The 64,137-nt window shown below is 52.7% G+C and overlaps 13 protein-coding genes and 1 non-coding gene across 14 annotated transcripts in view; 3 read left to right on the top strand and 11 right to left on the bottom strand.

Annotated features, from left to right (window-relative positions):
- The window catches only part of HD553DRAFT_319556 (uncharacterized protein), a 3,799-nt gene extending 613 nt beyond the window's left edge, over positions 1-3,186 (bottom strand). Inside the window, exons 1-8 of the mRNA XM_046181033.1 lie at positions 2,845-3,186; positions 2,695-2,732; positions 1,589-2,617; positions 1,218-1,508; positions 1,004-1,126; positions 680-942; positions 359-612; positions 65-280 (exon numbers count right to left, since the gene is read on the bottom strand). Of these exons, the coding sequence (XP_046033057.1) occupies positions 65-280; positions 359-612; positions 680-942; positions 1,004-1,126; positions 1,218-1,508; positions 1,589-2,617; positions 2,695-2,732; positions 2,845-2,961 (2,331 nt within the window). The 5' untranslated portion in view covers positions 2,962-3,186. The remainder of the gene's footprint in view (positions 1-64; positions 281-358; positions 613-679; positions 943-1,003; positions 1,127-1,217; positions 1,509-1,588; positions 2,618-2,694; positions 2,733-2,844) is intronic.
- A 10,504-nt stretch (positions 3,187-13,690) lies between these two features.
- On the bottom strand, positions 13,691-14,170 carry HD553DRAFT_346071 (uncharacterized protein; the record flags this gene model as incomplete). Its single annotated transcript, XM_046183164.1, has 1 exon — positions 13,691-14,170. One exon carries the CDS (start codon positions 14,168-14,170, stop codon positions 13,691-13,693), a length of 480 nt encoding a protein of 159 aa, XP_046033056.1.
- A 1,045-nt stretch (positions 14,171-15,215) lies between these two features.
- Positions 15,216-17,850, bottom strand: HD553DRAFT_332703 (general substrate transporter). The gene is made up of 9 exons (XM_046182072.1): positions 17,510-17,850; positions 17,399-17,433; positions 17,265-17,332; positions 16,951-17,193; positions 16,858-16,870; positions 16,706-16,793; positions 16,254-16,640; positions 15,696-16,192; positions 15,216-15,618 (listed from the first exon to the last, which is right to left on the bottom strand). Exons 1-9 carry the CDS (start codon positions 17,701-17,703, stop codon positions 15,446-15,448), a joined length of 1,698 nt encoding a protein of 565 aa, XP_046033055.1. The 5' UTR covers positions 17,704-17,850; the 3' UTR covers positions 15,216-15,445.
- A 1,590-nt stretch (positions 17,851-19,440) lies between these two features.
- On the bottom strand, positions 19,441-22,957 carry HD553DRAFT_277741 (GTPase-activating protein gyp7; the record flags this gene model as incomplete). The annotated part of the gene is made up of 12 exons (XM_046178007.1): positions 19,441-19,677; positions 19,746-19,886; positions 19,954-20,005; positions 20,081-20,126; positions 20,195-20,294; positions 20,360-20,523; positions 20,589-20,730; positions 20,834-21,323; positions 21,382-22,044; positions 22,111-22,225; positions 22,642-22,810; positions 22,874-22,957. Coding segments are annotated over 12 exons (2,403 nt in total), but the record flags the coding sequence as incomplete, so codon positions are not given.
- Positions 22,958-24,002: 1,045 nt separating this feature from the next.
- HD553DRAFT_364065 (major facilitator superfamily domain-containing protein) lies at positions 24,003-26,867 on the bottom strand. Its single transcript, XM_046184041.1, has 11 exons — positions 26,355-26,867; positions 26,242-26,282; positions 26,013-26,152; positions 25,809-25,950; positions 25,716-25,744; positions 25,334-25,654; positions 25,157-25,261; positions 24,979-25,078; positions 24,797-24,912; positions 24,625-24,719; positions 24,003-24,547 (listed from the first exon to the last, which is right to left on the bottom strand). The coding sequence occupies exons 1-11, from the start codon at positions 26,601-26,603 to the stop codon at positions 24,206-24,208; spliced, it is 1,680 nt and encodes a 559-aa protein (XP_046033053.1). The 5' UTR covers positions 26,604-26,867; the 3' UTR covers positions 24,003-24,205.
- Positions 26,868-27,529: 662 nt separating this feature from the next.
- Positions 27,530-29,704, top strand: HD553DRAFT_332701 (putative glycosyl hydrolase family 88 protein). Its single transcript, XM_046182071.1, has 8 exons — positions 27,530-27,956; positions 28,033-28,083; positions 28,160-28,191; positions 28,266-28,527; positions 28,612-28,695; positions 28,773-28,829; positions 28,897-29,291; positions 29,359-29,704. Exons 1-8 carry the CDS (start codon positions 27,857-27,859, stop codon positions 29,590-29,592), a joined length of 1,215 nt encoding a protein of 404 aa, XP_046033052.1. The 5' UTR covers positions 27,530-27,856; the 3' UTR covers positions 29,593-29,704.
- Positions 29,705-30,337: 633 nt separating this feature from the next.
- Positions 30,338-31,722, bottom strand: HD553DRAFT_346066 (uncharacterized protein; the record flags this gene model as incomplete). The annotated part of the gene is made up of 2 exons (XM_046183163.1): positions 30,338-31,393; positions 31,453-31,722. 2 exons carry the CDS (start codon positions 31,720-31,722, stop codon positions 30,338-30,340), a joined length of 1,326 nt encoding a protein of 441 aa, XP_046033051.1.
- Positions 31,723-32,485: 763 nt separating this feature from the next.
- HD553DRAFT_337557 (alkaline phosphatase-like protein) lies at positions 32,486-36,338 on the top strand (the record flags this gene model as incomplete). The annotated part of the gene is made up of 15 exons (XM_046182294.1): positions 32,486-32,728; positions 32,803-32,964; positions 33,032-33,046; positions 33,123-33,158; positions 33,231-33,425; positions 33,509-33,675; positions 33,755-33,855; positions 33,930-33,973; positions 34,044-34,355; positions 34,415-34,956; positions 35,021-35,193; positions 35,258-35,475; positions 35,535-35,803; positions 35,863-36,082; positions 36,118-36,338. Exons 1-15 carry the CDS (start codon positions 32,548-32,550, stop codon positions 36,336-36,338), a joined length of 2,856 nt encoding a protein of 951 aa, XP_046033050.1. The 5' UTR covers positions 32,486-32,547.
- A 1,732-nt stretch (positions 36,339-38,070) lies between these two features.
- Positions 38,071-40,077, bottom strand: HD553DRAFT_144089 (uncharacterized protein). The gene is made up of 2 exons (XM_046176689.1): positions 38,754-40,077; positions 38,071-38,627 (listed from the first exon to the last, which is right to left on the bottom strand). Exons 1-2 carry the CDS (start codon positions 40,028-40,030, stop codon positions 38,258-38,260), a joined length of 1,647 nt encoding a protein of 548 aa, XP_046033049.1. The 5' UTR covers positions 40,031-40,077; the 3' UTR covers positions 38,071-38,257.
- Positions 40,078-40,259: 182 nt separating this feature from the next.
- Positions 40,260-41,606, bottom strand: HD553DRAFT_319540 (uncharacterized protein). Its single transcript, XM_046181032.1, has 6 exons — positions 41,306-41,606; positions 41,122-41,209; positions 40,893-41,006; positions 40,718-40,795; positions 40,548-40,624; positions 40,260-40,477 (listed from the first exon to the last, which is right to left on the bottom strand). Exons 1-6 carry the CDS (start codon positions 41,561-41,563, stop codon positions 40,316-40,318), a joined length of 777 nt encoding a protein of 258 aa, XP_046033048.1. The 5' UTR covers positions 41,564-41,606; the 3' UTR covers positions 40,260-40,315.
- Positions 41,607-42,014: 408 nt separating this feature from the next.
- Positions 42,015-45,785, bottom strand: HD553DRAFT_337554 (glycoside hydrolase family 3 protein). Its single transcript, XM_046182293.1, has 12 exons — positions 45,387-45,785; positions 45,230-45,285; positions 44,974-45,071; positions 44,751-44,895; positions 44,447-44,685; positions 44,235-44,382; positions 43,687-44,172; positions 43,515-43,618; positions 43,259-43,440; positions 43,031-43,180; positions 42,811-42,956; positions 42,015-42,730 (listed from the first exon to the last, which is right to left on the bottom strand). The coding sequence occupies exons 1-12, from the start codon at positions 45,517-45,519 to the stop codon at positions 42,083-42,085; spliced, it is 2,535 nt and encodes an 844-aa protein (XP_046033047.1). The 5' UTR covers positions 45,520-45,785; the 3' UTR covers positions 42,015-42,082.
- A 304-nt stretch (positions 45,786-46,089) lies between these two features.
- Positions 46,090-49,332, top strand: HD553DRAFT_332698 (hexose transporter-like protein). The gene is made up of 16 exons (XM_046182070.1): positions 46,090-46,332; positions 46,395-46,452; positions 46,525-46,555; positions 46,677-46,783; positions 46,858-46,879; positions 46,949-47,084; positions 47,201-47,311; positions 47,409-47,450; positions 47,536-47,648; positions 47,713-47,963; positions 48,020-48,093; positions 48,227-48,413; positions 48,484-48,600; positions 48,711-48,770; positions 48,844-48,941; positions 49,022-49,332. The coding sequence occupies exons 1-16, from the start codon at positions 46,296-46,298 to the stop codon at positions 49,171-49,173; spliced, it is 1,596 nt and encodes a 531-aa protein (XP_046033046.1). The 5' UTR covers positions 46,090-46,295; the 3' UTR covers positions 49,174-49,332.
- Positions 49,333-49,538: 206 nt separating this feature from the next.
- HD553DRAFT_326842 (uncharacterized protein) lies at positions 49,539-50,898 on the bottom strand (the record flags this gene model as incomplete). The annotated part of the gene is made up of 2 exons (XM_046181743.1): positions 49,539-50,567; positions 50,647-50,898. 2 exons carry the CDS (start codon positions 50,896-50,898, stop codon positions 49,539-49,541), a joined length of 1,281 nt encoding a protein of 426 aa, XP_046033045.1.
- Positions 50,899-51,988: 1,090 nt separating this feature from the next.
- On the bottom strand, positions 51,989-52,074 carry HD553DRAFT_t104. The gene has a single exon. It is a non-coding gene; the product is annotated as a tRNA-Arg (tRNA).
- Positions 52,075-64,137: the final 12,063 nt, after the last annotated feature.

Below are 64,137 nucleotides of genomic sequence, written 5' to 3'. Positions count from 1 at the left end.
GACCGAAGTTCGGTATCAGCATGACGCCCTCATCGCCTCTCGCAACGAAACCTTATCAGCCCACCTGTTGCCCTCCATCCGTCCCATCACCAAGGGAGGGATCCACATCCCGATCATCTGCTTTTCCCCTCGTAGCCGCAACCTGAGCGAGGTCGGCGAAGAATCGGGCAGAATGCATGATCGGCCGGGACTTTTTCGCGGCGTCCTGGTATACCTCGCTTAGATCGGTGAGGACTAGGACGACTTCGTCGGCCATGTGGTCGGTCATCCCAGCCAGTTTCTGCGGTCAAGGAGCAAGGGGAAAGGAGATGATCAACCAAGTTTCTGGCAGAGCGTCACGCCTGAATCAAGGGCTTACCTTGGCCAATAGGTAAGCGGACTTGGCGATCTTGAAAGACACCACATCGGGAGCCCAGAGCAGGATTCCCGCCGGGGCGAGGTCGCTGATGACATAGCGTAATATCTCCAGTGCCCGAGAAAGCATGTTGGCAAATAGCTCGAGTCTGCCCTTAAACGCCGTTACGCGTGTCATCCATTCGGTGATGTCGAATTGCGTAGTCAAGTTGTAAAAGACCAGGAAAGTCCTCGAAACGGGGTGGAGAGGAGCCGGGGCTGCAGCGTGCACAAAAAGAAGGTTGAGACGGTAGGAGTGCTTCGAGTTGAAAGCGAGGAGACGTACGATCATCGCTCAACCAACACCTAGCCCATGCATGCGACTCGTTCTGCACGTTCGAAGCCAAAAAGGACGAGGTTGTATTGTCCAACTCAGTAGTTCCGGTCCCGTGTAAAAGGTGTGCGATAGCTTCGCTCTGCGGGTAAGAAGCTGCGAGCATCCCGTCGGCGTAGGTGTATACTTGCGGGTGGTCCACGAGCCATTCAGGGAGCTGCCAGATAACCTCGACGCCGATCATCGATTGCGTTCGTCCATGAAGCATGAACATGCTGCAAAAACAGGACGTCAATAATGGCGGCGCCAAGAAAAAGCGATCACTGTGACGCTTACGTTCGGTCAAACAAGGCCAATTGACGGAACGTCCTCTCCTTGTTCAACTGTTCCCTAGCCGCAAGCGGGTCGTCTGATAACGGCCTCACCGGCGCTTCATGGAGGCCGAGTTCATACGCCGCCCTACCCGTTGCGAACGGCAGAGGTTTAGCAAAGAGCAGCAATCGTAAGGTCATCGACGTCGGCGACCTTTGGCTCCGCGCTTCATACTGACCTGATCGCGTATCCGACCCTGAGCCAAGATCGGTGATCCGTCGGTTCTTTCCAGACGCTCAATAGACTCAAGCTCTGACATAGACCTATCTCAACTTCCCCTGACATGAACGCCTGAGCAAGGAGGACATTGGCGCATTCGAAGAATGCCGGATAGATCGAGGAGCGATAGACAAATGTTGTCACGGCGAGGATGGTGACATGGAGAAGTGGGGATGTTCGAAGACAATATTGAGGGGTGTGGAGGGACGGGTCGAGCAGAGCGATAAAGGCGTTTAGATTGTCAAAGAACCTGCGAAGAAACACCAAATGAACATATGTCCGCGTCAGGGTGGTCACTTCATGCCGGATAGGACGTGTCCGTCGGCTCACTGCTGATAGAGAATGTGGACGTCATCTCCTTGTAACCACTTGTCTGTGACTCGCTGTACCATCCTCCTAGGCAACTCCCGGTCCGTTAACGTGTCCACCAGGGTGTCATACTCGTCTCCGACTCCTGTCCGATCGTTGTTACTACCCTCGTCGTCATCGCTCCGGCTCCCGTCAATATCTCCTCCAACGTCCAACTTCCGCTTTTTACTTTTCCTCGGGTCCTGGTCCGTCCGCTCAGTATCCTTCCCCTTGGCCGTCGTGGTCGCATCCAGATCGACCCTTCCATTTGGCCCGATAACGCTGTTTCCAGGTCTATCTCCACCTCCTTTCCGTGACGCTCTTGCATCCGCTGGGACCCCACTTCTACTTCCACTTCCACCGACGCGCATCTCCCTAAGCGTCGTATCCAGATCCAACGGATAAGCCGTCCTCGTAACCGGATGCAAAAACTCTGTATCCCCATCGGCAACATCTTGAGGTAACAACGTTCGATGTTTCCAGACCCTATGAGCTTCCGGGTGTCCGAGTCTCGTTACGCCCGAATAGCCTTGGCCAGAGTGAGAGGATTGCGGGGGGTGCAGGAAGGCAAGGCGATCCGAGGGAGAGTGGGAGTGGATGGAGTGGATGGATCGAGGAGAGCTGATGTGTGATCTAGTTTCCAGGTTCAAGTTGAAGCTGTTATTCGGGTTATTGTTGGTAGAGGTGGCAGTATAGTTCGGGTTGAGGACGTGCGGATATTGTTGATGGTGATGTTGATGTTGTCCAACCTGAAGAGGCGGGCTCGTCAGAACAGGGTATGCCGATCTAGGTATCGTAGATGATGACGACGAAGAGGCGTTGATCAGAGGGGGTCGGGTTTGGTCGAGGTCGAAGCCAGACCCTGAATCATGATTGGAAGAGGAAGGGACAGCATCGGGCTTGACATCCGTATTGGGGTTAGGTCCAGGTCCTGGTAGCGTCTGGTTCAACCTTCCCTCCAGCTCTTCGATCTTCTGTTGTAGCGACCGGATATAGCTTGTCGTAGAGAGCCTGAGCGATGACATCCAGGGGTGAGCTTCACCGTAGAAAAGTAGGATTCTGCTGTGGGAGTAGACCGCTCGACTCACTCGGAATAAACGCAGGAGGTCCCGAGTCTCACACAACGCTAAGTCACGTAAAGCACGTCCACCACCAGATCACCTGTCATCAGTCTCAAAGGATCAACAGAGTCTGAGAGGAGAAGAGGATGAGGAGGAGTGGTCAACAACTGTACTTACGTCGCACCCTTTGCCCTCATTTGTGACGATACATTTCCGCTTCTTCTCTTTGCACCGATCACAAGCCGTCGTCGTGCGTTTCCCCGATGCCGCCGCCGCACCTTCCGTAGATTCCATGATGTACTCTGCTGTTCAGATGGCCGACTAGATTGTTTGATTATGATCCCAGACCTGGCCAGATAGTCTGCAGATATAGGAGTTCGCCGGGTGATAGGCAAGGAAGGCTTCGAGGATCATCTCTCGCTCTCTCGCTGATAGTAGCAAGTCGAAACGGTTGGCGACGAGTCCATGGTCAGTTTAACAGTTTCAAGTGCCAGAGGCATCGAATGGCGCGACTCCCTGTGTATAGCCCGACGGATCGATATGGCAGTCAGATGCGGAAGGGTACATCATGTATAGTATCAAGTCTCTAGTGATTGGATACATGCGTTCGTGTATGGTGCAGGCGATATATGAGTTCGTGTATGATGCAGGCAAGGTCTCAAAACGATGAAGTGCTTCTTCTATGTTACGGTCGGCTCCAGTAGGCCCGGTCTGGATCGGTCCGTAACGTTTAAGGATGAGCGATGACGAAGGACCTAGACACTTTGAATGCCTTGGGCTTCGACTTCCCCTCTATCTCCAGAGACTGGGTCTTGAGTGCACTGATGATATTGACCTCACACCTCATCCCGTCTGCTTCTCCTCTCACATGAGGGACATCATCCAAACCCGTCATTATATCAACAACATGTCTGCCAGGTGAGGGGTGTTTGATGTTCATTTGCATGCGGACTGTGTAGATGGACACTACGAGGTTGTGCTGTCGCCTGTATCTAGCCCAGACATTGGCTTTAAACGTGGTTGGCGGAGTCGGTTCATACATAGAAAGCGTGTGTCGATGTTCCAGCGCAACCCCCCGGGGATCTCGGGGCTTGATCAAAGCGGATTTGAGGAATGTGCGATTGACGCTCGAAATGACCCCTTTAGCTGAGGATCCTTCCACTTCCACATCGGCAGAGGGATTTGCACTGAGATGGAAGTTAGTTCGCGCGAGCTCGTTTGTTCGACACCGATTGATCGAGGGTAAGAGCTGGAAACATCCGCCATCGTTTGCAGGTTTCGTTGGCAGGTTCTTGACTGATCTCGTATGTAAAACCGAGATTGGCCGCTTTGACGGTCCCTTCAAGCTGATCGGCCCTAGAGGTGACGACTTCGCAGACCGTAACAAATTCATGCCGATCGCACGCGGTGGTGTCGTCCCATTCTAGATTGAGTCGAAGATAGCATGGTCGCGAGATACTGCTATAGACGGCCGTGTATGATGCTGCCGCTGTAGGGGGCAAGGGCGAAGGAGAGGATGGCGAAGGAGAGGATGGCGATGGAGGCGAGGGCGACGGGGGCAAGGGCAACGGAGGCGAAGGCGACTGACGATACAAGACGGGTACCGGAGACATGTCCGCAAGATCCTGAATAATAAGTTGAACCTCATGCGAGAACGCGTTCGGGGCCTGGGAAGATTCAACAACCTGGATCACTTCACCAGAGAAGTCTATCAAGCGAATATCCGCCAATCGCCGCGCATCTGGGGCGGTGCCGATCGTTTCGCCGTCCGCGATTACCTCGCAGACACAGTGTATGCCGAGACGAGCCAGAGACTGCATGTTACGGGATCATCACGTGAGTCGACTACCGACATACAGGTTCGATCTACGGACATCAGCATACACCTAAGTCCGGCTCGACGAGGCGAATCCGATTCCCTCGGAGCAGATTCGGTCGTCCCTACCATTCGCCTTCACCATTCACCGAAACAACAAACCTTCCCGACGCATATCACAAACAGGTACAGGGACCTCGAGGTACACGACAACCTTACTCAGAACCTCGACAACCTTACTCGACGTACCTAGGGACAATGCAAACACAAACTCGCCTCCTCTACCGAATCCGGTTGCTCTCGACAGGATTCGTCTGTTCGCCATCTCGTTCTCCCAGTTTCGCCATCTTTCGACATTCTTTTCTCTTGGGTCTTTTCAGTGTTCGCCAGCCTCGTCTACGTACTCGTCTCCGTATAAATAGCTAGAGGAACTTGACCGATTTCGATAGAGGACGCTCTGTAATAGTAATAGGTCAAGTTCCGATATCACATTCAATACACGCCTATCTGACTTGTTACAACATCTTCAAGACGTGTTGCGGAGAGGTTACAACTCAAGGACGTCGCTAAGTATCTACGCTTCATCGTTTTACCTTAGACCGAATCTGGTACCTCACACCGAGTGATCACCTTCCTTATCCATACATCTCTGGATTCGTATCCCGCACCCAAGCCCGCTTCATCTAAGCGAACTTGCGACATTCTCCCGACTACCTGCGATCGACCTTAAGCACCCTACGCCTTACGACTTAGGACCTATCGCCCATTAGCGACTTCCGCCGTAACAGCATATCGGAACTTCTTTTCATCGCACCTGGTTAGGACAATGTCAGTCTATTCCGAAAACCACGACCTGCCTCCAGAGGAAGAACAACGGTTCTCTCGAGCCAGGACCGGCTCAATCGAAACGAATCCGGCTCCTAGAGAAACGGACTCTGAACGTATTGGTCGTCTCGAAGAACAAATCCTGGAACTCATGCAGACGATCAGGAAACAAAGAGACGAACTCGCTACACGAGAAGAGATTCCGGCTCCCCTTCCTCGAAGGCAGTTCAACATCTACCCATCCAACCCTCCATCTTTAGCGGGAACTACTATCGACCCTAGAGAACTTCATCGACCTTCGGTAGCTCGGTCCAGGGATCCCTATACTCCTATGAGGGACGTTCCCCTTCGGGAGAACGAAGCGGATCTGCTTGCCAAACGGACCAAGGAACCGAAACCGGCTGATCCACCCACGTTCAAGGGAGACGCCAAGGAGTTAGACGAATTCATCGTTAAACTCAACATGGTCTTCCGACAATTACCTGGACGCTACCCCACTGGAGGATCCAAGATCGATTTTGCTATCGGATTTCTTGGAGGACGGGCTTTTAAAACGGTTTCGTCTTATCTCCAGTTGGATGAAGCGGACCAACCCCTTTTCCTACACGACTACGATGCCTTCAAGAGGTTCTTGAAGCATAACTTCGGGGGCTCCAACGAGAAAGCTGCAGCCCAAGCCGCTTTAGACAAGTTGGTTCAAACCGGATCCGCTTCGTCTTACTTCTCCGAATTCACCCAGTACAGTCCCTTGTGTGGCTTTAACGATGAAGCCCTTATCGCTGCAGCAAAGAAAGGACTGAAGGCCAAGGTGGTGGAACGTCTCGGTATCCTGAACAAACGGATGGAGTTCGCAGACTTCAACGAGTTCAGGAATGAAGCAGTCGACGCGGACAATAGGCTTCACGATGATGGAGTTCTCAACCGAGAAGACGAGAAGCGGAACGCTCGCAAGGATAACAGGAAGGAACCGAATCCGGTTCGATCCGAGCGAGTTGTCACCGAACGGACCAAAACTTACGAGAAGGAGGTCGTCAAACCCAGAGGTTCGACTCCTTACCAAAAAGGTCCTATTACCGATGAAGAAAGGAAGAGGCGCCGCGACCTCGACCTTTGCACTTACTGCGGGAAGGCCGGACACTACGCTTCAGCCTGTCCTGTTCTTGCTGGCAGAAATGGAGGAGGTACTCCTAATGTCGAACGAGCTAGAAATGCCACAATCGAAGCAGTTCCGGCTCCCACCTGGGCAAACAAAGCGAATCGAACCGAATGGGTCAAATTTCGCTTCCAGGGGCAAGATCCTCTTATCACGGTGGATTTCCATGCAGGAGCATCTTCTTTCACGACAGACGCCCTGATTGATAGTGGAGCCAGCTGTAATTTCATCCGTCCCTCTGCGGAGGTACTCCAGCATGTCGAGGCGATCCCTTATGATCAGCCGAAGCGACTCCGGTTGGTCGATAACCAACCTAATCCGAATCAGCGAGGAGAAATCACTCACTACGTGAATTTGGTCTTCTATGTCGGAGGACACATCGGTCCCTACTCCCTCGACTTCGACATTGCGGAAATTGCTGCCCCAGACATTATCCTGGGAGTCCCATTCGTCAAGGGTCTTCGTACCATCACGGATTGGGACACTTGCGAGATCAGTTTGATCAAGCCGGATTCGCCTCTCAAGGGAACGAATCTGGAATATTTGGAGCGAAACCGGTTCCTCCAAAGACAAGACCCGGAAGTTGTCGACACAGATGTCAATCCTCGAGCGCTACGGGAATTAGGTCTGGAACACGACGACGAAGAGGATTACGACATCGCATCGGAAGAGATGCGTCAAGTGATCCCAGTTGAGTTTCATGACTACTTAGACGTATTCAGGAAAAGCGATTACACCAGCCTTCCTCCCCACAGGTCGTACGATCACGTTGTGGAACTGCTACCAAACGTGGAGTTGAAACGACTCAAGCCGTATCCGCTTTCTGCTGCGGCAGACAAGTGGCTCAAGAATTGGATCGACGAATCGAGGCGGATTGGGCACATTGAACCGAGTTCGCATTGGTTTGGTTCCCCGGTCTTCCTCGTACCAAAGAAGACTCCTGGAGAATTCAGGATGGTTACCGACTTTCGAGCATTGAATAATGCGACAAAGAAGAACGCGTATCCGCTTCCGAAGATCAACACCACCTTAGAACGAGTTAGCAGAGCTCGCTTCTTCTCCAAATTCGATATGCCAACTTCATATCAGTTACTTCGAATGCGGGAAGAAGACGAGGAGTGGACTACAATCCTAACTCGCTACGGGTCATTCAAATCTCGAGTCATGCGAGAGGGCATGACCAACGCAGGAGCCAGTTTCCAGTTCTTCATGAACGACGTGTTCAACCCCCTATTGGATCAGGGTGTTACCGTATACATTGACGATATTCTGGTGTATACGGAAACGAGGGAGGAACATATTCGGCTCATCAAGGAGGTTTTTAACCGGATCCGCGCCTTTTCGCTTTATTTGAAGCCGAAGAAATGCGAGTTCTTCAAGTCTTCTATCGAGTTCCTCGGCTACATCATCAAGGATGGCCAGATCGCGATGGCTCAAGACAAATTGGAGTGCATCCGAACTTGGCCCAAACCGACGTGTATCAAGGAAATTCAACGATTTCTCGGATTTACCAATTATTACCGACGATTTATCAAGGGGTATGCCGGTTTAACACTTCCACTCGTGAAATTGACCAAGAAATCCGAGCCCTGGGTCTGGAACGAGAAACAGGATGGCGCGTTCGCTACACTACTTTCGTCTTTCGCAAGCGAACCCGTTTTAATTCAAGCAGATTCGGACGAAACCTGCTATCTTGAAACGGATGCATCGGACTACGCCATCGCTGCCGTCCTTAGCCAGCGCTACAAGGACGAACAGTTGCACCCGGTGGGATTCTTTTCAAGGAAGTTAAACCCGGCAGAAATCAACTATACCGTCCACGACAAAGAGTTACTTGCGATCGTTGAAGGATTCAATCACTGGAAGCCAATTCTGCTCGGGATGGCGAAACCGATCGAAATCCTCACCGACCACAAAAACCTCGAGTATTTTGCCACCAACAAGCAGCTTAATCGTCGACAGATTCGATGGGCTGAAACTTTGGCGGATTTCAACTTCTCAATTCGGTACCGACCCGGAACCAAGGGAGGTAAACCGGATTCGCTTACACGCCGACCGGATTACCACCCAGGTAGGGGAGGTATTAACTCTTTCGAACACAATCAGCCCAACTTCACCACGCTCTTGCCCAAGACCTTGTGGCTCAACAACATCAGGGATTCTGAACTCTACCGTAGAGCGGGGGAACAGGATCTGGCCGCGATGAACGAGTATATCCGCGAGATGGAAGCGAATCCAGAAAAAGGGGGAGATGGAGATCTCATCGACCGCATCATCAGCAAGGTAAAGACAATCGCGCTGACTGATGAATTCGCTTCCACGGCATTCAGAGCAATCTGGAAACAGGGCGAAACAGATCTGGTTACCGGAAGCGAGACCGCTTCAGACGAACAAATCTGGTCCTGGACCAAGAACGGTATCCTCAAGTACAAGGACGCTATCTACGTCCCTGACTGCGAGGAGATCAAGCTCTTGGTACTAAAGGCACGACACGATGCTTCGCTGGCTGGACATCCCGGGAGAGAACGAACTATCGAACTTATCTCAAGGGATTACTACTGGAACGATTTGAGCAGCTTCGTGAAGGTTTACGTCGCATCTTGCGAGGTGTGCCAGCGAGATCGTACCAATCGACACAAGCCTTATGGCTTATTGAAGTCACTTTCGGTTCCGTTTAAACCGAATTCGGATCTTTCCATGGATCACGTGGAAGAACTACCAAATTCGGAAGGATTCAACTCGATACTGGTAATCACCGACCGATTCACCAAGCGAGTCAAGTTCGTACCTACTACGACAACCTCTACAGCTAAGGACTTAGCCAAGATCTTCCTCAAAGAGGTCTTTACGCAGTATGGGTTACCCGACAGGATCGTTTCGGATCGGGGAAGCAAATTCACTTCGAAATTCTGGAAAGAATTTACCGCGCTTCTCGATATCTCGAGCGACCTGACTACAGCCTATCACCCTCAGAGTGATGGAGCCACCGAACGGGTCAACCAGTCCCTCGAGGGATTCCTTCGGCACTATAGCAGTTATCACCAAGACAACTGGGCGAATCTGCTTCCCTTAGCCGAATTCGTTTGCAACAACGCGAAGCATAGCGCTACAGGTATCTCTCCTTTCATGGCAACCTTCGGCTACGAACCACGATTCGACGTCAGTCTCGACAAACACAGGGCTGAATCTCTCGTCGCAAGGATCGAAGCCAGGGATATGAAAGAAGTTTGGGAACAGATGCGAGTACAGATGACTGCAGCTAACGAAAGAGCTGCCAAGTATTTCGACCAGAAACACCAAAGCCCTCCCGAATTCACCGTAGGATCGAAGGTCTATGTTTCATCGAAATACATCGCAACCAAACGACCTACCAAGAAGTTGGATCACAAGCGATACGGTCCCTACGAAATCATTGAAGCGATTTCGTCTCATGCGTACCGGATCCGCTTGCCGGCCACACTCAAGGTTCACAACGTCTTCCACATCGACATGTTGGAACCACACCACGAGAATCCATTCGAAGGACGAGTACAAACTCCTGGGCCAATTGTCGAATCGCCTCACGATGACGAGTATGAGGTCGAAGAGATTATCGACAGCAGGATCAGGAGACGCCAATTCGCGTACTTAATCAAATGGAAAGGATATTCGGGACCTGAAGGACAAGATTGGGTACCCCTCGAAGATCTCAACAATACAGCAGAGGCACAAGAGGAGTTCCACGTTCGGTTCCCGACTAAGCCAAAGCCTCCAGGTTGGGAAGCGTAACTTTCCCGAATCCGCTTCATTGAACCGATCCCGGCTGGACCGAGATACGGATAAACATATGTTCTGAACTCTTCTGGATCTCGTCTCGGACTTATCGCTCGCATAGGATTCATCGTATCAAACGACTCGGATTGAAAGAAAATACAAAACCCAAAAACAAATTATAGACGAAGCGGAACCGCTTCAATCCTTCTTGGCTCGCTTCGGCGGGCGACCATCATTCTCTTCCTCTTCCTCGTCCTCGTCCGGATCCGCTTCTTTCTGCTTCCCCTTCGGAGTTGACTTACCCCCCGACTTCTTCGAATCCTTCGGAGTCGACACGACTCCGGTCTTCCTTTTCTTGGGTGTGGGCGCCGGCAACGGGTTGATAACCCTCTTGAAGGCCGCGTCACCTTCCGCCGCGATCGCCTCCCGGACCTTGTCGAGGTCCTCCAAGGCCTTCGAGAGACCCTTTTTGATGCCCGCATCTTCGAGCATGTCGGCGTAGACCTGAATACGGTCTCTGGCCGATTGCTGCCAAATTCGGTTGCGTTAAAACAGATTCGGTTCGTTGAAACAAATTCGACTCACCACCTGCGCTTCCCATCGAGCTCGAGGAAGCAGACTACTCGTCGCCGGAGGAGTAGTCGGTTGGGCTGCATTTGCAGCAGCCGCGGTGTTGGGGCTGGGAACTCGGCCGGGAGGTTCTGGAATCGGCTGTCCGGTAAGCAAACACGTGTTTCGCCGACCAGTGCACTCCGCACAACCCTTCAAAGTCCCAGACTTTTCGTTCGTACGGGACCGACATCCCCAACTCAACCCCTCGTCCCCGAGCCCCTCGCAGTCCTCGCACTTAGGGTCGTTCACGATACCCTCCTTGGCTTGAGCGCGAGCCAGGCGACGAGATTGCAACTACCGAAACGAACAAGATTTAGCCGAATCCGCTTAAACGCAAGCGAAACGAGCTTACCACCGCCCTCCTGGTCTTCACCTCGCTGGCCGTCCCAACTCGAGTCGAGAAAGGAGGCTCGCCGGGCCTCGCCTCGTGATCGATGATCTCTTGGTCGGTAGCGTTGACGATACCAGCGTGGGCTACAAAGCGGATTAGCTCGAAGCAAACGGTTTCGCTTAAACAATACGAATATTACTCACTATCCCACCACTCGGGCTCAGGCGTCGACGCCAACTCGTCTCCCTCAGTGCCGACCGTACCGATGTTGATCACGCTCTCATCCCCAATATCGATGATCGAGTCGGCCCCCTCGCTTTCGGCTAAAATCAAGCAAATCTGGTTCAGCGAAACAAGTTCGATCGACGGGTACCGAGTACGAACCAGCAAATTCAGGAGTCCCGAACGCTCTTTGATAGCGACTCTCGATCTGCCGTTCGTACGCTGACCCTGGAGACGCGTCGGGCGACTCACCCGGTACACCGCTGTCGCGGTAGTCCGAATCTTCATCCTCGGACGTCACCACCTTCTTCTTCTTCTTCTTCTTCTCCGACAGGTCGTCAAAGAAGTTGGCAGGCGCTGCACCCGTTCGCCGAGTCGGCTGTACGCCCTCGAAGTCGATGGGCCGAGCTGGAACGCGATTATCCAAATTAGCTTCGTCGAACCGGATCCGGTAGAAACCAAACAAAAACGCTTACCGGGTTCCGGGCTCACCGACCGTTGGCGCACGAGAGCACCCCCCAAATCGATGTTCTCGACATCGACCCTCGCACCCGCCGATGCGGCTCCTCTCCCTCGACTCGACCTCGCGCTGTGTCGGCCTTGTCGACTCCGCTGAATCGACCTCCCTCGAGGAGTCCTGGGCGGCGACACGACAGCTATAATCGAGCAAGAATAGACATAGTATCAGGTTACGAATTATCGATTCAGAATCCAAGCAGATTCGCTTTACTCACCCGCACTCGGCCCCGCAACCGGTTCCTCGTCGACCGAGTCTAAAGGTTGCCCGGTCATGGCAACGTCCTCGCCCGATATCGGGCGTCCAGTCGGCCTACGAGCTTCCCCGTAGAGCCCTTCCCGACGAGCCGGTTCACCACCTGCGAAGAGCCCAACAAGTTCAGCGAAACGAAACCGCCTTTCGGAACCGAATCTGCTTACCTTCCAACCCCGATCGGGTCACCGACAGCCCCCTTATATTCGAGGCCAGGTTCTGGTCGACCTCGTCCGTGTCGTCCATATTGCGGAGTTCTTCGAAATCAAAAATTCCTCCGGAAAAGACTTGGTTGACTTCTACACACAAAGCGGAATTGGGTCAGTTTACGCAAAGAAACCGAATCGACTCGAATCGCACGAACGAGAAGCCGAGTCTCCTGGATTTACGGTCGAGGCTCGAGAAAGAGTCGAGCGTTCCTCAATCTTGGGAGATACGTCAGGAGACGGCATCGTTGAGTATCTTCGAGAAAGGAAGGGCACAATTCGCTTCAATCGAAACGGATCCGGCTTATACCCCCCACTCGACGCGAGTCGAGGGGCCTTAGCGAAATGGAAGAAATCGGTCGCCATCAAATCAAAACAAACGCGTCGTAGACAATCATCAAACAAATTGATGCGATCAATACGTGAAACACGATGGCTCGGGGCGCGCCATTCCGGAGGGGGATATACTGTTACGGGATCATCACGTGAGTCGATTACCGACATACAGGTTCGATCTACGGACATCAGCATACACCTAAGTCCGGCTCGACGAGGCGAATCCGATTCCCTCGGAGCAGATTCGGTCGTCCCTACCATTCGCCTTCACCATTCACCGAAACAACAAACCTTCCCGACGCATATCACAAACAGGTACAGGGACCTCGAGGTACACGACAACCTTACTCAGAACCTCGACAACCTTACTCGACGTACCTAGGGACAATGCAAACACAAACTCGCCTCCTCTACCGAATCCGGTTGCTCTCGACAGGATTCGTCTGTTCGCCATCTCGTTCTCCCAGTTTCGCCATCTTTCGACATTCTTTTCTCTTGGGTCTTTTCAGTGTTCGCCAGCCTCGTCTACGTACTCGTCTCCGTATAAATAGCTAGAGGAACTTGACCGATTTCGATAGAGGACGCTCTGTAATAGTAATAGGTCAAGTTCCGATATCACATTCAATACACGCCTATCTGACTTGTTACAACATCTTCAAGACGTGTTGCGGAGAGGTTACAACTCAAGGACGTCGCTAAGTATCTACGCTTCATCGTTTTACCTTAGACCGAATCTGGTACCTCACACCGAGTGATCACCTTCCTTATCCATACATCTCTGGATTCGTATCCCGCACCCAAACCCGCTTCATCTAAGCGAACTTGCGACATTCTCCCGACTACCTGCGATCGACCTTAAGCACCCTACGCCTTACGACTTAGGACCTATCGCCCATTAGCGACTTCCGCCGTAACACTGCACTAGTGCAGCAGCATCCCGGCTGTCCAGGAATGCGAGGGCGTTCGTAGCTTCCTGTACGTCAATGACTATCCCGGTCTGTTATTCATGATCGGATTGTTGCTGGTCACCAGTCCTTTCGTTTTGACCGGTTGGTTTGTTGATAGCGTACAGAACCCCTGAGATATAGCCTTTGCGGAACAGGTCGTTGACCTGTGATTGTGCATTGACCTTTCGTATGCTTGGAGCGACTTGGATGACGACAGCGATGGCCATGCAAGCCATGAGCCACAACAGGTTACACATCTTGGATGTCTCTGCTGCGAGTCGGATGACGACAGCGATGGTCATGCAAGCCATGAACCACAACAGGTTATACATCTTGAATGTCTCTGCTGCGATCTGTTCAGCTTCAAGCCTTTTCTTCTTCTGTATCGATGCGGAGATAATCTTCAGCTGTATGGTCATTTCGTCGTTGTCCTCGTCGATGTCTATGTCTTCCAAGTGAGGGTCGAACTCTGCGAGGTCGCTCGACTCGCTCAGGCAGTCAGCACAGAGTTGTTCGTAATCATCAATATCCATGATGTCGAAGAGTTGTACTATCTCATGCACGCCAAGGCTGTAGGAGGTTAGGTCCAGCCATCTCTCCGCTCAGTCCGTTTCGAAATCTAGGTCGATACATCGATTCGGGCTGATTAGAGCAGGTGTCACGTTCAAAGATCAAAGTCACGTGACCTGGGTTCGGCTACTTCGTCGTTATTCATCGGGCAGGATCTGCCCTTCAGGTGATAGGCACAGTACCGATATGTTCAAAGGTCAAAAGGTCAAGGTTTGAGGGGTAAAACGGAGCAACTCTTTCAAGCTTCCTGATTTACCCGGTGAAGATGCTGATCTGGCCGAGCTCGACGGCAACGCGAGCGCCGTCCGAGAAATCGTCGACTCATATTACATTGCGCTCGACATGTCGGAAAGCCGGTCGTCTAGACATGAGCAGTGAGGTTCTCATAGATATCAATATCTTCTATCGCCGGAAGGGAAGCCTCTTAAGGTAGTCCTTAGTAGTGGCAGACGAGATTACGCATGTGCTCGCTGTAACCGAGCTATCACAGCAAGCATCTCGTCCACGCGTTGTTGTCTGAAACTTTCGAAGCCAAAAGCGCTGACCTGAGACGCGGTATATATATCAACAACAAGTATCTTCTCCCCCGGGACAGATTGAATACATGGACAGTAAACGGACTTCGCCTTTCACCGGCTTCCCCCTGAACGTTGAAAGTAGCGATCTAGCGATTACTATGAGCTTACCCAGAGACGCGTCGTCCTGAAACGTCGAGGCGCTTTGCGCGTAACTGGAATGCCGTAATCTCGCGACACCGTCAACTCCCCTAACAAAAGGGCTCACAGGCTCGTAGCCCTTTCCTCCCTTGCTCTGATCACGACAACACAAACCTTCGACGGACATCAATATATCATGAACTGCAACGCGAACAGCATTGCCACTTGATTTTTCGTCGCTGCCGTAAGAGCGCAATTACGTCAGAGCATACCACTCTCGCCAATAGAGCGCTTAGTTATCACCTCAGTATTCAAGAAAAGCAGGTCGAGCAGCTGACCGTCTGTCATTCCGTCATGAGGTGAGCATAGATATCGCATTAACATGGTCGAATATCGTATGGTACAAATTGTATCCAATCCTTTTGCAATCCCTAACCTAACCTGACCTAACCTAACCTGATGTGACGATAACCTATGACGGGCGAGTACAAAATTTGACACTTGAATCGAATCCGCGGTCTTCCATTCCAAAGAAAAAAAAACTCCCTCCACCTTACTTCCGCCTTTTGGCAACACTGAGATCTAGTGAGCGATAGCGTGTCCACCTCCAGCAGCGTTGTTGGCGGCGTCCCTCTCGGCGGCCTCGAACTCGTCGACCTCGGTCTTGCTGAAAAGACGGGCGGGGATCTTGCGCTCGAAGAGGATATCGAGCTCTCCGTAGGTCCTGCCAGCGGGCTCGGGGAGACGGAAGAAGACTGTAAACGAGCAAGGGAAGAGGTCAGCTCAAGGGAGCTCTCTTGCGGTATTACTAAGCTTCTCGCTCGCGACTCACCCCAGATTGTTCCGAGGATACCGGTTCCGAACCAGACGTAACCCGACTTGGCAGCCAAGTTCCAAGCGGTACTGTTCAGCATGTACGGGTTGATGATGTTGATGACCAATCCACCGATGTTGTACAGGTTTCGGGCGAGAATGACGGTCTTGGCTCGAAGACGGGTCGATCCGATCTCGGCGACGAGCGAGTAACAGACGGGTCCGACGGTGAGATCGTAAAGTCCGGTAAAGAGGATGAGGATGGCACCCGTCGCGTAGTTCTTGCCGTCGCCCTTGGACTTGATCGTTCCCAAGACACCGGTGACCAACATCAAGACGTTCAAAGTGGCGGAACCCCAGAGGTAGATGGTCCTTCGTCCGGCGAACTGCATGAGCCACCAAGAAGAGACGGTACCGATAGCTCCGATGGCGAACATGATCAAGTTGAGGGTCGAGGCGGTGGACTCGCTGAGACCGGCTTGCTTCAAGAAGTAGGTGGCGTTACCCATGAGAGGACTAACGATTGGCGGATTCATCAGTATCGGTCGTTGGCAAAGAGGTCGAGGTCGCGACTCACCTTCCACAGAGTTGCTGGACCAACCAGACGATACAGGCAATCTCGGTTCGTCGCAAGTTGGTACCCTTGAAACAGTCGGTAAATTGCACACCGGAAGTGGAGGCCATCTCGAGCTGGTTGGTGTGGTCCATCATGGCGACCTGCTTCTTGGCGTCATCCTCCGTGAATCCAGAGCCTCGCGAAGTCAATCGCATCAAAGACCTCTCGGCATCGGCGAATCGACCCTTCTTGGTCAACCACCAGGGGCTCTCCGGGGCGAAAGCGATACCGAGTCCGATAGGCAAGACCCAGACCCATTGGATGGCAAAGGGGATCTTGTAGGCCCACTCGGTCTCGTTGCCGACGAGGGCTCGGTTGACTCCGGAACTGATGATCTGGCCGATAACCCTGAAGTGACGAAGAGGTCATCAGCGCAGGTCTTGAAAGAAGCGCATCGCAGGTGCCGGACTCACCAACAAAGGTTGACATAGGTCGTCAAGTATTGCCTCAGTCGTACCGGCATGACATCGGCAGCGTAGGAAACGGTAAGAGTTTGGAAAGCTGAGGAGGATTAAGGGTCAGCGCCCGACTCGTCGGTATGAGATTCGCAGGTAGCGCGACTTACTACCCCAAGGGAACTGCAATCGAAAAGAAGCGCGATTCGCAACGTCGATCAGCTCGAGATCTGGCTGTCCATATGCCCAGCGAATAGACTCACTCCGAGCAACAGGTAACCAGCGAGCAGCATTCCGAGGTTGGCAGCGAAGAATTGGATGAAGAGGAACCCGGTAAGACAGATGAGGGCGACGAGCATGGTGATCCTGTATCCGAATCGTTCAGAGGCCCATCCGGTGATCTGAAGACCCAGAATGTTTCCGATCTGGGTAGAGACACCGAGGGAGGTCTGCCATTTGGTCGGAATCTCGTAAATTCCCTTGACAGGGTTCAGCTTTCCGAATCGCTATAGCCAGGCAGGAAGGGGTCATCAGCTTGGGTTTCGTCCGTGAATTGGATGTCTGATGCGTTACTCACTCGGGCAAAGGCAGGCTGAGCGTAGAATTGACCCAAGAGCAAGGTATCGTATCCCTCCATAATAATGGCTGAAAAGGCGCGTAGACCGGTCAGTTCGAGGTTGGTCAGGTCCAGATTACAACTCGAACACTCACCAGACGAGAAAACGATACTCCACAACATGGCAGGTCTAAATGACAAGGACGTAGGCGGTGAATTTGATTAGCGACTGTCCAAGCATGCGTCTGATCTGAGCGCGAACGTACCCATATTGACTGAAAGCCGACTTGAATCCCTGGTCCTTCTGCTCCTTGGTCGCCTCGATAGCGTCGGCCAAGTACTGAGCGTCCTGCTTCTCGTTACCGGTCTGTCCTCCCCGGTACTCGAGGTCGCTGCTGATCGCATTCTCCGAATGCTCGGTATAGATCTTGTCCTTGTCGTCCGTAGCGTAGGAAGTCATGGTGTCAGTGTGTGATCTCAAGTGGGTCGTCCTTGCTTGGTGTCGGAAGTGGATCTGATCTACATTATTGATCGTCGAGGCACACTGAACCCGCTGATCGATTGGTCTGCTATATATTCGTACGAACCCTCGAACGGTCAGATCGATCCTTGATTCGGATGCGCATCCTGCGAAGAGAGTCCGAAGGACGAGAACATGGGTGTATGGGGACCCTCTACCTCTCCGTCACCGAAGACTGGCCGAAACATGCTTGTGTGTGCGGGGGGAGACGATCAGCTGCCCTTCTCGGTACCTGTAGCACACGGAAGTGTCAGCGATCAGCCAGGCGGGCGCGGGGGAAGGGGAAGCCCGAGAAAAAGGTCCATCCATCCCAACACGCGGCTGCTGAGCCAGGCACAACAGCTTCGGACAGACCTCGGTAAGATCGCGCGGAACCGTATCTTCTCCAACACGACGCCTCCTCGCGCACAGCCATGGAGCAGACGAGGACGCAGCAGCTCGAAATGGCATCAGATCATCTGCCGCTGTTCCCGATGTCCTCCTCGCCCCCCGGCATGTGGTACCAGCGTTCTTCCGGCGATGACGGTGCCCCACAAATACAGTACGCAGCTTCGCCGTTGTGCGGCCGTGGCGTACTTGACACCCGAAATTCGCCACATGTACGGACTGTCCGAGGTTCATGAACATCGGGGGGAGGAGCGTCATGCAGGACGAAGGTTCATGCGGTCCGAGAAGGATGGTGTTCAAGTTGGGCGGCTTCGGAAACTCTAGACCGTTTCAGTCGCGCTCCAGTCTTGTCAGGGACATCCACTATCGCCTACAGGGTCAGCAGGTATGGTATGGACGGTCGTGAGCATCTGTCAGTTTAGGTTGCGGACGATACGCTTGTCAATGTGCTCAGAGGTCTCTGCTCCGAGGACAGACACGCGGTAGAATACATTTGTTGATGCGAGGCCAGACTTTACAATATCATAACGTATTCCGGCTGCCGTACTAAATCGACAGAGAAGGCAGACTGCCATGCAGGGTATACGGTGAGGTCTCACTGTTTGCTTCACAGTCACGGCAAACAATCACGCGCGAAGCTCTGTTGATGGTATGTTGGTCTGACTGTCACATCTTGATCTGGGATGGCTAGAGTTTGGCGTAATCGCAGAACCATAAATCCATATCACAGCTGTCTATTGCAGGGTGATTTCGGACTGACGGCTGGGTATGCGTTCAAGGTCAGTCAGAGTCTTGCGAGAATGGGACCATCGGCTTGGCTGCCTCTGTTGCGACTGTTCCTCACTGTGGCACCGAGTCGTCAGATGTACAGCAGTTATGGGGCAGATGCTGCGCAATATGCCAGCTCAAATGTTGATATCCTCGCCATGCTCCTTATCGACAATTGCTTTGCACAGGTCATCGTCCCGGGGAAGGTCTTTCTTATTTGAGACATAGATGCCTGAACATGACGGGTAGTAAACACGTTCGAGAGCGATTTTGGAAACCGCCGGTCCGCATAGTGTACTATAAGATCACTTTCGATCTAGTACCTCATATCCTCATGCCTAGCCGTTTTCCTAGGGGGATTAGCTAAGAACAAGACTCCTTGGGAGGTGTCTGCGAAGGTGCTGGATTTGCTCTGAGTACTACTAATATGTGGCAATGTCACAACAATTCCTAGCATACAAGATTGACGCAACCTCTACAATCGATGCACCGACAGCAATATTACCAAGATCCCGACTGCACTCACGTCCGACTGCTCCACCCTACGAGCAGATCCCTCAGGTCATCGCTGACCAGATCTCGCTTCGGCTCCGATCCGATCGTGCTGACACTTCCTCGTCGCTTTCTCAGCGTGTTGTCCTGTTCCAGCAGCCCAGCTTGTCCGGCTCGGACCAACTCGTTCCGGTCAACCTCTTCCACCATGCTACGGAACGAGAGGAATAAGACTTCTGCTTGTGCCAACGTGGACTCGAGATCGATCTGGCAGCGCAGCGCACGCAGGATCGTCAGCTGTTTGTAGTGGTCTTTGAGGCGCGAACCAAACTTACGGTTCCCGTCAGCTGGTTGCAGTACTTCAAGCACTCGTCGAATTCGACGAGATACCTGATGATCACATCACGATGAGAGTGCAAGACTGCCAGAGCGACAAACTGCTCAAACGAATCCGAGTAGTAGGTTGTGAACAGAACCTGGGGAATGAGAGAGAAATGTCAGCATCGCTGGCACTGGACAACGGCATGGTATCGGAATACTCACGTCCCATAGACGAATGACATCGGGGAAATTGAATTCCCGTTTGAACGCGATGCTATGCAGGCGGGCGCGCATCAGCACATCAGCACATGATCTTTCTGACAAACTCGGGTAAGGAAGAGGTACTCACAGGAGCCATCGGAAGCAGATGAACATCGAGGTGCAATTCGTCCGTTCTGCAGTATCATGACATGCCGAAGGTCCGCGTCAACGGTCGCCGCGTAGGGATAGAGACCAGACTTACCCAGCTTGCGATACAGTTGCGGGTCCATGACGTTGATGAGCTGCTGGAGAGTGCTCAACTTTTGCCTCATCCCGCTTTGGTCTCGCAAGAAGTTGACGTCCTGTCGGAGACACAGCCTGGAATCAGTTGCTCATTCCCGTTCCGCTTACGAATAGTCAAACTTACCATCTGCCTCATCCACCCACAGAACGCCCAAAAGCTGGCCGCCTCGTCTCCCTCGTATACGACGTAGATTGGGCTGAGCAAGTCACTCATACCTTGCACGTAGCCGAGCTCTGGCGAGTAGACGTGGTAGGTCATTAGGATGACGCGAAGGGCGGCAATATGCTCTGAATGGATCGGAACAGATCGTGTCAGCTATGTCGGACTCGAGCTATTACGATGGACGACTTACGATTCAGCGCGGTCTGGCTACCTTCCTCTGCTTCCGAGCCGTGTGCGTCGCCCGCGCCGCCACCTTCCTTTTCCTCCTCTCCGCGGAGATTCGAGGGCACCGCAAACATGGGCTGATCCCTGTCTGTTCGGCGACAATCGACCTGTTGTTGCAGAACGAGAACCAATTCAGGGTTGTGTATAGCGACCTGAAACCCCAAGTCAGGCAGACTAGCTGGGTCAAAGAACCTCGAGTCGCAAACTCACGTCGATCCGGTGCCATTCCTCCTTGTCCCTCTCCATTCCTTGCTCGCTGGACCCCCGCCATTTGCCCTTCAAGCGCTCGTACTCGGACTTTTTCTGATCACGAACGGCTTGACGCAGCTCGGCAGCTCGTGAGCTCTCAATTCCGAGACCGATATCCCAGCCTATGACGCCGAGCATCACTTCCCATGCCCAACGTCTTGCTTCGCCCGCAGCGGCCCCTCTCCGGAAGATCTCTTTGCGGAAGAGCGTCTCCTCGAATCCTTTTGAATGCCACTCCCAGATCTCGTCCATCTTGACAGGGTTCCCCGTTACCCTCGTAGTGACGGGCGGTTCTCCACCTGCCTTTACGCTCCGAATCAATTCGAACACGCCCAGGTCGCTGCGTGCTTCCGTGCCACTGTCCGTCTGCGACAGACCACGACGCGCTTTGGCTGCCAATTCAGCTTTGCGAGAACGCTCGCCTTCTTCGGCGACAACCCGTGCCCAGCGACTATAAAACAGATCACGCTCAGCGATGACGACTAATGGTAACGATCTATTGCACTCACGCAAGATATACACGCGCCGACTCGAATTCGCCAGCGACATTGCTCTTCTTGTCCCCGGTCTTTCTGGCTTCCCATTCGGACGACGGATTCACTAAATCACGCACCGGAGCCGGCAGATGCGTGACGATCGGTTCGGCGAACGGCTGGCTCAAGATGTCCCGAGTCAGGCTCTTGGCTCTCTGCGTCAACTGGGAAAAGCCCGACAACAGCTGTGTTCTGGTCGGATGCAGGAACGTCGCCGCAGGGAAATCGCCTGTAGGATTGCTGCTAGTAGGCTCGGGGAAGATAGCCTTGGGAGGATAAGCCTTGCGCTCGGCATTGTTGCTATCGCTGGATGTCCCGACCTTGGGCAAGACCCGATCGTTCTCCGCCGAATCCCCTAGATCGATCTCGTGAACTTCTCTATCTGATTTCGAAGGATTCACGAGGAACAACCTAGGCTCCAACCTGGATCGAAGGATCTCCGCGTGAGATCGCAGAGCGGAGAACAACGGCGTGGCACCCCAGGGCACCTTTGATCTTTGAGAGGCTTCGGGAGTCTCGGGACCGGATCCGGTAGTCGCCAAACTCGTGCTCGATCGCGAGGTCTTGAGGATCTCCAGCGTCGTCGGGGACTCTTCGTCGTGGAAATACAGGCTGGGCATGGAAAGACCTTCGAGTAGGCTAAATTATGAATTCAGGTCAGCAACTCGGTCGGTGACGCGATGTGAACGAAGCTGGATGACCTACTTGACGGTGATACTCCCATACCACTGACCCAAACTCGGCGCGTAGACCAAGATACTGTAAATCTCCTCCATAGGCACGCTCCAAGCGTATTCCATCTCTTTCCGCCTCCTAGTCTCTGCCATCTTTCTCGCACTCTCGCCCCTGGACACGTCCCGCTCCATCCTCCCGTCTGGTGCGAATTCGTCTTTCAGAAGCTCGCCTCCCTCGGAAACGAGCAAGAGACTGCTAGCGTCCGTCCTCGAGTTGTCGTTGTTGTCCGCATAGACGCTGGGGTACGACACGCTGGATTTGACGGTAGCGGATCGCAAGGACGATCGGGAGGACAAGGTAGGTGATGGCGAGAACATGCGGTGGTTGGACGTGTCGTGTGGGGATAGAGGAATGTGACCCGCCGTGGTAGAAGGCGGAACTGTCACGATGACATAGCCTGTCACAAACAAAACAAACGCAGAACAAAAAGGTGAGTTTCGATGATCACATCCTCTCGCATCAATTTTGACTGACCTTCATCCTCGTCTCGGTCCCCTTCACTCTCGGAATGCGCTTTTTCCGAGTTCGAATCCGCGACCCCAGCCCGTTGTTGCAAGATCTTGTCCGCCCGCTCAGAGACCTTGAGGTACCCATCCTCCTCATCGAGTCCTTCTACCACACTAGCCGGGACCCAGAACAAGACCATCGTCGTCGGTCCCGTTTTTGCGCTCTGATCCCGATCATCTTGCTGGCCCTGCTCGGACCTCCCTTGCGTCTGATCCTCGAGCTTGACCGAAGCCAGACCCAAGTACCCGGGGATATTGTCATCACGCTTCTTGCTGGGATGTACAAAGACTTGGCTCTTGCAGAAGACGAGCTCTCCCTTGTTGTACCGGGAAGATGACCCTGATCCTTGTTCCCAAGGTAAAGTCGACGTGGAAGTAGCTCCTCCGAATCGGAAATCCGGGTCGGCCGTAGCACTTCCCAGACCGGAGTCTACAGGTGGTTCATCCGCTGAAGCATCTTGGGGAAGAGCTCGGGCTTTTCCTTTGCCTTTGCCGTTGCCTTTGCCTTTAGAATCCTCAGTCTCGGCTGCAGAGCTCTTTGTTGATGCAGGGCGTGGACTGGCGGGCTGTGTTACTGAGGCAGTGGGCGGTTTCGATGCTGGTTGAGGCGGAGGCTTGACGTTGAGAAACGAGGCGAACGATCGAGTGATGATGTCGACCACGTCGTCGGCCTATTCCGTCACAAGCTTACCTGAAGTCAGCTCGAATGTCGCTGAGGTAGTAGCAAACGACAACTCACGGTACGTGTGTGTGGAACCGTCTGATCTTCCTCTCCATCCATCTCACCGACCCCGGAAAGACTCGGCTTTCGACTGGTCGCCCTACTCGGGATCCTACTCGCAGGCAGACTGATCGATCCCTGAGGAGACTTGGTCGACTGCGCATTGGATGCTAACGAGGCTCTTCGGGAGATGGCTTCCCGACGCCTGGTATCGTCATCGACGTAAAAAGCGGCTGGAAGTCCGAACATGGCGAAGTTGTCGCTCGGGTTGTGGTTATTCTCTTCTCTCGTATCCTCCCGCTAGCAACAATATATGTATATAAGGTCTTTTCAGGGTGATTATGAGTGTTTGTGTGGGTTGTCCAGAGGAAACCATCATCATCCATCATCCAGTAATCTCTGGCACAGGTCGTCGATTCATGCAAAGGTCAGCTGGAGAGCGGGTTTGCCAATCTCAGCGGAAGCAAATATACACTCCACACTCCACACAGCGACGACGCCAGGAGGTGACGTCACTTACGGCACGATCGACAAAGCCACAGCCGGAGGCAAATCAGCAATCTACGCAGCGCTTGTTTGACTGCGCCTGTCGCCATCCCTATCCATGCATCCATGTCATTCATATAGCTCGACACCCAAAGCAAATCTTTCGTTTTTTCCCGTCTGACATATTTTGACGAAGAGTGTAATATACTGTACAACCGCAATCGATTTGAAGCCTTTCACCAAAGTTATTTAAAGAAGTCCGAATATAGAAAGCAGGCCAGAACGACGATCAGATGACGTATCGGAAATGCACTATCGGAAGCAAGGCAATGTGATGGGTTAGCATGGATTGTTAATAGTCCGATGTCAAGAACGTACCACTCTCCCAATCGGTCAGATCCCCAAAGGCAGAATCGTTGAGCTTGTTCTCATCGAACCCTTGAGCCCGCAAGATCTCCTTGAGCTCGATCTTGTAAGCGGCAGCTTCGGCACTGGACATGAGCGAGATGTCCTTCAGGTCGGTAGGCAGACCGAGGGCGGCCCTCTGCTTCTCCTTCTTCTTGTTCAGGTAGGTCAGGTAGGCGGCTTGGGTGAGGATGAGGACGAAGAGGCAGGCCCAGCAGGCGATGTCGACTTTGAGACCGGTAAAGTAGTAGGGGTTCTCTTTCGCCAGGTAGACTTGGGGTCCGATGATCTGCATGATGGCAAGAAACGAAAGACGTCAATGAGATGTTACCGTAGAGGAACCTAAGGATAGACGGGAGAACTTACGTTACCGACACACTGGAAGACGAACATGATGGCAGTGGTGACAACCCGCTTGGTAGACCCAGCAGCGTTCAAGTTGGCCCACGTATACAGAAGGGCTGTAGTGCATAGGTACAGCAGAGTGTTAGCAACTGTGTTATGACTTGACGGCCTAATGACCGCAAACATTACTCACGTTGCAAAGCACCGAGAAGCATGGCAACGTAATAACATCCGAGCAAATCGTTGGGCTGGTCCCGGGGGACCTTGAGCAGACCGGTGGCACCAGCGATAGGAGGCAAACAGAGGAAGCTATAAGAGCCAGAAAATCAGCGGTCTGTTGCAGCATGTTGGCATTCAGACGATTGCTAGACTCACGCAAGTACGGGCCATCGCATCTTGAACCTGTTGGTGATCCAGATACCGAGCAGCAAGGTGACGATCTGAAGCGCCCCGGTAGGGATTTGCATCAAGATGGCTGCACGAAGATCCCGGTCGAATTGATAAGTACTTGGGGAACGGTTTACGCGATTAGTAGCACGAAATGTGGGCTCACCTTTGAAAGAGGTGAAACCGAGACCCTTGGTGATGATCCCTCCGAAAGCTCCGAATCCACCGGACGGGGTGGCACAGCAGACATACATCGCAGCCCAGAGCCAGGCTAGATAAGCGCAGAGAAATAGCGTCAGAAATGTCCCGCAGTCATGCAATTCCTGATGCGACCCGGACTTACTCTTGGGGTCGATAAAAGTCTCCTTGACCTGGTACCATTGCCATTTGGAAGACTTGGTTCCGGTGTTGTTCTCCCTCAACCTCTCGATGGCGATCAACCTGTCGTTACCGTTCTTCAAGAACTTGGCGGTCGTAGGCGAGTTGGGCATGAGCCACCAGACCACTGAGGTCAGGCCGAGGGAGACGAGACCCAGACAGAGGAAGATGCTTTGGTAAGGCTTCAACCCGGTCTTGGCGTGGCCGACACCGTAAGACAGGAGGGGTCCCAGGATGGCCGCCATGGAGTTGGCGACTTGCCATGCGATGGTCCTGTACGATTGTTCTAGCATCAAGTTCGTTCAGTACGCAACTCTGGATAGGGTATATATAAGAGGCAGACTCACCTCGTCGAGTCCACCACATTTGCGTTACGCTGTAGTTGCCACATCCATTAGGGTGTTTCTACAATACCAATCACTGGAACGATTACCACGTACAGAATGAACGAGGGGAGAATCGTTGCCTCAAACATTCCTAAGAGGATCCGACAGATGATGAGACCGGTAAAGTTGGTGGCGGCGGCGGTAGCAGCGGTACAAATACTCCAAGCCGTAAAGTTGAACATGACCCAGTATTTCACTGCGATAGCGACCGGGATCAGCTGGAGTGTTCCAGACATGACGATCTTGCCTCAAACTCACCAGGGAAGACGATCAAGGCGTAACTACTCAGTGGCTGGAAGACCAATTGAGCGACGTAAACGCCTGAGGACAGCCACGAGTATTGCGTCCCGACGAGACCGGTCGATTCTCGGAGGTCAAACACGGCAGCGTAAGATACACTGGCGGATCGGATCAAGACATGTCGGACCAGGAAGAGGATGCGTTAGCACTCGAGGATAACGAGAAATCGATGGTCGAGATGTCGCACCTGGACTTGTCGAGCTGCTGCAGCCAGTAGACCAGACACATCTGATGGTAAAGACCCCGGGTCAGTCCCTACGCTCGTCAACTCAAACGAGCCTTTCCATGACCAAAGCTCACCGGTACGCAGACGTAAAGATCGACCATCCGCAACACCCGCTTGTTCTCCTCGGGAGTGTACTCGATATGCCCACCGTGTGCGGCCAAAAGAGCGGCAGCATCGTCTAGTTGCGTGTTGACTCCCTTCTTCTTGCCGCCCTCGACGTGCTTGTCATCGAGCGCGTTCTCCACATCGTCAGCGTGGATGCCACCTTCGAGGTGTTCGGTCGAGAGTTTCTTCTCGTCGTGATGGTTGTATGGAGTCGTCATAGTTGAAGTGATGGTGGTGTACCGATACTGATGAGCGAACAGTAGAGGGGTTTCTCGTACCCCACAGACTAGTAAGGGGGTCCCGCGGTGTTCGTGTATATATCCCTTCGGTCTTTGCTGAGCGATCAGACAGCGTCTGTCGACGTTCTCTGCTCACCTGCCTCCTACCCCACGGCACCCCGGGCCGTTCTTACCTCGAATTGAAGTATCTTTACACCGAGTCTGTTCGTCTGGTAGGAGACGAGCCAAAAAGGCAGCCGATCATCCCCCTGACACAGCAAGAGCAGCGAGGCGTTTCAATTCAGCGCCGTCTCCCCGTGACTCGTTCGGGATGATCGGAAAAAGAACCATATGTTCGGGCCAGAGGGAGGTCGCATGTGCACCGGTCAGGGGACGGGCTTGGCAAAAGGCCCCCGGGCTACATGGGAGATGTATCGCACCGTCATTCATACGAGACCAGCGTCAAAGAAGGGGGTGTCGGTGAGGAGCGTATGGTCGGGGACTTGTCGGTCGGAGCCGTGCTAGATGACGGGATATCGACCGAGGGCGATGGAGCGCGTGAGAGGCTTTTTGCCCGGAGCGAGCGGGTCCAGGCGCTATTTCCGGTTCGCAAGAAGAACAACAAGGTTGGATCGGTCTGGCGATCATAGGTCACGAGTCGTAGGTGCAGAATGATGGCTGCGAAAAAGGACGAGGTGTGGAGATCAGCAGAAGGTCGAGCCCGTTGCTAGGAAAAGCTCTGATCAGAGCGCGGATCACGACCGCCCCCCTTGAAACGTTCTCCACACCTCTCGGGGGGGAACGGAAGCTTTTCCTTTCGCTTAAGCGGGCCGGTTCCGCGCTAGAAGGCTTACCCCGGACCGGTCAAAGCGATCGACCTCCTGTGCGTATGAAGCCGATGAAACCGATTTGACCGAAGGGACGAAGTTGGCGACACCTCCATCTCCAGCGAGTCTCAGCATTTGTCAAGATCTGTACCTCCCACGATACGTCGTCTTTCGGCGCAAAGTCGATATCTTTGCACCGACCTTGAGCGGGAAGAGGGTACGAACATAGACCGTTCGCTGCTGTAACTTTGAGCCGAAACTCCAGGTCGATATACGTTGTTCAGGGGCTGTTGTCACAACGACATTCAAGCCCAAGCAATCAACACCCAACTTGCTCTTCCACTGGCCATTTTGAACTGTTGACGTAACTCAGGCATACGAATCTGCTCTATCATCTCTCATCAACTTCAGCGCAACACCAACGGAATGTCCACCTTGACTATCGAACGAGCCGAACAACTGATCCGAAGTCTCACTGAAGGACTGGTCAACATCAAAGATGAGACGGGAGAGTTCCTCATGACCAGTGAGTAGGCATAGCCGTGTCCCAGATATATATCTTTAGCGTATTGATCTGGCCGATCTCTTAACTTGAAATGCAGTCCCTGATGGTACCGTCATCGATACGAAAGGGTTCGGAGGATGGGAGTGGAGTAAGCGGTTCGACGAAAGCGAAGAGCCCTCAGGATATCCAGCTGATCTCGAGCATCACTTTTGAAACCGGTGCAGCCCACGGAATCGCCCTTACAGGACTGTATCATGTAAGCCGATGTCAGAAACTCCCATAAGCATCTGCAAGTTCCTAATCAGACATCCTTATTCTCGCCTGGTCTAGCACGCTGCCTTGACACCCTCGTCATCCGCAGCGAGCTACTCCCTGCAGACCGCCCTCTCATGGTTCCGCCTGCAAAACGATGTGTGGAAGGGCAAAGGCGCTCCCAAGAACATCAACACCATGTCCCCCTTTTACAGTCTGGCGTGCATCGTCTCGGACAACCTCGTCGTCGATGAGCAAGGCAAGGAGAAGGTCGAGGAGAAGAAGCTGTGGGTGAAGTGGTTGGACGAGTGGGCAGAGTGGATCATGAACGAGTTGCCCAGTAAGTCGATAACCTTCTTGATCATGCGGGTCCAAACGTTACTGAGAGTCTAGGCTGATGATGCCCTGCTTCGGGCTCCAACAGGGACGGAAGAGGGAGGATTCCAGCATATCACGTACCTCGAGGTCAACAAGGACCAACTTTGGGACGATACCCTGATGATGTCCGGTTAGTTTTCGCTTCTCTTATCGTGAGGTTATCTTCTAGTATGAGACTGATTGAAAGCGGTTTGTTGAACAACGCAGTCATCCCGTTGGCGAAGATTGGGATCTTGTTCGATCGGCCCCAGTACATTGAGGAAGGTGAGTTTGAGAGCTGAGGAAATCTGAGCATGTTGACTGAGATGATTACCGTCAATCGACTCTGCAGCAAAATACCAGTTCATGCTTCACATCCAGTATCTTATGGACACGGTCACCGGTCTCTGGTTCCACGGTTGGGAATTCACCCCGGAAAAGGTCACCGTCGGTCACAACTTTGCCAAGGCGCTCTGGGCCCGAGGTAACTGCTGGATCACCATCTCAATCCCCCTCTTCATCGAGCTGTTGGCGGAAGATGCCAAGAAGCACGACCGCACGTTCGGCGAGCAAGATCCGCTGAGGAGGTTCTTGGTCAGCACGTTCAAGAAACAAGTCGACGCGCTGTTAAGGGTGCAGGAAAGGGAGTCGGGCATGTGGAACACGTTGTTGGTCGACCGGGAGAGCTACGTGGAGACGAGCGCTACGGCCGGGTTTGCTGCAGGGATCTACATGGGGTTGAGATTGGTAAGTACAAGTTTCGTCGGCTCATGCCATCGAATTGTGGCTTACATTCCGCTGCCAACGCTCGTAGGGTCTGATTCAAGGCGAAAAGTACTTGCAATGTGCCGATGCCGCATTACAGGGAGTGATCAACAACATCCGCCCTGACGGTCAACTCGACAATGTCTCCTTCGGGACCGGCATGGGTCATGATGAGGAGCATTACCGAAAGATTCCTATCACGCCCATGCCTTATGGTCCGGCGCTCGCTTCGTTGGCTCTGATCGAGTGGGAGCGATGGCAGATCGAGCACAACAAGGCTTGAGTAGACGTCTTGCACGAGAGTCCGCCAAGTCGAAAAGAAAAGGAATCGAGATCGCTCTTTGAACTGAGGCATGACTTGTATAGAATTGGTCAAATCACTTGTAACATCTGGACGCTATTGTTGATCAACAATACTGCTTCGTTTTTACTTCCATCCACTCGGGTTACAGTATGCGTTTACTTGCTATTGGTCGGTAGGTCCCGGGTAATCCCCTGCTGCCGTTGCGCCGGAGCCGTAACACTACTGGCGTTGTTATGACATCACCGTCGGTTGCATCGCATTACAACAGAAGCACGTATATCTCATTCCGATGACATTAAGACTCGCTGTCGAGCTGATGGTACATGATAACGTAAAGAATGAGAAGTAGACATTTCGTTGCGGTCGTGCCTTTATTTGGCACGCGATGAGGTCAGAATAGGTTCGGAGAGGAAGGAAGTCGTAATTCGTAAAAGCTGAAGCTGAGTCGTGTTCCGTAAGATATCCGTGTATATGTGTTTGATCGTGTCGCGCCGCATCCTGCGATTCCTGGGCTGATGTTTGAGGTGTATTCGGCTGCGAGCCGAATGCTCGCAATAAAAGCGCGTGAACCTCGAAGTCGAGGGTGAAAGTTGAAACGTTATTTTGTGGTAGTTTGCAGAGCATGACTATATGTAGAGTGACTGCGGTCAGATCGGAAAAGCTTTCTCGGTGTCGACCCGTCGACTCACCATAAGCCATGTTCGGATTTCTGTGCCATTTTCCGCTATGGCTCCCGGGGTAGAGGCATAATGGCAGGCTGAGGTGGATCGATCTCCTTCATCATGATGTCCATGATGCCCGTGAAGTCCTTCCACCATTGTGTCATTGGCTCCTTCAGTCCATAGGCAGAGTGGTAATGAGCCGTCGATGTCGCGAAAACACAGTCGCGCGGTAGTAGCTTTCGTATCAAGCGAGCGACCGAATAGGGCTTGTTACAAGGCGTATCCCCCGCCCGAACGGCATCGATTAAGCCCGTAGTGACTCCGTAAGTGAAATGCCTCAGTCGAGGTATGAAGGGCTGATCCGGCTTAACATGACCATAAAGTAGATCAAGATCCGTCTCGGTCAACAGCGTGGTGCAGGCCAGCGTCACCTGTTCGAAGCGGCTCAGAGCCGAGAGGTAAGGTGTCAAGAACCCATGGGTCTCGATGTGAACAGATACCAAGTTCTTTCCTTTGGAAAAAACCCGGTTGAGGGTCTTTGCTGTGACTGGAGAGTCCTTGAGCCGACAGGCAAGTCGGCCCAGTCTTGGACACACGCTAAGGATTTGATCCAGTGTGTGTAGCCTGTCTAGCTGGTCGAGCTTGGCGAAGCGCCAGCCGAGACTCGGTAAGAGCTCCAATGTACGTAGATTGGCGAACGGATGAGTCTGGGACATACTAAGCCCAAGAGACGGTCTCCTGTTCAGCAGAGCAATTACTAAGCCTAGCTGTGCTTCTTCAACCTCGCCGACGGGGTGGGGACGAATCTTGACACCAGTCAGGATCCCCTCGGTTTGTGCGTCGCTCGGTCCAACCGAGATGTTCGTCTCGATTAAAGCATCAAGGCGGAATGGGTATACGAAATGCTCCACAACGATTTGTTGTCCTTCGATTTCGATCGTCCTTTCTATGGTCGAATGATTGTCGCATGATTCAACTGGACGGACCTCCTTCAAGTTGGGCATCTGAGCTCGTCGTCGAGATGCAACTTCTTTCGCGGTGAAGTTCCCATCCGGCTGCAGATCGTCACCGTCGAGACGCAGGATTCGCACAGAGTTGAGATATCCAGTGAAGCGTTCCTGGGCATTGCTTGAAAATGAATCAATCCTGCTTCAATCCACGTCGTACTGAGACTCACCAATGAACACTCCTCCAGAAATGTTTGAACAACGTCATGGACATGGCAGTCTCGATATAAGATCCTCGCCATGAGCCAAAATCGACTTTTGCACAAGACCATCCCGTTGATGACGGCTCGAGAGCCGTCGAGACGATGGACGTAACGATAGATCATCTCGACTAGCATGTCATTCTCCCATACCGCTCGGCTTCCCGGCGAAGGTTCGAAGCGCCAGACCCGTTCGCTAGAACCTGTGATTGTGATATCGATCGGTTCTTCGGCGCTCATTGCGAGACGTGGAGCGTTGGCTGCGAGCCTGGCGACGGACGTATTTTGACGAGAAGCGTTTCGCGTCGAGAGAGGTCGAAAGTGGAGCTTTTGCAGAATATTCACAACCGCAATTCGGCTGCGGCAAGGATGTGATAGTGTTTCCGGCTAAGTAGAGGATGCCAGGTTTTGCATATAGCCGTTTGCGAGATGAGGCGGTCGTAAAAGATGTATTGTCAACACGCTTCGTAAGGAGTCGATTTGACAGATTGATGGGGAAGTCGAAATGCCGCTGCGGAGCGAGATAACCTTAAACCAGCTCGAATGTGTTGAGAATCTGAGGATAGATATAACAATGTTGATGCGGTCAGACTGGAACGCCTGTATGATACGGTTCGGTACACGAGCGTACTTTTTGTGTTCGAACCGTTTTCAGCATTCAAGCCTTGTCTACCCGAGAACCCAGTGAATCGCACCGCTGTTCAACAATGCGGTATCGGATCAGGATCAGATAGCAAAGACGATGCCAAATCATACTGACCAGACGTTGTTCTTGCGACCCTTGTAGTTCCGGTCTGGTGTCGTCTTAAACAGTAAGGATAGGGTAATAGATATAATAGTTAGTAGTGTATCACTCGAGAATGTTGATGATGTGAGTAGGTCCCAGGCTAGTGATGACGTTTAGGTTGATCACGTGATCTAGTACCGTGGACCACCCTACATCACAATCATGACTCTGGTCGACAGGTCTATCTACATGACCGCATCCCATACATCAACGCCTACCGTATCATTCAGCTGATAGAGCTGGTCGGCTTCAGCTTAGTCTTCTGATCGTACGGTATCATGGCCGCTTTCCCGAGATCGTCCCGTACGGTGGTCGGGCTCGGCCTCGTCCTACACCTGACCTACCTCCTGGCCATGTTCGACACCTATTTCCATTCGCCTATTGTTCACATCGACCGATCTCACCCGGTGAACGAACAAGGAGACGAAACACTAGCAGATAGACTCGTATTGATGGTCGGTGAGCCGCGGATCGTATAGGAATCATATGAACTAGCTTGATCGCGCTGATACATACTCCTCCTGTAATCGTAGCCGACGGACTCCGAGCCGACCTGGTATTCACCCCGACTGGTTCTCCTCGAATACCTCTGCCATCCGGAGAAGTTATGGCACCTTATCTCCGCTCCATAATCGAAGAACGAGGTTGTTTTGGCATATCTCATGCGAGGGTACCTACGGAAAGCAGACCGGGCCGTGAGTATGAGCTTGATTAAAGGATTACCTGCCTCGAGTGTTCTATTGACTTATCTCTTATTGCTAGACGTTGCTCTTATAGGTTGGTATGCAAAACCCGTTCTCGAAAGTTACTTCCAGATGAAGAATAGCTGATCACGTTATGCGCCTCTATCTAGGCGGTCTCTGGGAAGACCCAAGTGCCGTCTTTAAAGGTAAGCCTTCCCAAGCAACACTTCCGTTTCAATTACCGACTCTGACAACGTACAACTCGTGATCAACTACAGGCTGGAAACACAACCCTGTAAACTTCGACTCTATCCTCAACCAATCATCTACAGCCTTCACTTTCGGCTCGCCCGATATCCTACCTATCTTCGCCAGTCACCCGCCAGGGGGGAAACGCGAGGACGATCCACTAGACCCCGATCGGAAGGTGTTGATGTGGATGTACCACGAGGACGATGAGGATTTCACTAGCGGTCAGTCTCCTTATCGTCATCGAGGTTGATGTCATTATGATACCTGAGTCGGGTTCATGGGCTGATGGATCAGTCGATTATAGATGCTACCCGATTAGACGCATTCTCGTTCGATCGATTTCAATCGTTATTACACCGCGCTCAGCAAGATGACAAGCTGGCTCGACGTCTGAGAGCACCGGGAACCGTGTTCTTCCTCCACCTTCTCGGTTTAGATACGACTGGGCATGGATTCGGTCCTCACTCCAAGGCGAGTATATCAACATCCCTTTCGAGACACAGACGTTAGCATCCCGGCTGACCTTCCTGGAGGATATTTCGCTGTACAGGAGTACATTGACAGCATACAATACGTGGATAACATCGTACGCAAGGTGGAACAAGAAATGCGGTTCTTCTTTCAGGACGACCGGACGGCGTACTTGTTCACGTAAGCACTAGACAGTGTGAATACTCGTGTTATAGGGTTATTCGGTTGACGGCTTCAATCTTCTAAATTCGTAGCGCTGATCATGGGATGAGCAATATTGGGAACCACGGAGATGGACGTAGGTCAAGTATACAGAGTCCATCCAGTCTTCCAAGCTGACTAAGTTCACCATGCTTGCCTTCATCTAGACCCGGACAATACCCGAACGCCCTACATAACTTGGGGCTCGGGAATCCGATCACCACTCACGGATTCGGTACCCAGCTCGCACGATCAAGTCTCCCAACCTTGGGGTTTCAACGGACTTTTGAGGCGGGACGTGGATCAAGTCGATCTGACCATGTTGATGGCCGCCTTGGTCGGGGGAAACTGGCCCAAGAACAGCGTAGGGATCTTACCAGAGGATTTGTTGCAACCGGCTGTGGGTGTCGAACGGACCCGAGCTAGGTTAATGCTCGGCAACGCGAAGAGCGTACTGGAGCAGTTTGATACCAAGCAAAGTAAGTATTTGGAAACGCTACAGGATGAGAACTTGACTGACAACCAGATTCGTGAACAGAACGGACTGCCGCTCGAAAACTGAATTTCCGCCCGTTTACGAGTATGCTCGACGTTTATGGTGAAGATCCCGTATTGTCCATTATCCAGCAGCTTGATGCGGGCGATTACAAGAACGCAACAGAAACGGCACGACAGATCGCTGGCATGGCACTCGACGGTCTAGCCTATTACGACACCTACGAACAGTCTAAATTGAGGTCGATTGTCTCTTTAGGCTATACGTTCTTCGGGATCTATATTTTGCTCTACGTCCGGCATGTCTTTGGAATCAACAAGAGCGCGCCTACTCCGCAGAGGAATGCACTACCTGCGGACATCCTCACCATTGCAGCCGGAGCGACGGTCATTGTTGGTGCCGTGATTGAGGAGTCGCCTTGGCATGCCATCTACGCTGCCTTTCCCATTTACCTCGGAAGAGCTATCCTGGTCAACCTATGGGAGGGATCTAGCGGAATCCGGATACGCACGCACAATATCGCTCATGCGCTCAAATGGTTGGCCCAACTAGCGTTATACTCCGGCGCGCTCGTCGCTATGGCGGTGAGTGATATGCTCATGTCCGTGCTATCTATTCGAACCGCTGATTACTTTGGACGCTTGATAGATGGGGTACAAACACCGAATCGTCTGGTGCCTAGGGTTTTTGCCTTTGGGCGTAAGAGCGGGTTTACAGGGAGAGCTCAGTCTAGCCAACTTTTGCCGGAAGAGTTTCCCCTTCTTCAGCGCGGCTGCATGGGCTCTCTTGCCGGTCGAGAGAGATGAAGACTTGCGCATTCTGTAAGTAGACCTGAAAAGTGAATCGTCAGCATACGCAAACCGCTGAGTAATACCCCTATCTTAGCATAGCGGGCGCTGCCATCAACTACGGCTTCATCGTCTACTGCTTCTCGAAAAGCTGCACATCAACAGACCTTACTTGGACGTCAGCGAAGCGGACGTTCGGCGTACAACTATACTTCTCCGGCGCCCTTTCAGTCTATGCGATCTGGGCTGCATATAGCCTTGGTCGGAAAGATCCTATCAATTCGACCGCACGAGGCGCTGGATGGATACTGCTCGGTGAGCCGGGACCGTTGAAATCGAACCGGGTCGGAACTAAAACGTCCGTTTTACTGTAGCCTACTCGATCTTGTTCCCCTTGTTTTCCGGTTTCAAGGCTGGTCAGAGCGCGAATCTACGCCTCGCTCTCCTATACAACACCTTTTCCGCCAGCTATCTCCTGCTATCCCAGTCTTGGGAAATTCTCTTCCTCATCAATTACGCTGCAGTCATCGCCGTCTGGATGAATTCCGAAACGACATCAAGAGCGCCTGATTCGACAGCATATCGGCTCATACAGACTCCAGATGCAGCAAGAGCGTTGTCTTTTTTGTTCTTAGTCCATGCGGTGAGTGGTGTTGCGATCTTTTCGAAACTTCGACACAGCTTACGATTACGCTTGCACAGGGCTTCTTTTGCACCGGCAACGTCGCTAGCATCGCAAGCTTCTATCTCGCTCCTGTCTACCGGCTGGTTCCGGTATTCCAGCCAGCGATCATGTCGACACTGCTGATGTACAAGATCATCGTGCCCTTCATCCTCTTGTCGGCGGCCTTTGCGAGCATATGCTCCAGACAGCGACTACCGCCTTTTGCCCTCATCCTGCTGACGCTAGCGATGAGCGAACGTGAGTCTATTCGTAACACTTGGTCGTCGATATAGCTTTGAATGATCATTGGTTGTTCTCGGCGTTGCTAGCGATTTGCCTGTTCTTCTTCCGCCAAGTGCAGACGACGGGTTCTTGGCTCGAAATCGGCTCGTCTATCAGCCACTTTGCAATCGCATCTCTTCTTATCGCATACAACGTTTTCCTCAATGTCATTGGCGAATTCGTTATGCGTGGCGCGATATCGGGTTCGCCGATACGGAAAAAGATCGACTAGATCTGTATACCCTAAAAGTACAAATGCATGTATGTAATTCCGTACCAAGCGATCCGAGATCGGTGAAATCTCACCTTGAGCATTGCATAGTTGAAAGATCATTTCGATTATGAAACACTCTAAGTACCGTCTATTTGACTTCGCGGTACTGGGATCTGACATCTAGTTTGTGAGCCGCACCGCCAAACTATGGTACAGCGTACTTCTGTTTGGCTAGCCGTATTGGGGAACATGATAATTGTTAGATCAGCGAGTCGCGAATCTTCAATCACAAGCCTTCTCCGCTTCAGCGCGTGTCGATTGCGTCCGCCGGCTGCTGGCGTGCTGTACGAGCATCTTGAACGGTATAAAGGAAGTTCGTTTACTTGCTACCGCCTCTTGAACAAACCTCGTCGAGTTTCGCACCGTGGGGGTTCTCCTAGCCACACTCCTTTCATGAGCTGATGATATATAGACATCCGGCTGTACTATCCCAACCAAGAAAAGGGAAAGCTCCTGTCTTGCACAACGCACCCCGAGGCTCTAGATGAATGTCACTGCTTGATACGGATATTATCAAAAAGATTACTGCTCTATCATGGAGGGTCAACTCGGGCAGTATACTTGCTCGTCCAACCCCTTCGACCTAGTATATGACGACCAGTCCTATCCCAGTGTCGGCGGATGGTTCCCAGATATTGGGGACTGGACCGCTGAAGCGAGGCAGATTGAGACTATCCATACTTTGCAAAACGTCGAACTGCCTCCAGATTTTGCTCAACCCTCGTCCTTGTCGTGCAATCCCAAGGAAATCCGGGAAGGAGACGACGAAGGGCGCAGTGACTCTTCCCACGCCTCAATGACCGAAAGTCTAAGCGCCTGGGCAACCGGACATCAGCTCGATGAACAAGAAGGCTCACAGTATTCACAAGGAGACATGACTACCAAATCAGAGTCAGCCGGAGATCTTGAACCCCGTTATGGTCTACGGTTCCCCATATCTAACGGGCAGATCGACCGCTCAGCGTGGGCGGATCTCGCTAAGGAGCTGAGAACGGATATCTTCACCCGTTTCATTATGTGGGGAAAATCGCAACCTTTTCATTCCGACGACCTCGGATACGCCGTCTTTCAGCCACAAATCGTAGACGTCTATGACACTCTGACCAGGACGCGCGCCGACGGGAATTTTAAAGACTTGGGCGACGGTCTTGAGATCATGGTGCGACCGGAGTCGGAAGGTGAAATCCAGAAAAAGTTCTTGAATCATGCAAAAGACTGGGTGGCGAAGCAGGAATCGGATTGGTGTCACCCCCCTATCTACATGGATCCGGTGTCATACTACTTCGAATGCTTCGATAATCGCCTTATCTTGCGCTTCCACATACAACTTCCAAGAGAGGAGGTGAACCGGACATTCTGCGATACCCATCACATACTATACCCGGAAAAATTCTCAAGATGGGAGTTCTGTGAAGACTGTTTCTGCAAGAGGCGCGAGATTCTAGCCTCTAGGCGGTCGTCTGGGCTGCCTACTTGCTATTGCTGAATCTAGGGTGGAATTTGTAGATCAGGGATAGTCGGCCTGACGATACAAGGAACGTTTTAGATAGGCAGGAGGAGCTTTTGCCATCATCGCCCCGGTTTTCATGGTGTCTCTAGGTCATTCGGGCGGCTCTAGGGATCTGGAGCGTACGGGCAGACAGACTAGACGGAACAATATTGTTCTCGGCATCACGCATCACGGCCACCGAGCTTGTAAACATTATGACTTTTCGTGATTCTTTGTGTTGTCTAGACTATTATCACAAGCGAAGACTGTCGTCAATGAAAATATGCATCCGCTTCCAGCTCGGTATCGAAGGTCTACGAGCTTCATATCCCCTCATCTCGAATTCGCCTAGCTACTCGACTCCGTCACTGGGATGTATAGATGATGGTCAAAGTACCAAATCGCTCAGATCCTTGTCGCACTCCTCTGCCGGCCACAACTCGCTCTCGTCCCAGCCCATCGACACGCCCTCATCGTCTTCCTTCTTCAACTCGTCCCCGGAACCTATTGGCCCGCACCCCAATCCCCACCCTGTTCCGTCCAGAGTATCATTATCGCCATCGTTATCGCTATGTGCAGCTCCACCCTTCTCCTCGAGTTGTCTGGCCCGAGCCTCCACCCGCGATTTTACTAATCGAGCCACCACCTCGGCGTAAAACCCCTTCTTGACCCGTCCTGCTGGCGTACTCCAGGATTCTTCTGGGGAAAGGACATGGGTAGGCGGATTTGGATCGGGACGGAGTATGCTTTCTAAATATCTATCGCCATCGGGAAGAAAAAAATGTGCAATCAGTATCACGTAATATGGTGAATCGCAGACGTCCTCTGACCCCCGCTATCAAGTGGGCTCAACACGGTCCAGAAAACGGAAAGACAATACTCACTCGTTCGATATCCCCCTCTGTCCAAGCCGATAGACAGCAATCTCGTCATCGTTCAACCGCATCCCACTGTCCAACCCAGCTCCAGCCCGGGATGGTTCTGTTTCACTTGCGACTGGGGGTACAGGCGTGGGGGCAGACGTGGATGCCGACACGGCCATATCGACATCCTCCATCGGACCCCCACCATCACCCTTATCAAGCGTGGAAGAGCCGGGAAAGACCGTCACCTCATCTTCGCCATTATTTGTAGCGACAGTAGCGGTGGTCTGTGTGACGTTCTTCAAATTCAACGGCCGGTTCTCTTTGAGCGCTCGAGTGTATTCTTGGGCTTTGGCTTCTCTCATCCGGGAGAGGGAGATCATCGGCGCCGGGGTTGAGGTCGAAGTCGAGGTTGAATTGATGTTCGTGTTCAAGGTGGAGGTTGCATTCGAGGAGGATGTATGACCGGGCGGGATGGTGGTCGTAGCCGTGATCGTAGCCGGAGTAGTCGGCGAGTCCATGCCCTGAACTCCGCTCGGTGGATCCGGTGGTGGGTGTTTAGGAGGTACAGGAACCGCATTGGCATCTGAGATCGAGATCCGCTTTTCCTTTTCTGGCTTGCCGTGTCGATCACGATCTCTAGGTCGACCTGAAGAAGGTCGCGCCTTGGTCGCACCCGGAGGTCTGGGTGGAAGTGACCGCGACCCAGATCCCGATGGACCAGCCGCGTTGGGCGGTTTATAAGTCCTCGGTCCCCTGCCGATCGATGGAGGTAACGTATCCCTTCCCGTTGCCCCTCCAGCTCCTGCACCTGCACCGAAACCACCCGCCCCTGTCCCCTTGGCGAACTCCCTCTGGGCCCACTCTGGAATCGTCCCCTTATTTAGTTCGGTCTGAGCCCAATCTACCCAATAAGGATCCAGATTATTATCATCCCGGAGCTGGAAGAACAACTCCCAAGGATTATCGCCGTTATATTCCTCGACGTACATCGGGATATGGACCATCTGTACCGGGACCGCTTGAGACATGTACCCATAGGGTGAGGCAGCGGGGTTGTAAGCCGGATACGGGTAAGATCCTCCTCCAGGTGATAACATGGCGTGCGGATTAGGTGTACCGAGGTATGGATTAGGGGTGCCGAGGTAAGGGTTGTTATGAGGTGAGGCAAGGTAGAGATGTTGAGCGGGCGAGCCTATACCGGGGTTGTAGCTGGGCGTGGCGTTCCCCGGCATGCTCGCTGGGGAGGCACCCGGGTGACGCAGGCGAGGATCCGGGTAGGAGTTCCATGCTGACATGTCTAATCGTGGTCAGTTTGAGGCTAGGTCATGCTGTTGATGAGATCAGACTGTTGTGTTGATATCGAGATTGATGTGATGGTATGTGAATTGAGAGTGATGTCGGCTTTGAGCGACGACCAACTCTTGAGAAAGGCGGACATTCGAACAAGAGGGAAAATGTGACAATGTCCGTGTTTCAGGTAGCTGAAACATCTAGATTCAAAAAGGTAATCGAGACGTCACAATTACGTTGTACATGATGTCGATCCAGCTCCGAGTCTGGAGCAGCTGAGTAAAACTACATCACATCTCGCGTCTACCTCGCCGCTTACGTCCTTCCTCTGTATGTGACCGTGCTCGGGCTTTAAGCGATCTGACACATCGATCCCCTGCAGCCGTGTAACCCCGTACGCAGCTGTTTACTACGCATTGGCCGTTGTTACATGTCACTCCGGATGCATGAGGCTAATTTCAGGTTCAGGGATCAGCTTGTGAAACTCTTTCGAGAACACGTTCGCGCCTCCGTTAGGCTTACGATCTCACTGCAATCCCGTCCCAATACGCCGGCAGTCGAGTTGTCAAGCCGAGGATCTGGCGAAGTACATCCTCCACCTACAATATCATCCGAGTCATGGAATAACGAAGAGATGAGGTCAGGATTTTTCTGGTGATCGTCTGATCGCTCTCACTCCATGGCTCACTCACAAGATTCGAGATCCCGGTTCGTATCGATACACTCAAAGACGTCTTTTCCACCAACTTTCGTCAAGCAGCTTGTAAGACCTGACAAGTACAATCAAAAAATCAATGTTGAATCGTCATCGTCAGTCAATCGACCCTCACATGTATCTTCTAAAGATGCGCCTCCGCCGTAGCTCACCTTCCGGGCAACGGTCCCCATTGATACGACGTTTCAGAGGGCTAATCGGGACCCCGGACCGACAAGCCTGACCTTGGTTCAGACAGACGGTTCCGCATTGCCCGTAAGTACAAGCTACAAAACACCGGTATTGGCAATAGGTAGGGAGGTTGGGTCAGCCTGGTAGGTTCAGCAGCCAGGTCGACAGCGAAGCTATGATATAGGTTCAAGTGCGGGGTACACGACTTACTGAACGAGCAACATTTTCCCGTCGTCGAGTATGGATTTAATGTGACCGGCCCGCCGTCTGGGACTTGACAATTTCCGTTATTGCTTGTCTGTATATCAGGACGCCATGGAAGTTGCAATCGGACACAAGAACCCTCAGCTGAGCCGCGCTACTCATTGAAAAGCTCAGCGAGACTTCGACCTACCGACGCAGGATACCGAAACCCGTTCACATTCGCATAGGCGACCACAGCCGTGCTCTCCCCCGCTACCGTAGTAACCCCAGCGGCATCGAAGCAGATGCACTGATTAGGGAAATTTTTGTCGCTGGATTTGATCTGGCCGCACTGCCAATCCCGCGCGCGCTTGAAGAGGTTGGATGATGGGTTGGCGTGGGATTGTATCAAGAGTATCAAGGTGAGAGCGAGGAACATCGGGATGGTGGTGATCATGTTAAGGTGCATGCTACTGTAACAGAAGTATACCCTACTTGAAGCGATAAAGACCGTGTTTTGCTTGGCATGACCTTCTCGTTAAGTGAAGGCAGAAGCGCTTTCGAGGAGACTATATACCAGTACTACTAACAACATCGTAGGGGCCTGAGCCACGGATCTCGATCGAGTCCAAGGGGGAGTCACCTGGTATCCGCAGAGTTGTCACGCGGCCTCTGCAGATAGACATCTAGAATGGAGCATCTTGTCAGCAGCTCGGTCATGCTGGGCGAGGGCCTACAGTTGGGGAGTCATCCCCCTTTCATTAGCGCGAGACATATGAGTCAGTTTAGTCCGGTCCCGTGAGGGGCGGAATAATCGCGTCTCATGATTTCATATCTACTACCGCTGACCCCCTCTAGGTCTCTAGATGACGGATAGTCGACCCGAGTAGAAACCCATGATAGCGATCGTCGTCGGAGGTAATAGCTCTCCACCTGTCAGTTTTGAATACATCGTGATATCGCGCATCAAGTGAGAGAGGTATGAATACTACAACCCGTTCCAAACGAAACCCTCGTCGACATCGACAGCTAGACGCTGCTTGATATCTTCGCTAGATACCCCGAACAACAACTCGTACCTGCCCGTATCGACCATCCACGCTCCCGTCGTCTCTCTTGCCGACAACCAGTACGAGAACGCGTCCCGCTTCAAGGCGAAACGAACCTTGCCCGTTGCACCCGGTTCAAGATGGATCTTCTGGAAATCGGCCAGTTCGCGAAGAGGACGGGGAACCTTGGTAGTCGAGGTTGGTTTGACGTAAAGCTGGACGACTTCGCTACCAGCGTATTCAGACCCGGTGTTGGTGACCTCGACTTCGATCTGAATGTCGATAGTTCGAGCGTTAACGTCGATAGTCTGATCGATCAGCCTAGGCTCGCCGATGGTGAATGATGTATAACTGAGACCATGGCCGAAACAGCCCAGCACGGGTGTATTTCTCATGGCGAATCCTCGGTAGCCCATAAAGACGTCTTCGTAGTAGTGACTTTTGCCGTGCGGACCAGGGTAGTAAGGGTGAGAAGGGTTGTCCGAGAGTCGATGAGCGAACGAGACGGGTAATTTTCCGCTGGGGTTGGCGTGACCAAAGAGGACATCGCCGATAGCGAGACCTCCAGCGTTTCCTCCATAAAAGGCCTATAACAGATCCACAGGATGGGACCGTCAGCTTTCGCCGTGAAATCGCGCTGGATTGAAAGGGAGCATGTTTGCCTCACCTGGACGATAGATGGTACCCGGTCGGACCAAGGCATCTCGCACGGTGTACCGCTCTGCACGACAACACAGACGTTCGGGTTGGCTTCCAATACGCGCTCGACGAGTTCGTCGGTTCTTCCTGGAAGCTTCATATCCGGTCGTTCGACTGGATAGAGTGAAGGCAAGGGTAAATTAAGAGCTCGCACCGACCCCTAGCTGGATATTTTTGAAAAGACTTACATCCTTCACTTTCATAATCCTCATTCAGTCCGGCACAGACGATGACGGCATCGCAATCCTTGGCCAGAGCGATGGCTTTGACGATTCCCTCCTCGAGATCGATAAGAGGTGATGCACCGATACGGAAACATCCAAACGCCTTGAAGCTCGCTGTGGGGGTACCATAGGATTTGATGGCTCAAGATTAACCCCGACTGCACGGTGATGCACATCGCAGGACGTACTCACCCTTAGGGTTGGTTTGGTGGAAATTGCTCCACTGCATGACCATCTTGTACTCGCGACCCTGCTCCAACTCGATTTGCCCTCGCTCTTCAACGGAACCGTTACGCAAGAACAGCTCGCCAGCAGTCTGTGGCATGAGGTTGGAGACTACAAGCTGGTCGTCCAGAAGAAGCGTGGCTTGGCCGCTTCAGAAAGCGCGCGAGAGAGTTGCGGCCAAAATGAGAGCGAGATTGTAATTGAGTGACGGAACAAGACTCACCCGACAACGAGACCAAATTCCCAGACACCAGAGCTGTCCGGGACGAACGTCGTGGACACGCGCATATAACATTGTGCGGGAAGATGGCTGGGCAAGTTGTCACACTAGAGAGATCATGAGAGGTGTGAACACCCCTTCGACCGTATCGGACTGTAGATGAGTGGGGGCTTACCATAAAGTTGGTGGCCGTATCGACGCTCAGTGAATGAATAGCTTGAGCTTCTGCGCTCGACCGCGTAGGATCCGTCTCGAAAAAGTCAAGGTCCAGATAACCCTGCCCGCCCCTTGCGCTACGGACCAGCGGGTTGACCAGTGGCAAATATCTATGGGCAAAGACGCCTGGGGTATACTCCACTTGGATCGATTCTTTCTCCGCAGCAGCAAGGATACCTTCTAGAGGGGAGGAAGATCGGATGGCACGCAGACTCGCCGACCCGCCTCCGCTCAAGACTTGAAGCTTGGCGTTAGGCCCGACGACGGCAAGCCGACGGATCTTTTTCGGCTGAAGAGGAAGTAGCGAGGCCTCATTCTTGAGCAGTACAATGGCGGCCTGGGCGGTGCTTCTCAAGAAATCTTGGACCTCTTGCGTATCGATGAGGCCTTCTTCTTGTTCAAAGGGGATCCCGCTTTCGATGGCCCGGTTGGCCAAACCCAAGACCTGAGGAGCCAGCTTATAAATTACGCTATCCCATGAAGATGTCACAGCGTAGCCGTACTTACCCTTCGCACGGCCACGTCGATATGAGACTCATCAATCTTGCCTCCTATCAGAGCTCGTCGAAGCGCCTGACCTCGGAACAGGGATGGTCCCGGCATCTCGAGGTCCATTCCGCTGACGAGGGCTTCAGCGGTCGAGAACGTGCCGAACCTGTGCGTCCACGTAGGTAAATCGTCCATGTTGGCGTTACATGACCCCTGATCCGTCGGCTTACCAATCGCTGACGACCATTCCATCGTATCCCCATTCTTCCCGCAAGATCTGTTTCAACAGGAAGGGATGCTCCCCGACGTGCAACCCATTGACCTTGTTGTAACTGGTCATCAGAGTCCAAGGGTCACTCTCTCGGATTGCGATTTGAAACGCCCGGAGGTAGAGCTCTCGTAGCGCCCGTTGAGAGACTTCGGAGCTGTTTCGGTGCTTTTCAAATTCCTGCTCGTTGCAGAGATAGTGCTGCAAGGTCGGAGTTTCTCAACGCGCGGCCTACGCTTCCTTTCTGTATTGGATGTTGAGCTCACCTTGGGGCATGCGGCTACTCCGTTCGATTGCAGTCCTTTGATGATGCCCGCAGCGAGTTCTCCAGAGAGCACCGGATCCTCACTGATACATTCGAATCCCCGTCCTCCTAGCGGAGACCTATGTAGATTGATTGTAGGTCCGAGACTGCGATGTTGCGCTCAAGAGATCGTCAACACCTTCGATCAAGTACACGGGTCTAAAGAAAGAGGTAAGACGACTCACGAGACGTGTGCTCCCTTGGCCTTGCATTCGGCTGCCATGGAGACTCCGAATGCCTGCGCTAAGTCCCGATCGAAAGACGCAGCGAGACCCGTAGCACACTGATATGTTTGAAAAGGTAGAGGCAAGGGTCCAGCGAGGAGCAGTCCAGTTGATTCGACACAGATTCAAAGATCGGAAATGTGATGGCTCCCGTTAGCTCTGCGAGTGTATTGCTTCTCCAAAGACGTAAACCTAGAAAGTATAACTCGGAACTTACGGGATAACAGTTACTAGCAATTCCAGCGAAGAAGGCTGTACCTCTCACTCCGACCGCTGCCGCCACGCGAAATATGAAACCAAATCAGCGTCATGCTCGCCGCTTCCCCCGGCGCGACGATCAAGGGTCGCGCGGAATCGATAGACCCGGGACTTACGACCATCTGTCATCCTCACCGCAGGAATCTGAAGCCTTTCCAAAGGTGTAGTATGCCACAAATCTGAACCAGTGAGAAGAGAAATCTTCTCAACCAGGGTGAGTTGAGGGAGGATTGAGTCGAGATCGAGCATGTTGCGGCTTGTAGCGAAATGTTCGTGTGGTAGAATCAACGTGCCAGAGAAGTCTTGACGAGGGCGATATGATCCAAGCTCGTGTCTCGCTCTTTCATGTACAAGTAGTCTTATGTGGACCCCTGTGACCGCTGTGAGCTCGTAAAGTCGGCTCGCCTCGGTCCGGCCAAGAAGCGATTGAGCGAAAGGTCAGGGATCCAGAGCGCCGCATCTGGGTATACGGAGATCTCTGGCCCACAGGAGAGGGCAAGGCAACGTCAATCCTGTGAGCTAGACGGATGACGGTCCAAGCGACCGAGGCTGGTTCGGCCACTGTAATATCTCACTCGAGGCGAGCATCGATGAAGTCTGATCGGCAAGCAGCGCGGGATCCCAGAGTCACATGAGAGGCTCGCGCGTATCGCTCGGGGAGCGTGATCCGCGAGACACGCGACGGGCTGGGGCCGAGTGGGGGGTTCATCGTGCCAATCTGGGGACGATTGAAATCCTTCCGGGAGGATAACCGTAGCGATCGTAGCGAGCTGTTCGCTAATTTCGTCCAAGTGGAGAAAGTGATTGGCGAAGGGACATGGTACAGACTGAAAGGACTGTCTATATAAGCAGCGGCTGGAGGCGAGATTGGGGTACCCGTGGTGGCCAAGTCAAGTGTAGAGTCAGCACTGTATCGACCGCTTCACCCCAACTACACCTTAGCAGTAAGGGCAGTAATATCATAGGTCGATCTCCTGGCACCCCGCGTCATCATCAAACAAGACTCACATTTTCGCCTGCCCGACATGTCCGCCGCCGCTCCCAAATGGATGGACGTTGCCAGCAAGTCGAGCCATCGACCTGTCATATTCCTCGAGGATTGCTGATCTTTCCTCTATGTGTAGACAACACCCATCCGCGATGGCATAGAGACCCGGCCCTCCGGATGAACGTCTTTTACGGGTGAGTACCACGCACGCATGATAGCTTTGATACCAATCTTCTCGGTTGACGGACTTGCTCCCGCGCGTCTAGACTTGGGATGTGTTTATTGATCGCCACCAATGTGAGTCAAGTCACGCTTGCCCGGTGTCATGCATGGCGCTGATCCTTGCTCATTTGCTTGTTTATCAGGGATGTAAGTTCCTTTCCGTGTCGCATCCTCTATAGGAGCGCGATGATTCAAGCTCGATGCGCTGGCAGTTGGTGGCGGTCTCATGCAAGGTTTCCAAGCCATACCCGCATGGCAGAAGTTCTTCAACTTTCCAAAAGGAGCTCGGCTCGGTCTCTACAGGTAGGTCTTCTCTTGGGGTAGAGCGTGAACCTAGTAAGTGACTGACACGGCCTTCCGTTAACTCCGTATTTCAGTGCAGCGTATTTTCTGCCCAGTGTAAGTCCATCCTCGGCGCATCCGCTCGACCGCGCAAGTTGATTGTTTTCCGCCTCTCGTCATCGATAGGTACCTTCTGCTTTCCTAGGGGATTGGATCTCGACTAAGTACGGCAGGAGGGCTTGCATCGCTGCTGGAATGGCTTTTGTATTCGTTGGCACCTTGATCAATGCCTTGGCTATCAATGTGGGCATGTGGATAGGAGGCAAGTCCGTTCCTGCCTGTCTCGTCGACCATTGAAGGAAGCTGATCTCGCATCTGCTCTCGCTTCTCTCTCTCTTTTACTTCTGCCCTGCCCTTCTGTTTCTCAACCTCCCTTAGGCCGCGCAACCATCGGCGTCGGTATCGGAATGTCCAAAGTCGCTGCTCCTGTCCTTATTCAAGAGATCGCACACCCTAGATTGAGGCCGATCTTGGGAAGTTGCTATCAGAGTGAGTTGCCTGTCCTGCTGTCCTCTTTGCTTGTTGTCTCGTATCTCGTCGATCCGTGTGACATATGGCTGACATCCGACTCCCGCGGGATCCGTAGCTTTTGCTTATATCGGATCCATTGGAGCTGCCTTGCTTACTTGTAAGTGGTCTTGCATGAGCTCATCGTCAGTGCCAAGGGCTGACCGTGAGTCCGAGCTTCCTTCGGTTCTGGTTTGTACGCGTAGTCGCCGGACTGTACATTCCTGGAAACTGGAGCTGGCGATACTCTTCCCTCATGCAAATCCTGGGACCGGGAATGATTCTGCCCATCCTGTGGTTCTGTCCCGAGTCTCCGAGAGTAGGTCGGACGTGCCATTCGAATTTGCCGGTACATTGACTGACATCGGTACCGGTCATCTCAGTGGCTGATGAAACAAGGCAAGGTCTCTGAAGCCCACCAAATGCTGGCCACGTACCACGCCAATGGGGACATGGAGGATCCACTTGTCCAACTTGAACTCCGTGAGATCAACGCCGCCCTCGAAAGGGAGGCCAAAATGCAACAGGTCTCGTTTATGGATTTCACCAGAACGCCGGGAAACAGAAAGAGGTTGGGTGTCTTGATCCTCATGGCGTTCTCCTTGAACTGGATGGGCAACGGAATCATCAGCTAGTACGTTTGTGGAAACCTATGAGAGTGGTCTTGACTTACGATATGTTCCATTTCAGCTACCTGGCCCCCATCTTGAGGAGCGTCGGGATCACGGAACCGATCAAGATAACCTTGATCAACGTCGGTCTTGGTAAGCATCTTCACAGATCGACGTTGCTCTTTGTTGTCGTTAACCTTGAATATATGCGTCTATCTCCTCGGCTCCAACTCCGTCGTCGAATTAAATCCAACATTCGATCTCGACCTCATTCTCTGCTTGGCAGCCATCTTCAACTTGATCGTCGCTGTCACCTCTTCCGTCAACGTCGACAGATTCGGACGCCGGCCGTTGTTCTTGGTCGCGGTTGTCGGCATGTTCTTGACCTTTGCAACCATTATGGGTCTGTCGGCAGGGTTCGCTATGACCAAGAAGTCGGCGGTCGGAGCTGCGGTCGTTCCGTTCCTCTTCATGTGTGTCGTGAACTTCTTGCAGGCTGCAAACAACGTAGTTGCTTTTGCTGATCCAGTCCTTCCGCGACAGCTACTTCGGTTTCTATTCGTCGGCATTCACACCTCTTCCGGTCGCGTATACGGTCGAGATCATGCCTTTCAACCTTCGAAGCAAAGGTGTCGCCCTATTCACGGCTATTGCCACGCTGTAAGTCGCACGAAACCCGATTAGCGCTTTCTGTTCTCTAGGATCGGGTTGCATAGCGTACTTACTGGACTTTACCTTCATTCTGGCAATGACTACCTTTGGCAATTCAGAGGCAATGCTTTCAACCAATTCGTCAACCCTATCGCGTTAGGAGAAATTGGATGGAAATAGTAAGCTCTTCGTCTCGGGCGCCTCAAGTTACCGTCACTCACCCTTGGCTGTACCGATATCTTTGTCTTGCAGCTACGCCGTCTACCTCGGAATCCTCTCGTTCTACTTTGTCATAATCTTCCTGTTCTTCCCCGAAACCAAGAGAATGAGCGCCGAAGATGCGTCAATTGGTAAGTAATCTTCTGAAGAGGAAATCAAAGAAGAAAAGACTCACTCAGTGGTCCATGTATGCGCAAATTTTCGTGTACAGTGTTCGACCAGCCGCACAGGCTCGGAGGAGGAATGTTCGAGGGTCGTGGGCGTGGTAGCTCGGCCAACGACACCGAAGTTGTTGATATGGATGATGCTGGGTCGGACGTCAAGGGGAACGACATCTTTGTCGATGAGCAGAAGCGGGCTTGATCTGCGTCATCACGGTTGTTGTCGAGCCCTGTCTCGGTTCTGGTGGAAAGTAAAGCTCAATCTAGCGATCGAGATCCCCTTCAAATAATGTGTAGTTTGTTTGTGAGGAAATGCAGACGGGATGCGATCGATTGTATTCCAAATTTATCTGATAGTCTGTCTTGGTTTTGTTTGTGAGGTGATCGATTTGCAAGTTGTTATGTGAGGAAGCGAGGTCTCCGTGATTTTTTTCATGTCCAATTTTTGAAAGCAAGAAACTGACAACCGGCTAAACGTCTAGAGAAGCGCTGTTGTCGCATGTGTCGAGAGCGAGAGGAACGCTGAACAGACGCGCTCGACACCGCAAAGTAGATCCTCGCCCGTATTCACGACACCGCCATCACTGCTGCGCTTTCTGCCCCCGTTTTCTCGTGATCTTTTGCCTCCAACGATCTCACAGTCACCCGAAGGATCTCTGTCCATAGGTTTTCGTGACTGGTCAAACCACTATCCGAGTCTGCACCGTAAACATCGATATAGGCACTTGGCGGGAAGATGTTCCGGATGTACTGGGCGACTTCGTGAGGTACGGGGATCTCATGGGTCGATTGCTGCAGCCATCCTCTTGGCATGCGTAGAAGCAAATGGACGCAACCGACCTTCGCATCTTTCAATGGTACGGGCTCTGCGATGCGCAAGCCATTCTCCGCCATTACCTTAGTTCTGGCCCACCACAGAGTCCCATTTACTATTAGTTCAGGAATAACTCCGAGGTGTCGAGCGAACATGAGCACACAGGCCCCTTTCGTTTTGCAGCTGAGACGAGTCAAGCTCGGTCCTGATCTTCGAAGTATATCGGTCAGGGTAGTCATATATCTGGCCGCGTCGCTACCTGAGCAAGATAAGGTGCACGATAGCCTGGCTAGGTTGGGACATCCGCCAAGCAATACCTCGAGACTTGGTAGCGGCAGGTTTAGCCCCTTCAAGTCCAGCGTGCGAAGTTTACTCCAAAGAGAAGGTCGAAGCGTCGATCGTAGTTCGAGGTCCTTGACGATGCTATCGAGTACCAGCGGCAAATCAGACGGCGGAAGTTCTCGGGTCCAGAGCTCGAGGCATCCTAGCCATGTGACTGCGGGATAACCTAGCAATTTGAAGGGTGGTTGATCGGCAGCCAAGATATTGCCCTGCCCAAGTTGTGGGGTCCTAAAGCCCTCGACTTTAACAACCCGTCCTTGATAATGATATTGATCGACCGAATAGAGGTTCCCTCCATTCAACCTCATGCGTATTCTTCTCAATCCAGGGTATTGACCTAACCATCGAGGAAGATCCAAAACCGGCCGATCTTGATCGGCAGTGTCGATTGTAGGTATCTCCAGGTCGCGTACTCCTTTGATGTATATCGCAAAGCGATCCTATGGTAAACCGGAAAAAGATCAATTCGACATGGAGCGAAAGGACCACCTTCATTCACCCAGATCACCCACCACTCACTGAATTGCAACCTTGGTCGAACAAGCTGGAAAGACATTGATGGCTGGAGCGAGCGTACAGTTCCGAAGCAGGAACGGGAAAGCCTTCTTTGGCTGCCAATGCGAGGTTGACGAGGTCCTGTTTTTCCATTTCCAGAAAATGTACAATGATATGAAGGAGTTCGGGCATCTGATAGACGCGTTGTGGGGCTGTTTCGTAGATCGTAGAGGTGGTCCCATCCGGGATCGACGAGGAGTAGAAAGCCGAAGACATGGCGAAGATGGCAGTTCGGTGTGATCTATTGCGGTGGTAGCGGAGATATCTCGTAACGCGATATCTAAATCAGTCTGCGTATATCAACGTGTCAAGCATCAAGTAACGGCAGTCCGAGCAAGATAGATCGAGTAGTGGTGATATCGTTGAACGTGGGTGTCAATTGACCAATCAATCGATCTTGATCGTGTCCCTCTCCTTGAAAATTCTGATGACCAACGCGTTTCGATTCGATCAGAAACTTTTCTTTTGTTCTCCGCCAAGCGATCAACGAATGACGTCAGAGCTTGGATCGACGTCTTTCTCGATACTTCTTGAAGCATGATACATTCTGATGATCGCTGTATCGACCTGTCGTATGCAGACCTAACCTTCTCAGCGTTTTATATACGATTCACTACAGTCGCTGGTCGATAGTTCCTGCAAGCAGGCCAAGGAGATGAGATGGCTACAACCTCAGCGCGATGATGCTGACGCACGTTTCAAATTGGCATCATCGGCTGTTCTTGAACACGTCAGAATACAGTCGAAGCGAGGCTCAGACATGGAATACGTTATGAACAAAGTTTTTACTGAACCTTTGCTGTTATTCCATGGATGACCGGCCGATTTAAGCCCCGCGCCCGGCACATCATGAATTTGAAACACGGGGGAAATCCGCTCACAGTGAGCGCGCGCTTGCGGCAAAATACTTCGGAATCGACCCGAAATCTGATCTCCCTTTACTTCAAGGGGATGACACTAGCAATATGAATCTGGGTTTCACGAAAGGTAACGAGACATCCTTCGACATGATTGACCCAGAATGGTCTGCCTTCCTTTGCGAATGAACTCGTCAGCGTTCGCATTGACGCTACCGCCAACGTGTTCAGTCATCGAAAGCTGAAGATTTGCTATACCATACCGTGCCCTACATTGTACTTCTCGAGAGAGAATCCAACATGTGCTACCTGTCGTCTAACCGCTGTGAATGTCGTTAGTCAAGCGACCGAGAAGGAACCATCGATTCTCGCGACGTTTCGACGGACAGGGTCAAAACGCGTCGATTTTCAGGCCAAAAAAAGGCATTAAATGCAGGTTAAAAAGGAATAACCCCCGCCGGGATTCGAACCCGGAGCCCTCTCATAATCTACGAGGAATAGAAGTGAGAAGCGCTAACCATTGCGCCACGCGGGCAAAGTAAGAAGCAAGTTTTGAGGTAGATATATGAGTTCTATTTGTCAAACCGTAACCTGCGCGTATCAATTCACGGTATTTCGCAAGCGCGCGCTAAGGCCCGCGCGTCAGGGAACAGCTTCCGTGAGAACACGTCGTTCAAACTGTCACGTGACCTTACAAGAAGCCTCCGTCCGCGCGATGACCGAGGTTGATTGACCTTCTCTCGCTCTCGTCTCGCGCTCGTTCGAGCAACCAGGAGCGACTAGCGACTAGCGACCAGTACCTGACCACCCCGCACCTCACCTCAGTCTAATCATCTTATGTACGATCTTCTGGTCCCATGACTACAGAATCTACGGGCGCTTCGACGTCATCGGCGACGTTGCCCTTCCGGATGGCGCGTCGACGAACCCCCTCGCCTGGGCCAGTCGAGATCGTCTATATAATCCCCCCTCTCCCTTCTCGTCGCATACATGTTTCCTCCCACCTCGACACTACCTTCTACCTCTTCAGAATCTTCAGTGTGAGAGTCTTCCATCCTCACAAACTCCTACATCAACCCATCACCTACGATCTTACTCTCCAATCAATATGAGCCCTTTCACCACTCAAACCATCCGGGCTGCCTGGCAGAAAATCAAGTCGTTCGGCAAGAACGATCATCTCCCTGTTCGACCTGCCGTCGTCGAGATGGCCTGTCACCTCACCAACTGCACGTCTCCAGTCTGCTCGCACGTTCACCCCGCGTATCTCTCCCTCGCACCCAAGACCGTTTCGACGTCCGACTCGACCTTCACCGACACGAAGTCGTTGGAGGCTTCGAGCGACAACTCTCGAGGAAAGGAGACCGTTTCGGCGTCCGACTCGACCTTTACCCAAACGGACTCCTTTTGGAGCGACGGTTCTTCGTGGAGCGGTTACTCCGAATACGAACGCTACGAGTGAGTTTCGGTCACAGTTGTACTTCTTCTCCGAGCGTGTGCTGATTGTCGTCGGCCCATTAGGCTTGTATATGTGCGCGTTCCGGCCGTCTGGCCGCAAACCGGCCAGCGATACCTTCGGAGGGATAGCTTCGAGCTCAAATACATCAATGGCATTCCCGAGTAGGTTTTGCATATAATCTGCTTTGAATAGTCTCATTTGGCTTACCCACCTCTCGTATCATTCCTACGTCGTGTATCAGGCTCGTGCTCTGATATCATCCTTGCCGTCCTCGCCATTTCAACACTACCTCCGTCGTTTCGAGCAGCCATCGAGCGCTGGTCGCTCGAGCTCTCATCCGAATACTCTCATACCACATCTCCACCGCTTCACTCACCATCACTACACCATTTACCCCACTCGCCAAGACCGGTTCGAACTGGCACTCCTCACTGGAACTCGCATCTCATCCGCAGACCTGCCTCCCATAATATCCGCCGTCGCTGCATCCGGCGGCGTCCTCCGTACCCCACCACAGATAGCAGCTGCTTGATCTGGGCCGGGCCATCTCGGTCCACAACTCCCCAGGCTATTCCGGCCCAGATCATTTCGACCGGGATACTTATACATACCCTACGGTCGAACGCACCGTCAAGCCTCCGCAATTCAAGCGACCCACCCACAGGTCCAGATCGCTATCATCCTTACCCCTGCGAACCGGGCCGATCGGACACCATGATCGCTGGCGCTTGGTCACGAACCGGACCCACCTCACATAAGATCACGCCGGACCTCGGGATCGACCCGAGAACGCGATACACCCTAGAGAAGGGAATTCTCAATGCCTCGTCTTGATCGCGCTCAGCGCATCACCGTCACCATCACTATTTTCACCAACATCATCGTCGTCATCGTCGTCCCTCTCATCCCAGGCTAAGACATTGAAGCCTCGCTTCCGGCCCCCTCTCGGGAAGGCGAAACGGTCACCTTCATCATTCCAGTGCGATACCGCAACGTAACCGGCTCTCTCGAGACCAGCAGCGGAGCCCCTCGCTTCAAATCAGTACAGACCGAACCCCAGGTCCTATTTTTATTTTCGCTCTTCGCGCTCGTCGCGGTCGGGTTTCAGCGGAATCCAAGGATACATTAGGTTAGAAGATTTCGTTAACAAGGTTGAGGATAGATCTATTATACAATACAGTATAGAGCTTCGTGTCAGTATAGTACTAGAGTAATAGGCAGGATAGAGGAATGTGAATCGGTTGTGTTCGTGTTTCGAGTTGATAGTGTAGCTAGTCCGAGTTATATGATTTTCTTATTCGCTATATTCGCTCTGCTCGGTCCGATCCGTTTGCCTCGGTATGAGGATATCGACCTCCTACCTGGAACAAGCTGGAAACGAAATATAATCCATACTCGCCCGTGTATACAGTCGTAACGACAACTCCTTCTTCTTCTTATTGAAGGATGCATCCAGCTTTTGTTACATCGTACTATTGTACTATTGTAGTTGACTCGTCTTGCCAACCAATCGGGGTTCGGACCCATGAACGGTAGAAGCAACCCCCCCGTCTCTATTGGCGAGAAGAATCGCGCGCTGTTCATCAAGCCGAAACAAGGTTCCGGCTTGGGCTTGAAGGCAGACGACCTTCCGATGACTTCTGGTAGCCTGGAATCTCAATTCAACCAGGCTGTAGAGGCTTCGGGTCTAAACCCAACTCTAGCTGACGGTCAAGTTGTCCACGCTACTCCCTATTCGATTCGTCGAGGTACAGCGACAGGTAGGTCACACGCAGAGTCGCATTGTCTGACCGAACAGCGACTTTCTCAGCTGACCATTCTGACGTCAACTCGCATCCCTCATCAAATCGATCGGCCCTGCCCTTACCAAGCACTTCCTCGGACATCGACTCGATATACACGCACTCGAGGGAATCTACGAACAGTCGTCTCGGCGGATCGATCTGCCCGGGGCCATCACTAAGGATGTAGCGGACGACCAGGATGTTCTCCCTCAACCCGACCTCGACGTGCCCCACCTCTGGGCTTTCGCAGAAAAGGCTCGCCGTACCGCTAGGATCAAGTTGACTGTGGCGGATATGCTTGCGACCGATCCGGAGGTGAGTCATGTCTCTCGCGTTTGGATCGTCAGTTGCGCTGACGTATATTTCCGACTCGCTTTGTTTAAGATGGCCTCGCTAGCGGGCGAGGTTCGTGTGATCGAGGACTGCTTTGCCTGTTCCAGCGAGAAGTGGAGGGACTTGCCTGTTTTCGCCGTTTCGCCGGTTCGCCTCACGCCCGGGGTGGCGAAAACTCGACTCCAGAAGCCCTCCAATTCCGGAGAGACCGATGGCTCGATCGTCGCGACTACTAGAGGCAAGCGAAGCAGAGAGAGTATTGTCGAAATCCATTGTCTCGCGCGCGCCTATTGTTCCCCAACAATAGATCACGCGGAACAATAGCGGATCCACTCTTCACGCCTTTGTTCCCCTGTGTTTCATCTCGCTCGCTCGCTCGCTCGCTTTGTCATCTCTCGCCGAGCTCGCTTGCTTTGTCGCTTCTCGCTTCTCGCTTCTCGCTTTCCGCTTTCCGCTTGTCGCTTTGTCGCTCGCTCGCTCGCTCGCTCGCTCGCTCGCTTCGCCGCCAACTCCTATTGTCCTGAACAATATATATACTGGCCCTTTTCAATCCCCTTTTGATAGATCACCTTGTAATTACATCTTCATGCAAACTATACAGCGGTGATCAACTCGATATCCAACAGATTAAGAGTCGGCTGCTCTACCAACGGAGCTCAACGGGCCATCACCTTAGTTTACATCACCCAACCTTCTTCAACATCGACTTAGTTTCATCATGGCCGACAGTCTCGACCTCGACACTCTCAAGGTTACCAAGCGGACTTACCTTGAGGGTCCCGACAATTACGCGGAATGGTCCCGCTCGATTCAAAACACTTTGATCGATAAGGATCTGGACGACATTGTTGATGGAACTATTCCTCGACCTAATACCCTACCTATCTCTACCTTGGCTGCCACCGCCGGCACGGACAATGCTCCAACTACTACCACTACTACGGTCACTACTCCAGCTACAGCCGAGGAACTTGCGAAATGGATCAAGAAAGACAAGAAGGCCTTCGGAATCATCGACGGAAGCCTCAGTCAGCTTGTCCATCACAACCTCCCGTCTCACCTCTCAACCTGGCACGCTCTGGTCCAAAGGGACTCCGCTCACACTGATGAGTACAGAGCGACGCTTCCTTCTGCTTCTGAAAGATTACTTAAACATCTTCAGGAAACCTACTCGGCCGCAAGGGGATCCAGGCGGGCTGAACTTCTTGCGATCATCTGGCGATCCCAACTCGCGGAAGGAGAAGATCCGACTGTCCATACCGGAAAACTCAAGTCGGCCTACTCCGCTATCACCGTCTCTGGCCGATCCCGGATGGACGACAAGGACTTTGCCTTTGCCATCCTCATGTCGCTTCCTCCTTCCTACGAAACCCTCGTTCAGACCTATTATCTCAAGGAGGACTTTCACTCGCAAGACGTCATCGATGCCGTCCGAGCCGAGTACAGGAGGAGGATTGTTCAGGAAGAAGGAATTGAGACTACGGCTCTCATCGCTGCCCGTCAACAAGGACGGAACAACAACAACAACATCGGCGGCACCGGAAACAAGAAGAAGTTTATTCCTCGATCTCCCTTTGACGAGAATGCCTTCTGCGAGTTCCATCAGAAGAATGGACACTCAACAGCAAACTGTTTCACCAAGCCCGCCAACTTCAGTACCGGCAACAACGCCAACAGGTACACAAACAACAGTGCCAACATCGCCGCACTCGTAAGCAACAGGAGTCAACATTATGGCATCAACGCCGGCTCTGCTTTCATGGCAAGCATCACCATCGATCACAATGCCCTTCTGGCCCACTCGTCTGCACTCGACATTGTCGTAGACTCTGGAGCTACTCATCACATGGTCCACGACAGGAACCTACTCACTGGAATCAAACAACTACCGATCCAGGCAAACATTACCATAGGCAACGGCGCCAACATCACCGCCAGAGAATGCGGTCAACTCAAACTTCCAAACATCACACTACACGATGTTCTTCACGTACCCGAACTGGGACGGAACCTTCTGAGTGTTGGTGCCGCACAGAGCACCGACGGACACTCTTGGACCTTTGCAAAAGACAAAGCGATCCTCAACACCTTTGCAGATGGACCCAGCAAACCGGTCATCACAGCAACACGACAAGATGGTTTGTTTGTCCTTGATCCGGCAAGCACTCCTATTCGACACAAGGCCGCACTCATCACCGCCACCAATACCGTCCCGGACGACAATGTTCTGTACCACTGGCACCGGAGACTTGGCCACCTCAATGTTCGCTCGGTGGTACAGCTCGGCAAGGAAGGAAGACTCGACAAGACTGTGGATTGGGCCAAAGCCGGAAAAGACATCTACGGTTTCCAATGTTCAGCCTGCATCCAAGGCAAAGGATCTCGTCTTCCCGCTCCTGCTTCCAACATCCGAGCCAGCAAACCACTCCAGTCTATCCACGTTGATCTCTGGGGACCAGCTCGAACCCCTTCCATCGGAGGATCCCTCTACTTCCTTACCTGTTACGACGATCACACTCGGAAGGTCAACCTCAGCTTTCTCAAGAAGAAGTCTGAGACCCGGCAGGCATTGATCGACTATATCAACCTAGTTGAGAATCAACTGGACTGCACGGTCAAGACCATCCGATCGGATCAAGGAGGAGAATTCGAGTCACATGCTCTTCGTGACTACCTCAAAGCAAAGGGCATTGAGCATCACTTCGTTCCAACTGCCGCTCATGCTCAGAACGGTAGAGTTGAAAGGGCGCACCTTACCATTCTTAATCAGGTAAGGACGCTCCTAATCGATAGCGGACTCGATGACAAGTTCTGGGCCGAAGCGGCAAACTACGCCATCTACACCAGGAACCGGGCTCCCACAGGATCCGACAAACATATCCCGGAGGACCTCTGGAGGCAACGTGAAGTCAACTCCCGGCATCTTCAACCCTTTGGCTGTCAGCTCTGGTTCCGTGACCACAATAACACCAACAAACTTCACCCTCGCTACAAAGAAGGGCAACTACTCTCTTATGTCGAGGGGACCGACAACTACAGGATCTGGGATCTCCACACCGAAAAGGTCACCATCTCTCGTGATGTGGTCTTTGGTAAACAGCCAAAGATTTCCACCAGGACGGAAACACCAGGAACCAAGATCAAATCCACTCAGGTCGACGTCGACATAGTCCCTGAACCAACATCAGACTCAGACTCTGAAACCGAAGAGGAACAATCGGCTGAAGACAACACCGATACTCTCAACCTGCCTGATCAGCCTGGTGATGACACGACCATCCCAAGTGATCAGGCTACACAGGTTACACAGGCCAAACACAAGTCATCCGGCATTTGGAGCAAAGGATGGGATATTGCACCGGTACCGACACCGGAAAGCCCAGTCCTGCCTGATGGCTCCCGACGAGTCCGCAAACCACCTGCCAAATTCGGATACTCAGCAAACCTCGCTACCGCCGTCATCTGTGGCCATGCACTCATCTCCACGGCTATCCCTCAAACCTTTCAGGAAGCCCACCGATCTCCAGAATGGGATAAATGGCAGGAAGCTATCAAGGCCGAACTTGACAAGATGGATCAGTACAAGGTCTGGTCTGTCATCGATAGGCAAGAAGCTACATCGAAACCTCTTCGAGCCAAATGGGTCTTCACCCGGAAGATTGACGGAGAGACCGGGAAGCCATCCGCCTACAAGGCTCGATGGGTAGCGAAAGGATTTCTGCAGAAGGAAGGAGTGGACTACAACGAACTCTACGCGGGAGTCGCTCACAAGGATACCATCCGCGTCTTCCTTGCTCTGGTCAACTACCTCGACATGGACTGTGACCAGGTCGACATCAAGGCCGCCTTCCTGAATGGAGAACTAGAGGAACTCGTCCATCTCGAACCTCCTGAGGGCAGCAACATCCCTGCCAACAAGGTTCTTCGACTTCAGAAATCACTTTACGGCCTCAAACAATCACCTCGCTGCTTCAACCAGGCTCTCGACAAGTTCCTTCGATCTCTCGGTCTCAACCCTTCTCCGGCCGACTCCTGTCTCTACATCCGATCAACCAAGGATACCCTTCTCATCCTCTCCGTCCATGTTGACGATCAACTCATTGCCTGCAACAATCGCCAGGAACTGGACGACTTCAAGACCAAGCTCAACAACCGATTTGAGTGCTCTGACGGAGGAGCGGTCTCTTACTTTCTTGGGTTCAACGTCTTCCGAGACAGGCCCAACCGGAAACTCTACATCTCTCAAGAACACTACGTACAGGCGGTCTTGGAAAGGTTCGGCATGCTCGACTCCAAACCGGCAAAGACTCCCCTTCCTTCCGGCTTCCGATCTCTTCCCGCTACCGATGCTGAACATCAGGAAGCCGCTCATGAAGAATATCCCGCAATGGTCGGATCAATCATGTATGCGGCCACCATCACCAGACCCGACATCGCTCATGCTGCCGGAGTCTTAGCTCGGACCTTCAGCAAGTGGAACAAGCAACATGTCCATGCTGCTCGACACCTACTCCGATACCTCCAAGGTACCATCGAACTCTGCCTGACCTATGACGCCACCTCTGGCCAAAGGATCATCCTGGGTTATGCCGATGCCGACTGGGGTGGATGCTTGGACACTCGCCGATCTACTACCGGATACCTCTTCCGTGCTTTTGGAGGACCGGTAGCCTGGAAATCGCGACGACAACCAACCACAGCTCTCTCTACTGCCGAAGCTGAATACATGGCTTCTGCTGATGCCACCCGACAGGCAGTCTGGCTCCGTACTCTTCTCGAATCTCTCGGTCACCCGATCTCTGGTCCCCTCGCCATTCTCAATGACAACAATGCCGCCATTCAGCTCTCCAAGAATCCTGTTGCTCATGATCGCACCAAACACATCGACATGCGACACCACTATCTCAGGGAGAAAGTGCTCGACAACACCGTTGAACTCTCTCACATCCCTACTCAGGATAACCTTGCCGACGCTCTCACCAAAGGTCTCGCCCATCACCAATTTCATCACCTTGTCACCGGGATGGGTCTTAGCGGCAAACCAAACACTCCAACAAAGGACGCTTGAGTGAGGGGGAGTGTCGAAATCCATTGTCTCGCGCGCGCCTATTGTTCCCCAACAATAGATCACGCGGAACAATAGCGGATCCACTCTTCACGCCTTTGTTCCCCTGTGTTTCATCTCGCTCGCTCGCTCGCTCGCTTTGTCATCTCTCGCCGAGCTCGCTTGCTTTGTCGCTTCTCGCTTCTCGCTTCTCGCTTTCCGCTTTCCGCTTGTCGCTTTGTCGCTCGCTCGCTCGCTCGCTCGCTCGCTCGCTCGCTTCGCCGCCAACTCCTATTGTCCTGAACAATATATATACTGGCCCTTTTCAATCCCCTTTTGATAGATCACCTTGTAATTACATCTTCATGCAAACTATACAGCGGTGATCAACTCGATATCCAACAAGTATGCTGCCTCTCTCAAGGAATGGAAGGCCGCCGAATTGACGGCGAAAGTGCAGCTGGCGGTGGTTTATCACAAGGTTGGTCTAACCTCGATCTGCGCTGTTTACTGTCAGGCGCTAATCTCTTTGGCTACTCCGGCCTCTTGACTTCACTGCAGGATGCTTCGTCCGCCCCCAGTACTTGAGCAGTAGATGACTGGGAGGACACCCTAAAGCAACATGACGAACTGTCCAGGGAGCTCTTGGATAAGCGAAGGGGCAAGGTTACGAAGCTGGCCGTGCTTCCTGGAGTCCGAACAGAAGACATGCCCATCCCCTGTCTCGTATCTCTTCTCGGCGTCGCTGACGGCTCAACTACACAGCCATACCAAGATCACCAAAGGGGGGATAAGAATACTGCACTGTACATCGGAAGGATGTGAGTTCCCTCTTGGTATTGAAACAGAAGGCCTCCAACCCATTGGCTACCATCACTGGTGTCACCCCAATGGAGGGGCATCTAAATACAGTAAATACAGGTAAGGAGGAACAGGGGGACACGCGTACATGACTGACAAAGATCATCTCGCTTTTCAGGACCCAGCTCGGAAGCAATATCAAAGATACTCCCCTCTTATTCCCCATGGATCTCTTTGAACACCCTGCTTTCCAAGAAGATGCCAAAAGGATACTATCCTTGTCCTCCTCTTCATCTTCCGCAATCGACAGGGTAGAACTTGTTACAGACAATGGCAAGAAGGTGAGCATGATCATCTTCAAGCATGTCGATGCATGCGGTGCTGACGGGATTCGAAGTCAACATCTGCGAGAGTATAGACTGGGATGAGACGGCCCCCCCGATGTTGAAGAGAACGATAACGAGGACAACGCCGCCGATGCTGCTCAACCTGCCGACCCCAAGGGAAAAGGTATTAGGCTTGCCTGCAAGCCTGGGATAGTATCACACGGGACTAGAAGGTAAGGGTAAGGTAATGAATGTAATAACGGATGTAGTACAACTAGTACTACATTACAGTAAACACATAGGGGGTGTTCTAGATATACTCCGTACGGGAACTCCCATCGGAGGTCCCTGTAAAACTACCCGACGCGGATGTTTGATACGCGTACCGCGGATACTATAACAGGATCCCCCCCCTAGGCCGAGATTCCAGATCGGCCAGCGCCGGTCGTGTTTCATGTAGGCGCCTTTGTTCTCTCCTTTTGCCCTTCCCACCGGTAAGCGTTCGTCGCTTACACACGTCTACCTGTTTCACAGGGTACCCGAATTTCGGGCCCGATGGGGCGCGTCTCGTTTGTTGTTCTTTTCTTTGTCCTGGCGCGGACATCCGTATGGGCGCATGTCCGACTCATTGTTCGGGAGGTGTAAACAAAGGAGACCGTCGTTGATGTTGACGTCTATACCGCTGTTGTTGTACGATACCCTCTCTCCATATGCCCATATCCATAGCAATAGTATTGTTCTAGTTGCTCTCTTTGCTAGTATCGCGACTCTTCTTTTGTTTGGGCCGCCGTAGCAGCAGGGATGTAGGGTATAAAGGGGTTCGCGTTCGCGTTTGCGAGGTGGGTTTTAAGTCGTAGGTGTCCTTTCGCTACTACTCACTTTCCCCTCCTACGCTATCTATCCCCCATCTACCTCTCTATTCCATTCGACATGCCTCCCACTCCCAAGACTTCCAAGAACCACGGCGATAAGCCGTACTCTCCGTCGACTCCGAAAGGGACGTCGAAGCTCGAGCAAGATCGGGGCAGGGGTTTCGTATACCCCAAGACCAAGTCCGCCGACGAGAGTGAGTGGTATCCGTCTGGGTGGGGTCCGCTGTGGCTAACATGTCGGTCGCTCCTTCAGAGGGGCAAGTTTGGTCCGAAGAACTTGCTCGCACGGCCTTCTTGGCCGATAGTCCTTCCATCCCTTCCCTCAAGAAGTTGTGGAAGGAGGGAAACGTCGCGGGGTTCGACGGTTTGATGGTATGTATTGTTCTTTTCTTTTATTCTCTCCGGTGGGGTTGTCGTATGCTGATTCCAATCGTGCGTACGTAGGCTCAGTACCGTGGTGGCTGGAAGTGGTGCTGCCTCAACTGTTTCGGTCACGAGGACCGCTTCCACCTCTCCGCCGAAAACTCGGTTCCCGGTTACGTCGAGGATGGGGTCAAAGGGTGGTACAACGTGATGGAGTTCGAAGGCATCTTCTTTTGCCGCCACCCTCTACCGGACGCGGGGAAATCCTCTGGACAGGGGAGTTCCTGCTTCCCTTGCCGGGGAACTAACATCAAGTGCGCCCCTTTGCCGTCCACCTTCATGACGGTTTTCGATCCGGCCTACGGTATCCGCACCCGGTACCAGGCGGCGTGTGAGGTCCTTACGATCCCCAACGTCCCCAATCCGGTTGCTATCGCCGTCGCGGACGAATTTCAGAGGATCATGAAGCTCATGGTAAGCAGTCGCTCCGATTTGAACCCCCGGCGGGGATCTGCCTCGGAGTTAACGTTCGCCTTTCGCGTAGGCTCTTCCCCTTCTCTCGAACAAGACCGATTGTCTTGTAGAGACCCGATGCTATCCCGCCTGGCTCGCCGTCAAGGATCAGTACCGCAAGAGGTACTTCTTGTCGTGGTGCCGAAGGCACCCGTACGTCTCCAACGCCAACGGGACCGTTACCATCCCCGACCGCGACGCGTGGGACGAGGACAAGTCCTACCGGGACTTCCTCTTCGAAGGGCATGGTGAGGATGTTGGAGAACCCCCCGTCGCTGCTGACGGACCGGTCGGCGAGGAGTACGACGCCGACGTCCTCCGCACCCCTACGCCTTCCCCTCCTCCGTCCCCGACGCCGAATCCCGCCGCCGGCAAGAAGAAGAAGAAGAAGGTCGTCCCCGCTTCGGAAGGCGACGAGTGAGGGGTTTCCGGGTCTTTTGGAGTTTCGTCGTGTTTGTACTCTCCGGATTGTTTTTACGTCGGGGTCTCTTTTTCTCTTGTATTTTGATATACCATAATAGAGTCCCGACTTCGTCTTCTTCTCTCTATGTGCGTTTACTCCTCGCGAGGGACTTGTGCGTTTTACTCCTCGCCAGGGACTTGTGCGTTTACTCCTCGCGAGGGACTCGTTTCAGGTTGTGTTCTTCAGTAGTATGCGTTTACTCCTCGCGAGGGACATGTTTCGTATTGTACTTCTTGTACAGTTACCTTTTGATGGCATATACTTTGGTGAGTGTATCTCTCGTAGTCACTGTGAAGTCGGGTGCTTGAAAAAGTGAATGGTGATAAAAACATCCCCGCCGGGCCTGCCGTGGGGGTACAACAAATGATGAGCCAATAACAACACAACCGTACGTCTAATCAGTCGGGGTCCAGAGCAAAGGCTGCTCTCCGTTCTGCCTCGCGAGCTCGGCTTCCCAACCTCCCTCCGGGACGGTCTCGACGGGTTGCACCCGGGCACCAGAGACGTTCATCCGCCCGTCGTTTCTACCCTTGAACCAAGCAGGGGCAGGGACCCTCTGATTGGGACAGTTGACGGCTACATGGCCGTGTTGGAAACACCGGTAGCAGGGGTCGTTCCGCCTCATCCTGCCCGCGTCGAG

The sequence above is a fragment of the Filobasidium floriforme genome (assembly GCF_021052385.1).
Source record: "Filobasidium floriforme strain CBS 6241 chromosome Unknown HD553scaffold_27, whole genome shotgun sequence".
Classification (NCBI taxonomy): domain Eukaryota; kingdom Fungi; phylum Basidiomycota; class Tremellomycetes; order Filobasidiales; family Filobasidiaceae; genus Filobasidium; species Filobasidium floriforme.
This window is presented reverse-complemented; position numbering and strand designations above follow the sequence as displayed.

Bases quoted from the DNA above. Each gene is read 5' to 3' on its own strand.
- HD553DRAFT_332703 (XM_046182072.1), bottom strand. From the start codon at position 17,703: ATGACTTCCTACGCTACGGACGACAAGGACAAGATCTATACCGAGCAT. The intron at 17,434-17,509 runs GTACGTTCGCGC...CTTGTCATTTAG, and splicing joins TCGGCTTTCAGTCAATATGG to ACCTGCCATGTTGTGGAGTA. The intron at 17,333-17,398 runs GTGAGTGTTCGA...GCGCCTTTTCAG, and splicing joins GAGTATCGTTTTCTCGTCTG to CCATTATTATGGAGGGATAC.
- HD553DRAFT_364065 (XM_046184041.1), bottom strand. From the start codon at position 26,603: ATGACGACTCCATACAACCATCACGACGAGAAGAAACTCTCGACCGAA. The intron at 26,283-26,354 runs GTGAGCTTTGGT...CTTTACCATCAG, and splicing joins ATCTTTACGTCTGCGTACCG to ATGTGTCTGGTCTACTGGCT. The intron at 25,655-25,715 runs GTGAGTCTGCCT...ACTTGATGCTAG, and splicing joins AATGTGGTGGACTCGACGAG to AACAATCGTACAGGACCATC.
- HD553DRAFT_332701 (XM_046182071.1), top strand. From the start codon at position 27,857: ATGTCCACCTTGACTATCGAACGAGCCGAACAACTGATCCGAAGTCTC. The intron at 27,957-28,032 runs GTGAGTAGGCAT...CTTGAAATGCAG, and splicing joins GGGAGAGTTCCTCATGACCA to TCCCTGATGGTACCGTCATC. The intron at 28,830-28,896 runs GTGAGTTTGAGA...TCGACTCTGCAG, and splicing joins GCCCCAGTACATTGAGGAAG to CAAAATACCAGTTCATGCTT.
- HD553DRAFT_144089 (XM_046176689.1), bottom strand. From the start codon at position 40,030: ATGTCAGCATGGAACTCCTACCCGGATCCTCGCCTGCGTCACCCGGGT. The intron at 38,628-38,753 runs GTGAGTATTGTC...CGATGGCGATAG, and splicing joins CAGAGGGGGATATCGAACGA to ATATTTAGAAAGCATACTCC.
- HD553DRAFT_319540 (XM_046181032.1), bottom strand. From the start codon at position 41,563: ATGCACCTTAACATGATCACCACCATCCCGATGTTCCTCGCTCTCACC. The intron at 41,210-41,305 runs GTAGGTCGAAGT...CCTGATATACAG, and splicing joins GGTTTCGGTATCCTGCGTCG to ACAAGCAATAACGGAAATTG. The intron at 40,625-40,717 runs GTGAGTGAGCCA...ATGATATTGTAG, and splicing joins GAACCGGGATCTCGAATCTT to GTGGAGGATGTACTTCGCCA.
- HD553DRAFT_337554 (XM_046182293.1), bottom strand. From the start codon at position 45,519: ATGCTCGATCTCGACTCAATCCTCCCTCAACTCACCCTGGTTGAGAAG. The intron at 44,896-44,973 runs GTGAGTCGTCTT...GCAACATCGCAG, and splicing joins GCCAAGGGAGCACACGTCTC to TCTCGGACCTACAATCAATC. The intron at 42,731-42,810 runs GTGAGGCAAACA...GATCTGTTATAG, and splicing joins GGGTACCATCTATCGTCCAG to GCCTTTTATGGAGGAAACGC.
- HD553DRAFT_332698 (XM_046182070.1), top strand. From the start codon at position 46,296: ATGTCCGCCGCCGCTCCCAAATGGATGGACGTTGCCA. The intron at 47,085-47,200 runs GCAAGTCCGTTC...AACCTCCCTTAG, and splicing joins TGTGGGCATGTGGATAGGAG to GCCGCGCAACCATCGGCGTC. The intron at 48,094-48,226 runs GTAAGCATCTTC...TCTGCTTGGCAG, and splicing joins CTTGATCAACGTCGGTCTTG to CCATCTTCAACTTGATCGTC.